Raw genomic sequence first — 72,089 nt, 5'->3', positions numbered from 1 at the left:
TGAAATAATCTAAGTTAAAAAAAAGTGTCCAGTGGCTCTATGTAAATTAACTATGTCATAATGGTAGTTAAGTAATATTTTTTACTGTTCCTTCTCAGCTGTGATAATGGAATTATCATAGCATATTTAGTATATATTTTAGTTATCTTTCTGGTATATGTAAACTGGCTCAGACAGTAAAGAATCTGCCTGCAACGCAGGAGACCCAGGTTTGATCCTTGGGTCGGGAAGATCCCTTGGAGAGGGGAGTGGCAACCCACTGCAGTATTCTTGCCTAGAGAATTCCATGGACAGAGGAGCCTGGCAGGCTACTGTCTGTGGAGTCGCAGAGTTGGACAAGACTGTGCAGCTGCTAACACTGCTAAATTCCTATTAGATTCTGTCCTTGTAAAGTGCAGGGCATGGGTGCTCAGTCATTTCAGTCGTGTCCCATTCTGTGCGACCTGATGTTGTAGCCTGCCAGGCTCCACTGTTCATGGGATTCTCCAGGCAAGAATACTGGCATGGGTTGCAGTTTCCTCCTCCTTTGGATCTTCCCAACCCAGGGATTGAACCTGCATCTTCTGCAGCTCCTGCATTGCAGGAGAATTCTTTACCGCTGAACCATCAAGCAAGTCCCTTATGCTTGCTGTGCGTGTGTGCAAAATTGCTTCAGTCTTGTCCGACTCTTTGCGACCCCATGGACTGTAGCCCACAAGGTTCCTCTGTCCATGGGATTTTCCCGGCAAGAATACTGGAGTCGGTTGCCTTTTCCTTCTGCATGGAATCTCCCCAATGAGATGAGTGTGGAAATGAGGTGCATTTCCACATTTAGGGAAGAACTTGCATCGATTATAGTCTCGCACCATCAATCCCAATTTTTCCTGGGTCAGGAATAGAAGTTCATTTGACAGTGGATCATATTCTACATAGTGACTTAGGTCTACTGCAATGTGACATTGAATTTAAATTCAAGCTCAAGTGTAACAAAGTTAGAATTTGAAATTCAAAAAATCGATAAGATCATCAAATATTAAATCAATATAGAGCTGTTTGAGAAAAAGCCGATTAAACAGTGTTCTGAGGTTTTTCTGAATATCTACATTTCTCCAATTTCCCTCAAAGAAGCAAGTATAACATGGATGTTTCTTTTTGAAATTTTTGATGGTCTTGCAGCATTTCAATATTCATTCAATGTATATCAATATCTATCTGTCTAAAACTTAGTTTCTATTCTCATTAAATTTGTTATCCTGGGGAGGAAATAGACCAAAAAATGTTAACTAGCAAATGACTAAAATAGTAATAAATTGTGCTATGAGGGAAAAAATAAGAGCAAATGTAGAAAGTAGGCAGAAACAACTCTAGAAAGCAAGGCCAAGACGGGTCTAATTGACAAGGTACTGCTTAAGTGGAGTTCTGAACGATAAATGGTAATTCATGCAAAAGTCTGGGAAAAGAGTTCCAAGTTCACTGGATATAAATACAAAGGGACTTATAAAGCCAGTGTACCAATTAAAAGAGAAATACACAGGAATATACAGAAACTGTGAATAAGGCATTTCACAGTCTGGTACTTAAAAGTACATCTATTTATTAGTGGTAGCTTGAGCCAAAAAGCAAAGGAGAAAAGGAAAGATATAAGCATCTGAATGCAGAGTTCCAGAGAATGGCAAGAAGAGATAAGAAAGCATTCTTCAGCAATCAATGCAAAGAAATAGAGGAAAAGAACAAAATGGAAAAGACTAGAGATCTCTTCAAGAAAATTAGAGATACCAAGGGAACATTTCATGCAAAGATGGGCTCAATAAAGGAGAGAAATGATCTGGACCTAACAGAAGCAGAAGATATTAAGAAGAGGTGGCAAGAATACACGGAAAAACTGTACAAAAAAGATCTTCACGACCCAGATAATCATGATGGTGTGATCACTAATCTAGAGCCAGACATCCTGGAATGTGAAGTCAAGTGGGCCTGGGAAAGCATCACTATGAACAAAGCTAGTGGAGGTGATGGAACTCCAGTTGAGCTGTTTCAAATCCTGAAAGATGATGCTGTGAAAGTGCTGCATTCAATATGCCAGCAAATTTGGAAAACTCAGCAGTGACCACAGGACTGGAAAAGGTCAGTTTTCATTCCAATCCCAAAGAAATGCAATGCCAAAAAATGCTCAAACTACCGCACAGTTTCACTCATCTCACATGCTAGTAAAGTAATGCTCAAAATTCTCCAAGTCAGACTTCAGCAATACGTGAACCGTGAACTCCCTGATGTTCAAGCTGGTTTTGGAAAAGGCAGAGGAACCAGAGATCAAATTGCCAACATCCGCTGGATCATGGAAAAAGCAAGAGAGTTCCAGAAAAACATCTACTTCTGCTTTATTGACTATGCCAAAGCCTTTGACTGTGTGGATCACAATAAACTGTGGAAAATTCTGAAAGAGATGGGAATACCAGACCACCTGACCTGCCTCTTGAGAAATCTGTATGCAGGTCAGGAAGCAACAGTTAGAACTGGACATGGAACAACATACTGGTTCCAAATAGGAAAAGGAGTGCGTCAAGGTTGTATATTGTCACCCTGCTTATTTAACTTATATGCAGAGTACATCATGAGAAACGCAGGACTGGAAGAAACACAAGCTGGAATCAAGACTGCCGGGAGAAATATCAATCACCTCAGACATGCAGATGACACCACCCTTATCACAGAAAGTGAAGAGGAGCTAAAAAGCCTCTTGATGAAAGTGAAAGAGGAGAGTGAAAAAGTTGGCCTAAACCTCAACATTCAGAAAATGAAGATCATGGCATCTGGTCCCATCACTTCATGGGAAATAGATGGGGAAACAGTGGAAACAGTGTCAGACTCTATTATTTTGGGCTCCAAAATCACTGCAGATGGTGATTGCAGCCATGAAATTAAAAGATGCTTACTCCTTGGAAGAAAAGTTATGACCAACCTAGATAGCATATTCAAAAGCAGAGACATTTTGCTGACTAAGGTCTGTCTAGTCAAGGCTATGGTTTTTCCTGCGGTCATGTATGGATGTGAAAGTTGGACTGTGAAGAAGGCTGAGTGCCAAAGAATTGATGCTTTTGAACTGTGGTGTTGGAGAAGACTCCTGAGAGTCCCTTGGACTGCAAGGAGATCCAACCAGTCTATTCTGAAGGAGATCAACCCTGGGATTTCTTTGGAAGGAATGATGCTAAAGCTGAAACTCCAGTACTTTGGCCACCTCATGTGGAGAGTTGACTCACTGGAAAAGACTCCGATGCTGGGAGGGATTGGGGGCAGGAGGAAAAGGGGACAACAGAGGATGGGATGGCTGGATGGCATCACTGACTTGATGGACATGAGTCTAAGTGGACTCTGGGAGTTGGTGATGGACAGGGAGGCCTGGTGTGCTGCAATTCACGGGGTTGCAAAGAGTCGGACACGACTGAGCGACTGAACTGAACTGAACTGAGCCAAAAAGGGTACAGAATCAATATGAGAGTTCAATTTTGATTCTATGTATATGGTTTCACATATTTTTTTCCAATTGATGATAGCTATAGTCATAAGATGGCTAGAGTTCAGAGATGGCATGTTTTTCAGAGGGAGAATTAGAAGAACCCAGTCAAAGGGGACCTAAGAACAAAGGGACAACCCATGAGAAAAGATGAGCTCAGATACTAGAGAACTGGAATACCAAGGTCCTAGACTAATCAGTAGTATTATGGAAGTTAACCTATTACAGGCATAAGTTTCTTTATTGTCTTCTTGCCTAGGTAGAAGACCTCAGACATTAAGTATTAGTCTGTGTGTTAACTGACCAAATCTGAGAATCATGCAGTTAAAGACTAAAGAGCAGCTAACAGTATAGGGTACCAATGCAGAGGCTAGTCAATGAGTAAACGTTTTTTGAGACCCACCATGTGCCAGGCAATGGATTACTTCCTTTGTGGCCATCTCCTCAGATAAGCCAGTGGAGGGACAAAGGTACCCCTTAGACTCTACTTGACTATTCCTCCCCAAACTGGGCTCTTATAAATGGGAAGATAAGTAGGCACAGAAACTGCTTTACTTGCAAATAAACTACAACAACATTGTACACAACTTGTGCTTTCTGTCAGTTAGATCCTCCTGAATGGCTCTTAGCCAAAATTTTGAGATTATAGAACAGTGAAAGAACCAAGATGCATAAGAGCATTTGATAGTGCCAGAACAAGAGGTCATCACGATGTCTCATAAATCTTTCTCTTAACTCATCTCAACTCATATTCCAGAAATCTCCAGTCTATTCTGCTATCACCTTGGCCTGCTGTAGGGGTTGAATCTATGTGGAAAAAAGGACAATGCATTCAAGAAGACAGCTTTTCCCACTTATAGAGAAAATAAGTGTGGCTGACTCTGGAAACACTGCCCTGATTCTTCTTTATCCACAACATCCAAAGAGGCTATGTTTTGTGCTGTTATAAGCTGAAATTGCACAAAGTGCCACAAAGATGTCCCTGAGATAGTTGTATGTGCAAAAAGACAGATGATGAGGACAGGGTATTATTTGTAGTGTGTGGAAAATCTCATGTATTGTACTCCTTAGGAACAATTTGCCAAGACTGACAGTAACACCAAATGAAAAGGGAGACTGGGATAATCAAAACAATACTCCACTCAGGGCCTGAGCTCCACTTCAGCATCACGTTTAAGCTTAGAAACAGAGCAAATTATTTATGCACTGAAACCCATTTCCAATCACTCTTTCAATAAAGTAAATGTCTCCTTAAAGAACATGAAGAGCTCATGAAATTTTAGAGAGTAAATGCTGTCCAGTTTTCCATTCACTGTGATACAGAAAGTGAGGAAAAGGGGGCTAATATATTAAAATCAGGTGAGCCCACAGAATAGTTGCCTTGGGAGGTTGACGGAAAATCCCTTGCTCTTTAGGTTCTCAAATAATTAATGGACTACCAATTTGAATGCAGAGAAGCATTATATGCAGGGCAAGTAAAGTGCAAACTTTTCCCCTCTAAGCTAGAAGCTGGTTTTCTACCTTTTGAAAAATTACCGAGTATGAGCAGGCACTAAGACCTCGGCTCAGGAACCAGCCAAACTGCAGGCCGTGGTTAGTAGAAATGCTTATTTGTTCTGGGAAGCAAAACTAGTGGGAGGAAGAAGGGCAACTTTAAAACAAAATACCAGAAAGAAACAGATCTGAGGAATCTGGTAAAACTGAAATTTTAAGTCCCAAAAAGATAATAATGACTGAATGGAAAATAATCTTCATACTGTCATATTTTAATTTAAAACATTGGAAATTCTTTTATGGTCTAAAATTACTGCCATTGTAGTGTATAATCATGTTCCATAGATAGTTGTTTCTTGGAGTTTTTTCTTCTCTTAACCTCAGGTTAACTGATAGCAGCAGAAGAATTAGTTGAGGGAATTTACTTCAAAGATCATTGTTTCGAATGAGAGGCTGTCAACTCATAATGGTCTCCTTTTGGCTTCCAGTGGCAGAAGATCCTGTTATAAAGTAAGGAAGAAAACTAAGCATAGCATGAAGTGTCAGTTGCTCAGTTTTGTCCGACTCTTTGCAGCCCCATGGACTGTAGCCTGCCAGGCTCCTCTGTCCATGGAATTCTCCAGGCAAGAATATCAGAGTGGGTGTCATTCCCTCTCCAGAGGATCTTCCTGGCCAAGGAATTGAACTCAGGTCTCCCTCATTGCAGACAGATTCTTAACTGTCTCTGCCACCAGAGAAATCCAAGCATAGGCAGGGCTACTTTCTAATATCAGCGGCTGAGCCCTGCCCACGAATGTCTATCTCAGCTACTGATGGAGTCACATTGGCTATGTTTTAGGGGAAATATCAGTGTAAACATGTGTCCACTCATAATCCTTGTCCAAAAGCACCATGTTCTCGTTTTGGAAAACCCAGGTGGGAAAAAGATATATACTATGAATTAAAACTAGAAAGATAGACTTCCTAGCTTGTTGCTCATACCTGATGGTGATTCCTTGGTTGGATGTTTTTAAAACACCATGATGTGGTTATATATGTTAAGCATGAATTTTAATTTTTATCTAAAGCTCTGTCAATCCTCTATAGAAACATTGCAGACTTTTTTTTTTCAAAGTGAAAACCATAATTGAAAGCGTAATTAAAATTATATCCACATTTTAAAGTGAATTAATGTTTTGTAACTTGAAGTAATGGCAATAGGGGCTTCCCTGGTGGCTCAGATGGTAAAGAATCTGCCTGCAATGTAGGAGACCCAGGTTCAATCCAAGGGTCTGGAAGATCCGCTGGAGAAGGGAATGGTTACCTACTCCAGTATTCTTGCTAATAGCAATAAAGGTATCTTGTGTGATTTCCTTTCATTGTTTCATGAACTATTTGCTTTATCAAAGTATTTATTTGAATTATTCATCAATATAAAATGTAGTATCTCTAATGCCTGTGCGCCTGCGTGCCCAGTGTGCCTTACTCTTTGCAATCCTATGGACTGTAGCCTGCGAGGCTCCTCTGTTCATGGGATTTTCCAGGCAAGAATACTGGACAGGGTTGCCATTTCCTTCTCCGTGGATCTTTCCTGCCCAGGGAACGTACCAGAATCTCCTACATCTCCTGATTGGCAGGTGGAGTGTCTCTAAGGCAAGTCTCAAATTCAACTCTTTCTTTAAGTAAGGGTGAGTCTGAGATAACCGGCAGAAAAATTCTATTTCATCATGAAACAACAACAATAAAGTATTCTAGAAAGAATGTTAACCTATTTGGTGGAACGGGAGTAATTATAATAGCTTTTTATTATAAAAATTTTATACTTTATTGTTGTTGTTTGACTTTAATATTCCCCAACTCTGTCTACCCTTTGTGCAACAGCAGACATCCAGTTAGTCTTTTGGAATATCAATATAGCATTTAGCCAAAAAAACCTAAAGCTGCCTAAATTTTATGCTAATGTACTTAAATTACATATTATTTCCATTTCTATGTTCTTATTGAAATCTGGTTAATTTCAGCATTTACAGTTGTAGATTGGGCAACTGCTTCTATTCTTTCAAAATTTTAGAACCAAAAAATATATTCAAAGCAACTGAAACCAAATTTTAGTTATGTGCTAAAGGTTTTTAAACTGACACAAATGCACTTTAATTATCATATTAAAGTATTGTGTATTGGGATTTTTTTCTCTACCATCAGTCCATGAAAGCTCAAATTACTGGACCATAGAGCACTCTTTTAACCAGTGGAGAAAATCTCTCCTTGACAAGACTATTAAAAATTTGATGAGCTCTCTAAAAGGGAAAAGTGAACAGTAAAATTACCTACCAATATTGAAATGGAGAATGTAGGCAAGTTATGGTAATTTCATAAATGTTTTACAAAATTCAAATTGCCAAAATGAAAGATTTACTTTGACTTAGGAGGAGGAAAGTCAAAATGTAAAAGACATTTTATTCTACAAATAATATGAGTATGTAAGAAGTTAAATTATACATAGTGCCTAGTTTCAGGAAGGATCAAAAATATATCAATGCGTAAGTATTTGATGATTTACTGTCAGATGGTGGATCCAAAAGCAAGATCATTTTTCTTGATGCAATTTTGGGTGAACACATGCAAAATCCATCTAAGACATAGTTCCTTGGTTTTCTTCAAGTGCTTTCACATCTATAATCACTCACATGTTTTTACTTATGATAATTATTGCTATTATTTATAACCAGTTATTTGATCTTTATTAGAAATAATGCCATTGTTCCATATTTATCAACTTTCCACTAATTCATTAGTAATCATGTCAAGAAATCTATATACAAAATTGAGTAGTGGTTGAGAACACAATCTGGAGTTAACTTGTCTGGGTTCAAATCCTGGCTTTGCCACTTACTGGCTGAAGATCCCCTTGCTCATGTTGTGTAACTATTGGTTCAAATCCTATTCAGATTATGCAAAGTTAAGACTCTGTTTCTAATAGTGTGGTAAAAGACGTGCTTTGAAAACCCCTCATACTATTAAAATCTTGCATAGAAAATTTATTTGTCTTAATTCGTTACTGAGCTGACACAAAAGGAAAAAATAATATGAGGAATGTTATAATAAAAGAGGAAGCAGTTTGTCTCATAGGGGACTTCGCATAAAGCTGGACCCCATAGGTCGGTGTAAGAGAGAAGTGAGAAATGAAACCACCACACAGAAGGGGACAGCTGAAAACCTTGCCTGACTTGATCTTGGCGCTAGGTGATAAGAAAATAAAATCCTCCTTGAGAATTTGTAACCACAACCTAGCCCTTACAGGACAGATGTTTCTAGTCCAAATCCATTCTGTCTTTGTGGTTTGAAAAATCTGAATCAAGGAACTTCATTTAAAGTAGTTTCAGATTGGTAGTATCCCTGTGGGACTAACTGGAGTAAAGAAACTCATCTTAGTGGGACTGGGCTTCAGCCCAGGCGTCAATAATCTACAGATAACCTTCCTGGTTATGTGAGGTGGGGGGAAGGGAAAGAGAGCTTTGTCAACAAACCAGTGAGAAATTCAGATATTCGAATTAGCAGATATAGAGTCTAAGATAACTATATTTAATTTCTTTAAGAAATAAAAGCCTATAAATAAATAAAGGGAATAAGATGTTATAAACACTGACTAAGCAATTTTGAATAAAAACCAATTACATCTTGAAAAACAAAAATACAAAATATATCATCATTTTTTAGTATTATGTCTGTCTTTTTCTAATTGATTTATTCAATAATTCTGGATATAAAAACTTTCAGAAGTGCATTATAGACTGTTTCTTCCAGTTCATGCTTTGCCTGTTCTTTTTTTTAATAATTGAAGTTGATTTACAGTATTATATTAGTTTCAGGTATAAAACATAGTGTTTCAATATTTTAGATTGCATTCCATTTAAAGTTTTTACAGTATAATAGCTGTATTTCCCTATGTTGTACAATATATCTCCATAGCTTATATATTTGATACCTAGTAGTTTGTACCCCTAATCCCCAGTAGCTATTTTGCCCCTCCCTCATTTCCTGTCTCCACTGGTGATCACTGGTTGTTCTCCATAAGTCTCTTTCTGTTTTGTTATGTATGTGTGTGTGTTAGTCACTCAGTCATGTCTGACTCTTTGTGACCCCATGGACTGTAGCCCACCGGGCTCCACTGTCCATGGAATTCGCCAGGCAAGAATACCAGAGTGGGTTGCCATTTCCTTCTCCAGGGGATCTTTCCAATCCAGGGATTGAAGCCCTGTCTCCTGCATTGCAGACAGATTCTTTACCATCTGAGCCATCTTGTTGTGTGTGTGTATATATATATATACATATATATATATATATATATATGTTTGTTTTATTTTTTAGTTCCCACATATAAATGATAACATACTCTATTTGTCTTCCTTTGTCTGACATTTCACTAAGCATAGTACCTTCCAGGTCCTTCTGTGCTGTTTGTTGCAAGTGGGAAAATTTCATTCTCTTTTATGGCTGAGTGTTATTCCATATTAAATACATATATATTGAATAATAATATATAATAATTGAATAATAACTGAATAATATGTTATATATATATTATATTTAATTCTTTATTCATTCATTTATTGATGGACCCTTGGCTTGTTTCCATATCTTGGCTATTATAAGTAATGCTGCTATGAATATTAAGGTGCATGTATCTTTTCAAATTAGTGTTTTTGCTTTTTTCAGATGTATACCCAGGGGTGGAATTGTTGGATCATACAGTAGTTCTATTTTTAGCTTTTTGAGGAACTTCCATAGTGGATTCACCAATTTGTTGTACAGTCCCATAAATAGTGTTCAGAGGTTCCCATTCTCTACATCCTTCTCAATATTTGTCATTTGTAGGCTTTTTGCTGATAGCCATCCTGACAGTTCTGAAGTGGTATCTCGTGGCTTTGATTTTCAGACCTCTAATCATTAGTCATATTAAGCATCTTTTCATGTGCTTTTTAGCCATCTGTATGTCTTCCTTGTAAAATATGTCTATCCAAGTCTTTTGTCCATTTTTCAGTTGGATTGCTCGTGTGTTTTTTTTTATATTGAGTTGTATGAGCTATTTATATATTTTGGGTTTTAAGCTTTTGATATCATTTGTAAATATTTTCTCCCATTTCATAGGTTAACTTTTCATCTTGTCAGTGATTCCATTGCGATGCAAAATATTTTAAGTTTAATTATGTCCCACATGTTTATTTTAACTTTTATTTCTTTTGCTTTACAAGACAGATCCATAAAAAAACCTGACTGTGGTTTATGTCAGAGTGTTCTGCATATGTTCTCTTCTAGGAGCTTAATAGTTTCAGTCCTTACATTTAGGTCTTTAATCCATTTGGGGTTTATTTTCTATGTGGTGTGAGGAAATGTTCTAATGCCATTCTTTCATGTGTAGCTGTCCACCTTTTCCAGCACAATTTATTGAAAAGACTGTCTTTGTCCTTTGCCTTTTCATTCTCTTGATGCCATCTTTTGATAAGAAAGTCTTACTTTTAATGAAATTCAATTTATTAATCTATCGTTTTAGGTTTAACATTTATTGTGCCATGTTTAAGAAATGTTGGTCTACCCCAAAGTCATGAAGATACTGTAATAGATTTTCTTCTAGAAAGTTTATTGTTATGCTTTCCGCTTATGTATCTATGAATCTATCTCAAATTAATTTTTGTGTATTGTGTAAGGTAGGGTTTAGTATGTTTTCAAATGGATTTCAGTTTGACAAGGAGCCACTTATAGAAAATATCAACCTTTCCCTAGTGAACTGCAGTGGTGCCTATGTCATACATCAGGAACCATACAAGTTCCTGGATACTCCATTCATTTTGATTTGTGTATCCTTATGCCAGAATCACTCTGACTTTAGAATAGTTGTAAAATTAGTCCTGAGATTTGGCAATGTATTTCCTCCATGTCATTGCTTCTGCATGCATTCAAGAGTTTCTTGAGTATTCCAGATTTTTTGCTTTTTCATATAAATTTTCAATTCAGCTGATAGACTTTCACAGAAAAACACACTGGAACTTTAATAGGGATTGCATTGAATTTCTAGATCAATTTGGAGGGTATCGGCATCTTTAAAACATTAAGTTTTTCAATACATGAAAAAGACATTTACCTTTCAATCAATGATTGAATCAAACTTTGTTCAGCATTTGTTTTATGTATTTTTTTTTACACTAAAGGTCTTACACATGTTTCATTAAATTTATAGCTACCTAGTATTTTGGTACAATTATAAGTAACTTTTAAAATTTCATTTAGTTTTTGTTGCTAATAAGAAATTCTCACTGTCATTAATATATTATATATTATAATATGTTACATTATAATAAAATGGTATTTAATGGTATGTTGTTGTTGTTGCCCTCAATGGTATTTAAATACTACAGTTGAATAAGATATAATTATTTATATTATGAAGTTATATTTTGCCAAAAATCATTAAATTTACTTAAGGGGACCAACTCTTACATTACAATCAGTTTCTAAATTTTTACTAAATAAAAATTACCTATATCTGATTCAGCTTTAAAAATACTTCTTAGTAAACAGAAAGTATAACAGGGGTTACATATGGTTGTAGGAGCTGAACCTTAAGAAGGCAGAACGCCAGGGAATTGATGCCTTTGAACTGTGATGCTGGAGAATACTCCTGAGAGCCCCTTGGATGGCAAGGAGATCAAACCAGTCAATCCTAAGGGAAATCAACCCTGAGTACTTGATGGAAGGACTGATGCTGTAGCTGAAGCTCCATTCAGTATTTTGATCATCTGATGTAAATAGATGGCTCATTAGAAAAGTTCCTGATGCTGGGGAAGATTGAGGGCAGAAGGAGAAGAGGGCGTCAGAGGATGAGATGGCTGGATGGCATCACCGATGCAATGGACATGACCTTGGGCAAACTTCGGGAGATGGTGAGGCACAAGAAGGCCTGGTGTGCTGCAGTCCATGGGGTTGCAAAGAGTTGGACATGACTGGGTGACTGAACAACAACAATGTAGCATTGAGCCATTTTTAATATTCAGAATTCTATGTCAATATTCAAAGTCTTAATTAGTCAGTGTTTCTCTTCAACTTTATTCTGAAATATCTTTCAGAAAATTGCCACCCACTTGCCAGTACACCTGAAGAATGAATTGCATTACTTTCTCAAAGGTTGGGAAACCTAAAATCATTCACAGAGTTTCTGTAACACGCCCTGACTGTCACTTCTGTATTTAATACAAGTAATGCAAGAGAAATACTAGTTGTTCCTATGATATAAGCCTTCTAAGTTCCTGTAAGTTTTCTACAGAAGTGTGCTGCTACAGATAGTTACAAGAGTGGCCTCTGTTGGTCACTCATGTACCTGCGGATCTGTGACTACAGCAGAAATACTGTGGCAATTGACTTGACCACAGCCTTGCTTAAAAGCATTGACTACTTCATGAGTGAATACAAAGGTGACCCTAGCATGGACCTAGGAGTAAAATGAAAAGGTTTTTAGAAGGTTTATAAATATACAGCAAGGGAGGGTAGGAGGTTAAGTGCAACAATAGAAATACAGATCAAGTGCTGCTGCTGCTGCTAAGTCGCTTCAGTCGTGTCCGACTCTGTGTGACCCCAGAGACGGCAGCCCACCAGGCTCCCCCGTCCCTGGGATTCTCCAGGCAAGAACACTGGAGTGGGTTGCCATTTCCTTCTCCAATGCAGAAAGTGAGAAGTGAAAGTGAAATCACTCAGTCGTGTCCGACTCCTAGCGACCCCATGGACTGCAGCCTACCAGGCTCTTCCGTCCATGGGATTTGCCAGGCAAGAGTACTGGAGTGGGGTGCCATTCAAGTGCTATTGGTGCTCAAAAGAGACAGTACAAGGTTTCAACTGTGGGAAACCAAAGATCTCCAAACGAGGTAACATTAAAGCCATTTGAGAAGAGTTTGTGTTACGAAGGACACACATATAACACACATACATACGCATCCAGACAATGTAAACCGCCTAAAACCAGAAAGCAATGTTGGCAAGTGTAGGTTAGGGTATGAGTGATGTCCCTTAGAAAAGGTGTGTAAAACATAGCAGGAAAAAACTGTAAATATAAACCTTCTCCTCTGCATAAGAGAAGTTAAATGAAGGAAATGTTGTTTGCATTTATTCGATAATGGGTAAGATGCAAAGGAAAGTATTCTAACAGGGGAGTTACATGTCAAGACTGGCCTCAGAAAGACTCAGAATTGAAAGAGACACATGTACCCCAATGTTCATCGCAGCACTGTTTATAATAGCCAGGACATGGAAACAACCTAGATGTCCATCAGCAGATGAATGGATAAGAAAGCTGTGGTACATATACACAATGGAGTATTACTCAGCCGTTAAAAAGAATTCATTTGAATCAGTTCTGATGAGATGGATGAAACTGGAGCCGATTATACAGAGTGAAGTAAGCCAGAAAGAAAAACACCAATACAGTATACTAACACATATATATGGAATTTAGGAAGATGGCAATGACGACCCTGTATGCAAGACAGGGAAAGAGACACAGATGTGTATAACGGACTTTTGGACTCAGAGGGAGAGGGAGAGGGTGGGATGATTTGGGAGAATGGCATTCTAACATGTATACTATCATGTGAATTGAATCGCCAGTCTATGTCTGACGCAGGATGCAGCATGCTTGGGGCTGGTGCATGGGGATGACCCAGAAAGATGTTATGGGGAGGGAGGTGGGAGGGGGGTTCATGTTTGGGAATGCATGTAAGAATTAAAGATTTTAAAATTAAAAAAAAAAAAAAAGAAAGACTCATTTAGTAATAAATTTTATTTTATAAACTCAGTTTAGAACTTCATTATTTCTCAACTGAACCACTGAACATCCCATTCTGTACTCTCCTTGGCCATTCTGTACTTCTCGTCTGGCCTCAGAACCCGAAGAGAAGAGATTTAAAAAATGGAATGAATTACTGTTTTGGATGCAGCAGAAACGTTGTAGAAAATAAGTGCTAGCTATTTTTCAATAACTGTATCACAGAAATCTTCCCCAGGCAGTTTCATCTGATGAAGAACAGACATCATTATTGTACTTCCTCACATTTCACCTCCTCAGTGAGGTCTTTCCTGACCATCATTATCTAAAAACATCTCCATCCTCTCCCTCCTTCCCCTGTTTATTTTTCTTCACAATAATTATCTCCACTGGGATTTTAATTGTGTATTTATTGGTTTGTTTCTTTTTCCCCTTGTCACTGCAATGTAAGCTTCTGGTGTGCGGAACTTAGTCTGACATTTACCTTTAATAGTATCTGACATGTAAAATGTGCCTGATAAATATTTGTGAAATAAATGAATTAAAAGACCTCAAGCATTAAGTCTAGGCTTTCCTGGTGACTCAGATGGTAAAAGAATCTGCCTGCAATGCAGGAGACTTGGGTTTGATCCCTGGATTGGGAAGATCCCATGGAGAAGGGAATGACTACCCACTCCAGTATTCTTGCCTGAAGAATTCCATGGACAGAGGAGCCTAGTGGGCTACAGTCCATGGGGTTGCAAAGAGTTGGACACGATTGCCTGACTAACACTTTTCTTTCGAGGATTAAGTGGATAACCAGAATCTGAAGTCAGTGAATATAAATGGCATATTTATGATTCTGAGTAATGAGGGTCTAAAAAGTGATAAGACAGTGACTGTTGTGTTATCCTGGGCTTGGAACAAGAACGAAAATACAAGAGAAAGAAAGGATGAATGTTCTCTCTGTCTCTCTGACTCTATATGGCTTATTCAAACATAGTAGCCAGAGAGGTCCTTCTGAATGTGTCAGATTATGACACTGTCAATGACTTTCCATTTCATTCAGAATAAAAACTAAAGCCCTTGCAGTGATCTGGCCCACTGAACCAGGGATTCCATGACCTCTTTGCCCTCCTTCCAATACGGCTTTCTTTCTTTACTCCATTGAGTCTGTAGACCAAGCAGGCCTCAGGGCTCCCTTCTTTCCCTGCCTGGAAACTTTTCCCACAGAGGTCCACATAGTATGTGCCCAGGAATAGATTCCACATGGCTATCTCCCTCAAATCTTTTACATTTTTGCTTAAATGTTACCATAGTTGGGCCTTTCCAGACCCCATATGTGAAACTGAGTCCCCTCTCTTCCCACATTTTCCATGCCTCACCCTGCCTGCTCTTTTCTCCAAAGCATTTATTGACCTCTGATAACATTCCATGTCTTATGTATTTGCTCATTATTGATCCTCCTCTCCAGAATGTAAACTGCATAAGGCATGGATTTTTATCTCTTTTGTTCAGTGCATAGCTCCCAAAGAGTATGACGCATAGTTGAAAAGAAAATATACCATGAAGAAAATGCGTGACTGTGCATAATTACAACATACAGGAATGAGCAGCCTATATAGGAGTTTGATGCATCAGTAAGACTTGCTTGGTTTTGATTTTTCACTCATGAATGTCTCTATCAATGATTCTTACTTAGGGGTATTACTCCACCCTTACACCTCCAGGAAGGCGCTTAAGAATGTATACAGGTAATTTGGTTGTCACATTTTGTGAAAACTGGAGAAGATTCTAAAAGGCATTTTGTATTTTGAGGATTCAGGCATGGTAAATGCCTATTGGGAATGGGAGTCCCTCAGGACAAAATATTTTCCCACCCAAATGTCAACATCATTTCTATTGAGAAGCACTACAGAAAAATCATGTTTCCTTATCCATAAAGATAACAGAAGTCTACCTGTTACTATTATGAGGCTGCTTTTTAATAACTAGGAAAAATATTAAAATACATAGACATTATATTTATGAATTATTTATAATTTACCTGAAAGCATTAATATAAATATTATTTATATCATAATTATACTATGTAATAGTATGTCATTTTGTTTTCTATCTCCAAAAAGGCATCTCATGTTCTTAGATTTTTCTTTTCTATATGCCTGTTTAAATTGGTTTAATGTCTTAAGTTCATGAATCCAGTTGAAATAGAATTCTTACTTCCTCTGTGTTATGTGCTCAGCACCTCTCTAAAGCTACAGGGAAAAGACCCAGATTTCAAACACAGAAATCAGTTCTATTATTTCCTGATTTGATGCAAATGGAGTCACTGAGCAAATGCAGCCCTTCACATACTTCTCACTTGTTCTTTTCTTTTTTTCCTCTCTGGCCTACCCTCATTCTTCAGCACAAATGATGGGGGAAAGGCTGAAGAACTCCTTGCTCTTTTCTCAAAACCTGCATAATTTGCCTCATTCCTCTTCAAATAAAAACGAAGCCTTATCTATTTCTGCAATGTAGAAGTTGCCACATTCATTTGACACAGGAGGGTGAAATCAGGGGCCAACATAAAGATGTCTCTTCAAGCAATCCATACCTTAAGTTAACCATTTAGACTGCATGGACCTAATCTTCAAAAGACATTAATTCTGATTTTAGCTTCAGACTTTTAAAAAAATCATTTAAAGGATAAAAAATACTGCTTTTCTGAGAAAATAGGGTTGTTTAATTGTTTTTGTGGTAAACTAATTGTGTTAGCACATACTCTCTAGGGATAGAGAGCCCATGGATCCCTTGTCATATTTAAGAACACCATGAAAAAATTATAGTGTTGGTAAAAATAATGATTTTTTTTGTTTATTCCTGATCAAGCAGAGTGTGCCTGCAGTGCTTTACATAATTACTTCATTTAACCTTTACAACTGCGTTCATTCATTGGTCTGCCTAACAAATATTTACTGGGCCCTTACCTACTCATTGGAAAAGACTCTGATGCTGGGAGGGATTGGGGGCAGGAGGAGAAGGGGACGACAGAGGATGAGATGGCTGGATGGCATCACCAACTTGATGGACGTGAGTCTGAGTGAACTCCGGGAGTTGGTGATGGACAGGGAGGCCTGGCCTGCTGTGATTCATGGGGTCGCAAAGAGTCAGACACGACTGAGCGACTGAACTGAACTGAACTGAACCTAGGGTCTGGACATGCATCAGTAAATACAGCAATAAGGAAGCAAGTTTCCTTCCTTCAAGAGGCTTTCATTCTAGTGGGAGAGATATGGAGGGCAGAAAAGTGTCAGTTGGAAGGGGGCCCATGTTGAAGTGAGAGAGAAAGAAATCCTTGTGTCTGTCTGGCAGAATAATGTCCCAGTCTGTTTGTAGAACAAGAGAAAAGTCTGAGGTGGGGATGAACTTGGCAAAAGGGAAGAAGGGAGGTCGGTGCAGAGTGAGCTGCAGGGAGAATAGGAAAGAAGGATGTTGGAGAAAGAGGTAGAAGCCAGCCACACCATAAGTGGTGATAAAGCAATGTGTTTTATTAAATGCTTGGGGATGTCTTTGGAAGGTGTTGTGTAGGAAAGTCATTAGATGTGCTTTATTTTCAAAAAGAGCAATGCAGATGCCATATTGTGGTGGGCTTATCAGAGAGAAAGGTGGAAGCAGAGAAACATGCTGGGAGGCTGCCAGCCTTTAGACCTGTTTCCTCCAAACTGTTTGGTTGTGCACCCTTATTTGTAGAAAGTTCTGGATCTTGCACTCCCACTATATACAATATAAACATACCACATGCTAATAGACACTAGACAGTTGTCTATGCACTAGTATGTGTGCACTATGAAACAGAGATAAGTAAAATATTTAAACAAATGCAGGAACTGGAATCAAATTGCCAACATTCGCTGTACCATGGAGAAAGCAAAGGAATTCCAGAAAAACTCTACTTCTGCTTTATTGACTACACTGAAGCCTTTGATTGTGTGGATCACAACAAATTGTGGAAAATTCTTAAAGAGATGGGAATGCCCGATCACTTTACCTGTCTCCTGAGAAATCTATATGTGGATCAAGAAGCAACAGTTAGAACTGAACATGGAACAACTGGTTCAAAATTGGGAAAGAGTACAACAAGATTGTGTACTGTCGCCCTGTTTATTAAGAACTTATATGCAAAGTACATCATGTGAAATGCTGGGCTGGATTAATCATGAATCACAAGCTGCAATTAAGATTGCTGGGAGAGATAACCACCTCAGATATGCAGATGATACTATTCTAATGGCAGAAAGTGAAGAGGACCTAAAGAGCCTCTTCATGAGGGTGAAAGAGGGAAGTGGAAAACCTAGCTTAAAATTCATCATTCAAAAAACTAAGATCATAGCATCCGGTCCTACCACTTCAAGGCAAATAGAAGGGGAAAAAGTGGAAGCAGTGACAGATTTTATTGTCTTAGACTCTGAAATCTCTGTGGATGTTGACTGTGACCATAAAATTAACACACTTGCTCCTTGGAAGGAAAGCGAGGACAAACCTAGACAGCATATTAAGAAGCAGAGACATCACTTTGCTGACAGAGGTCCAAATAGTCTAAGCTATGGTTTTCCCAGTATCATGTATGGATGTGAGTGTTGGACCATAAAGAAGGTTGAGCTCTGAAAATTTGATGCCTTCAAACTGTGGTGCTGGAGAAAACTCCTGAGAGTCCCTTGGACTGCAAGGAGATCAAACCAGTCAATCCTAAAGGAAATCAACCCGAATAATCATTGAAAGGACTGATGCTGAAGCCTAAGCTCAAATACTTTGACCACCTGATGAGAAGTGCCAACTCATTGGAAAAGACTCTGATGCTGGGAAAGATTGAGGGCAAGAGGAGAAGGGGGCGGCAGAGGATGAGATGAGTAGATAGCTTCACTGACTTGATGAACCTGAGTTAGAGCAAACTCCGGGAGATAGTGAAGGGCAGGGAAGCCTGTCATGCTACAGTTCAGGTTGCAGACTTAGCAACTGAACATCAACGGTGAACTGGCCTGGGAGCTCTCCCGTCTCACAAGAGGGAAAATTTGCCTGCTGCAAGGCAGAACCATCTGTAAAACAGCAGCCTTCTTGGTCCAACTAGTGACCAGACATGGTGCATCCCCCACAGGAATGCCTATGGTTTCTCTTCTTGCCCTCAGTATGAAACATGGAAACATTTATGTTTAACTACTGCAGTTTTTCTCAGCCAGAACTTCTTAACATAGTGTTCTGCTCCTCTTTCTCCATGGAAATGTCTTTTGCATTGGGGTCTCAAAATATTTTGTGGAATTAAATAAAAAAAGAAAGGAAGAAGGAAGGAAGGAGGCAGGGAAGGCAAGAAAGTTTTACTATTGTAAAACTATCGAAAATCAGGAAATAATTAAATTCATCATTATGAATTAAAATCTTAAACACAAAACAATTCATTATAATATTTTATTGAAGGAAAAATAATATAGTGGGGCTCAAAAAGCTACACTTGTTATGCTTTATAAAGTCAGAGGTTTACACAGGTTTAATGTATGTACACATTCATGACATTATATCACAACATCAAAGGCACCTTTTACTGCCACAGTATTAGGTAACGAATAAAAAATATCAAATTAATCTTTTAAAAAATCTAAAATGATACAATCAATTTTAGGATTATGTACATATTTGAAACATTCAGATATTTTTAAACATGTTCTATGTGCATCACAATTATCTCTAATTCTCAAAATATTATGGTACCAAAATTCTGTTTGTCAAATAACAAAGCACAAGATACTGTAATCTATAACCAAGCACCAGTTAAAATCAGTGTTAAATGCTCCATCTATTAGTTTGACTTCTAACACATGCAAAGTGAAGTGGGTATTTAAGAATTTAAGATAACCATTGCAAAACTTTTAGGGTCTCCATTTTTTTTGTCTTTAATTAGTTGATTTCTTTGAGAAAATGGGGACAACTGGATGACTTTGATCAATGTCTTCCTAGTGGTTTTATGGAATCCTAGGCCTCTTAGAAGAAACTTCCAAGGCACTGGAGAAGGTTTTGTCCACGTTATGCATATTATATATTGGAGCTTTGTATAGGGTTGAGATCATACAAAGGGTTTATTGCTTTAAAATAAATTTGAAAATACTAACATGGGAAACTGCTTTAAAATATATTTCATTCGGTTATGCTAACACAGTTTAAGAAATATCTTTGTTGAAACAGATTATCACACTTAGTCAACTGTACAACTCAAGTGAGAGGTTATCTAAAAATGTTGATTTCATTAGTTATAGGGGATATAATCCTAAATTTTATGTATATTTTTAAGTCCAGAAGGAATTTGAATAGAACAATAAAATGTCATCATTAGCTCAATAGTATGACCAAAGAGCATTATCAAATTATAGATCAACAAGTAAAAATGGAGACAGAATCTTTTGATATATGAAATTGTTTCAATATATAAAAATAAATGATCACTTCTGAAAGTGAAACACAGAGTTCTGTTCACTAGTTTTACCTCTTACCGTATTTATGATGTAAAAAAATTAAAAATATATTTTATTAATACCTAGTTCAAAAAAAGAACACTGTTAATAAGCACCTCAGGACTAGAATGCCATAAAAAATTATTATTATTTAGGAAAATGGATGTCAAGATATATGTATTACCCTCCTAAAAATTATGTAAATAGAATCAAGCATATTTAATTGCATCAGAGTTACAGAGTATCCAAGAATTTAATATTATGCAACTTAGTTTTTTATTGAACTGAAGAAGTGGTTTTATTGGCAGGCCAAGTTGCCATCGAGAATTTGTTCTTACAACCACCAGAGGGCGCCAGTGCCTGAAGCACGGTTGGTGTAGATGTACTCTAGTTGATAACTTGAATTTTACATTCCAAGTTTAAAAATGCTTTTTAAAAAGATAGATGACTTCTAAGAAATATATTTACATTCTGTAACACCCAAATAATGTTGGATTATTATATAAAAATAGAGCGCACTGGCTTATTTTGATTAAGATTCATTTAACAGGGCGTTATTAATATTTCTAAATCAGGAATTGAAAGGACATCATTTGTAACTATGAATAAAAAGAGACTTCTTAACCTGCTAACACTAACAATTCATTTAGCACCACATATATAGCACCAGACTAGATACTGATAGTTCACACTTATTAAAAACCTTAATTGCAAAGAAACTTCAAAATTAAAGCAAGTATATGGTGGTTGTAATGAATTTTCAGCACCATTAATGAGTGAACTGTGTAACTTTCTAAGTTGTTGACTGGCCTCTTATAAGTCAAAGTTAGAAGATGACAGAATTTTAAAAAATCATTTTGCATGTGTTTAAATGTCTTCCCTCACACATATAACAATACAAAAAAATGCAAATATAAAACAAAGATAATATTAGACATTGATAGAAATCTATTTTAGTCTCCCTAAACACTTCCATAGGAAACGGCTTCCTTCTATCCAAGATTGGTGTCCTATGCTACTGCAGAACATTGGGAATGTTGTTATACAAGGGGGAGAAAACAGACCCCAGTTTAAGCATGACTTTTCCTTCCTGAACACATTCAAATGATCTGTTTAACTTATGTATTCACTTAATAAGCAGGATATGAACACAGAACACTTGAACTGGCCTAAAGCGATTTATGGGGTCACAAAGAGTCGGACACAACTGAGCGACTGAACTGAAATATGTTTTTGATTGCTTATGTAGATGTTATAAATTGATCTAACATAAGCATATACTAATGAGAAAAATATATATTGCTTCAATTCAAATATTCTGAGTAAATTATACTGATTGAATTTTCCCTACTGTTTGATCAGCTCTGTGCTAAAACTTCATGGAACTTTCAAATGAGTATCTCCACAAAAGTTTCAAATGAACTGCCAAGTGAACTTGGTAGGGAAGTCCTAACAGACCACGGAAGTGATGCTGCTTAGACTACTGGACAGGGAAAAACAAAACATGATAACAATGAAAATTGTTTCTGCCACATTTTAAAAGCAAACTTACCTACCATAGCCAGGAACATTAAGAGTGTGCCTACACAACTCAAATACAATTCTGAAAAGGAATCCATCAGTTTAATAGATCAACTTGTAATTTTTCCAGTCTTTTGATAACATGGAAGCCAAAAGAATTGATGTTATGACAGAATTTTTAAAAAATTTTTCTACTGAATAAAGGATGTAATGAAAAATCCATACCAAAGATAAAATTCAATGCTGTAGAATATGTATGCCAATCACCATTTCGAATGAAACCTATTGAAATGAAAACCTCAATACTACTTAAAGCTGCTCTCATGAAATAGCTTATGCCCAGACCCTTTTTCCCTCTGGGAGTTACAGTGAGAAATAGCTATCCTAGCACCATTGTTGCATGCTGTGAAAAGTATGACACTCTGGGTTGATTTCAAGCAAATGTTCATTTGGTTTAGCCTAGAAAATAAAACATTTCACATGGCCACTTTATATTACTAACTTTAAGAAACACAGATAGAATAACAAATATACCCGTTACATTTTCAGCTCAGTTGTTAAGTTATAAATAAACTTATATTTGGAAAGGACTGTTGTGTACAAGTTTATGAGTACGTTGTTCCTAGTCTTAATCTGATATATTTGGTGCTTTATCTGGATTGTTGATGCACTCAAAGCTTTGTATTTAAGACATTTTTGTCTTAATGAAACATGGAAAGGTGAGGTTCCTCTAATTCTTGCAATACTAGACTGTTGAATTAATTCTAAAAACCCATTCATATAAAAACTTATTATACTATAGCCATTATATAAGAAGCTGGTATAAACACACAAAGATAAGACAGAATTTCTGCCAAAGAGGAGCTCATGAAAGACTTAATTTTATCTCAAATAAAAGCTTCACAACATTAATGATACCTTTAATATTCATGATTTTCTATTAATATGGTAATTTACCTTCAAATGAACTTCTGTGAATCACATGGCAAATATCATTATTCTTTTTGAGACCTGAGAAATCAAGCCACACGAGTAAACCAGCAATAGGATGGAACTGATTATAGCCTTTTTTTGGTTTAATAGTTATTTTACTACTTCTGTAGAACTAGTTTAGGAAACTGAAGAAAGACTATCTAGATAAAGCAAACAAACATCCCACTAATGAGCTTTCTCTCCAATTGCCTGTGTTTATTAGCTAAAAGTTGATTTGAGACCTGACTCTTCCTGTTATTTCTGTTCTTCATATTAGTCTCCAAAAATATTTATTTTTAATAAAGATTATATATGTTCCCACAAAAGCAAAGTCGTTTGATAGGAAAACATTTGGTCAGATCCAGTATGTGAAAGAAATCTGGCCAATTATTTGTCATCATGAAAACCTGAACTTCAGATGCTGGATAATCCCCCATTGGATTTAATTAACTGTCATCTTTCAATGAATCTACGCTAAAAAAACTGCAAATGTGTAGGGAATTTTAAACAAGTAGCTTCCTTCTGTTATTTGTACTCTGGAACTGTGTTTACTGATTCTGTAATTCTACTGCAGCATTATATAATTTGAACCACACACACATACACACACACACATGCATGCACATGTAAAATGTAATGTGTTGTCTTGATCCATGTGTTGAATTTCTCCTCTCTGAAAGTGATTTGGGAATAAAGATTTCCAAAATCACATGAGGGAAATTTTCACAGTGATTTGCTTTCCACCATGCTTCACTTTTGGGGCTTCCCAGTTTGTTCAGTGGTAAAGAATCCACCTGCCAATGCAGGAGACACAGGAGATGCAAGTTCAACCCCTAATTCAGGAAGATCCCCTGGAGAAGGAAATGGCAACTCACTCCAGTATTCTTGCCTGGAGAATCCTATGGACAAAGGAGGCTGGTGGGCTACAGTCCACAGGGTTGCAAAGAGTCAGACAGTACTGAAGCGACTGCGCATGCGCACACTCAAACTTAATGGAGAACTGAAAGATATTCTTCTACTTAGATATGGTAATAGAATTTGGTAATTAGTGCTTAGAAAATCATCTGAAGAGGCCCCTTTCACAAAACCATCGCTGTCTGTGTGTGTACATGAGATTTTCCACATGATGCTCAAGGACCATCATGCTGAATAGACTGGAGAGCAGATAATACACTTAGCACCTGCGTGTTTCTTTCTGGTATCTTTCACCTCCTGCTCACAGGCTTCAAGGTATATTAAACCTTCAGGCTGTGCCTTTCTGAGGCTCTCCGTGTGTATGTGTGTGTGTGTGCGCGCGTGCACAGTAACCCTATTTCCGTGGGTTTGCATGCCTGTCTCCTGATTCTTACTTTTCTTGGACCTCGTCAGTTCACTTAGGTCTTGCTTTCCACCTTCCGAATCAACTATTTACACTCACAGTTATTCATTCTTCCCTGCCTCATTTAGTTCCAAGTACTATAGCTACATTTTCATGCTAACCAGGAGACTTCTATTACACGGTGTGGCCTATCACCTATTCCACCTACATGTGAACATCGTTGGGTTCACTTCCTCAAATTTACATGAAAAATCAATTTGTTAACAAATAACATTTTTACAGCAAGATATTGAGTTAGCCAAAAAGTTCGTTTCCCCGTAACATCACAGAAAAATCCGAACAAACTTTTTGGACAACCCATAATTATGCTGCATTATTTCCTGAATATTTTTGTGAGCTTCCTGAAGACAGGAATTATGTCTTATTATCCTTGCATGATCAGAACATAACTAGCAGAGTGCCTTGCCCATCATAACCACTCCACACATGATTACTGGTACAGTAAAAGAGGTTAAGCAAAATAAATGTGTTCAACCTTACATAAATTGAGAATATCTTTTGGTGGACCCAAATAAAATACTTCCATAATGAAATCTGTGGTTCTTAATTATTATATCTAGATATCATGGAGTTCTATTAGTAGTTTGCAAATGATCAGTTTTGGGATATTAAAGAAATGGGTGCAGGAGATGTCCTATCACCTAACATATTGTTTCGAATAGGATTTTTTAAAAATTCCTCCAAGTTAACTACAAAATCAAATTATCTATGTATTACATCGTCTATGTATGTGTATTTATAGGCCAAATATATGTTCTATTTGTTAGGAATGTGACATAATTTCTTTGGAAAACAAGCTTTGGAACTGGATGCATCAACTATGTCAATACTACATACACAGTATTTTAGTTTAGACTTAGAGGTCAGAAAATAGAAATGGATGTTTGATTACCTCTAAGGATTAAACAAACATACAAGATAAACACTAATCTTTACAATGAATAATAAAAGGAAAACAAGATTATGATAAAATATGTATAATATGTGCAAAACTCAATATATATATATGCCTATGATTCCCAGAAACCATTATATTTCCTGGAGGAAAAGATAAACTTATTTAAACCAATACAGGTAGTTTGACGTTACACCTGGAAAGCAGAGATTGTCAGTACAAGACCCTCCATAACTTGGAGGGCAAGCTGAACATGGTACCCCTACTTTATATGGTGCTTCTCCGATCCAGTTGCCCCTAGGAAAAAAAAAAGAAGAGAGCATAAGTGTTACTTGCTCATTTTAAAAAATCTGATTGTCCTTAAGCACATAATCACACATTGACGTGTGATGACATTTTCAGAAGTGTGTCATTTTTAGAAAAGCGCTGAAAGTTACATCCATTTCTTATTTCTGTAGCAATCTATTCTATATATCTTACTTTAAAAATGCTTTCTGAGTAAGTTAATATCATGTTAATTTACAATAATTTACAATGCACGGTGACATTATTAGTCAACCCACATCTGACTTGATGCTTTGTCTATCACCACAGCTGCCTCCTTCCTACTGCAGCTTTCCAGAACACATACGCTGTGTCCTCCTAAATGTATTTTTTAAAAACTCATGCTAATGCTATTATAAAGATAGTAAAATATATACAAATACATACATATGTATATATATACACACATATATAAGGGTGTATGTGCTCAGTCGCTCAGTTGTGTTCAGTTCTTTAGGACCCCATGGACTGTAGCCCACTAGGCTCCTCAGTCCATGAGATTTTCCAGGCAAGAAAACTGGAATAGGTTGTCATTTCCTTCTCCAGGGGATCTTCCCGATCCAGGGATTAAACCCTCCTCTCATGTTTCTTGCATTGGCAGGTGGGTTTTTTACCACTAGGGCCACCTGGGAAGCCCATATACAGTATATATACAATTTGGGGAGGCTTAGAAATGGTGACATGAGCAAGAAGTTGTCATAAGCACAAAAAATAGATTTTAAGAGTTCAAAGGATTTCTTTCTAAAGTTGAATAGTTTAGATTGTCAGTATTCATAAAATGAGACACGGAAAACTCAGTAAGAGAATAATGGTTTACTGTGAAGAAGGCTGAGCACCGAAGAATTGATGCTTTTGAACTGTGGTGTTGGAGAAGACTCTTGAGAGTCCCTTGGACTGCAAGGAGATCCAACCAGTCCATTCTGAAGGAGATCAGCCCTGGGATTTCTTTGGAAGGAATGATGCTAAAGCTGAAACTCCAGTACTTTGGCCACCTCATGCGAAGAGTTGACTCACTGGAAAAGACTCTGATGCTGGGAGGGATTGGGGGCAGGAGGAGAAGGGGACGACAGAGGATGAGATGGCTGGATGGCATCACTGACTGGATGGACGCGAGTCTGAGTGAACTCCGGGAGATGGTGATGGACAGGAAGGCCTGGCGTGCTGCAATTCATAGGGTCGCAAAGAGTCGGACATGACTGAGCGACTGAACTGAACTGAAGCAGCCACTAAAGATGATTCCAAAACATTTTCCCATATGTAAACTCACAGTTATAATTTTTAGCAATACTGTTAATTTTTTGAAATAATGCTGAACACATTTAACTGAATGTTGTCAATATTTTCCTTCATCTTGATGGCCATAATGATACACCAAATTCAGCATTTAGGATAAAGACAGTCACAACGTCTTACTGTTACTAAGCTCTTTTAGCTATGACGGAGGAAGCAATGAATTTATTTACAGTAGCATGGTGATTATAACTACAGTACTAACATAACCACAGAGCCAGAAGTGTGAAGGAAACTGAATGGTCAGGAGAAAATGTGGTGTGTTGAAGTCAGGGTTGAAGGAACGCATGTACGTGTGTGGTGGATTCATGTCAATGTAAGGCAAAACCAATACAGTATTGTAAAGTAAAATAAAGTAAAAACACAAACAAAAAAAAACAAACAAAAAAAACAGCGGAAAAGCTAAAATATTGAGCCATTGGGGAAGCCCCATATTCAATAGTAAATCAGTCAATGGAAAAACATAATTTACTTTTTATCCTTTCAGGCTAATTCATTTTCATTCTCTCATTTCTCTCTCTTTCTCTTCAACCCCCCCACCGCCCCCCCGCCCCCACCACCCAACCCTGTGTTTCATTTTTCCCTGAAAAACAAGTAGGCTTGAGATAACTCCATGCTGGTATTCAACTATCAGTCAGAATTTTTAAACTTTCTTCACTGCCTGTTTAAAAAAATGCTTCTCTGTCACAGCAAATATACCATACTAACACAATATCTTAATCTCTTAGACATAAAACAATCAGACATCTCATCAATAATATTGCAAAAATCCCATCATTGGCCAAAAACAGAATAGCCAAATGAATGTAATAAAAGCCTCTTTCACTAGAGAACTGCCTGGCCTATTTATGTCAGAAAGAAGAGTTAGAGTCTTAATAGGGAAATATAAGGTGCATAACTGAAAATATCAAACAAATGCACAGTTTTAATGCTTTTCATGATGCAGTCACATTTTACTTTCCAAATCTTACTATTCTAATAACTGTGGAGAGGGGACCATTGGGAAAATCGCTATTTTTCTAACTTTGCAAAAACACTGCCCCTGGCATAAGACCATATAAATGAGTAATGCAGTTATTTGTGAAACGTTTTCTCATTCCCTCCCCATACTGGCAAAGCTGGAGAAAAATCTTTGTTTGGGACTTACTTTGGAAGACACCAGGCGTGTCATAAATCCTTTGCACATTTTAGTATTTACTCCAAAAGGGAAAAGACTCATGTATAAATACTGGAACACTTTATCCAAAGAGTCATTGTTATCAAAAAGGCATTTTATCAAATGTTAACAAATGTTTATTTATCCTCATAATACAAAAGAATGCTCATAAATATAAAATACAACTATATTTTACAATATTTGATCAATTTTCACAATATGAAATATACAATTTTATGTGTGCCATAGGATGAAATTACTGAATTTTTTATACTGAAGTTTAAATAATGGCACAGCTTTCATTAAAAAGATGTCATAGCATTTAAATTTTCCCTTCTGATTCTGAATGTCTCCTTAACCACCTATGGAAAAAATAAACTGTGATTTTTAATTCTACCCTTAAAAGAAAGAAGAAGGGCTTGTTTTCTTTTCCTAGTGAAAAAGTTAAGCCAACATTATAGGAATGATTGATGAGAATACTGTGGTGTTGATAAATTCCCTAGAAGATCCTTGTCTGAGACTTTTATATAAGCTATCAAAAGCCTGGAAGCATATGTTTATTTTATAATTACCAGGTCTAAAGAAAGATGAGGAGGAGAATTTAGTGAATCTCCAAATCACAAATTGTCTTGCCCAAAATTTTAATCTAGAATCCTCGTGAAATCTTTCAGCTTTTAACTTTTCTAATATATGAGAAGACGGAAGATTTGAGGATCTGAGCTTGTTAGTTAAGTCTTACTCATATTATTTACCTGTTAAAAATATCTATCAGACTGAAGATATTTAACATCATTAAGGATTTCAGGAAGTAGAAGCCAACCAGATACTTACTTTGGGGCATAGTTGCATACCAAATAAACTGCACGGCGCCATAGAGCTCCCCAAACATTCATGTTTTGACAAGTATGAATTGCACATCCTATTCGATTGGAGGTGGCCCAAACCATCTGAGAAAATAAACCGATATATCATTATTAGAATCAGGAGTTAAGAAAATGCAGGTTCACCAAAATAGAAAGAGCATTTTTTTAAAAAAAGAATGAATCAGAGCTGAACAAGACAAAATAACCTGTGTATAATGTGTGCACATGGGGCCGAAACATCTCATAGGACATCGGGGATTGCAATCCTGGGGATATGGAAAGGCATAGTCTTTCACTTCATCATACCACGGCTTGACCAACTGGAGAATAGAGCGGTATCTAAACATCAAGAAACACAATGAGAACTCACAGTACAGTGGTGGCAATATATAGTGGGCTCACATTAAATTACAAGTTAATTGTTCTTTTGCAGGCTATTAGTGGCAAATCAAGAGCATATCCACCCCTTCACAATAACCATCACCACCCAGCAGAATCCTCTATTCCTCCCAGTAGAGCCAAATAGGATAATGTTCAGGCCTGGAGCAAGTGATCCTGTATTTGTTTAAGTATGAGTCTGGTTGTTTCAAAAAGAGAAATGCAAATCTTTCAGGAATTATCATCTTTACCTTGTTTTTACCAATGTCAGAAATGTCTTCCACTGGAATCTTATACATAATTAAAAAATAGATTAAAAAAAAAAACTGTGATACTAGACTCAGAGTGTTTTTTCCCCTTAAAGTTGTATCATTTTAATTTAATGAGAATATACCCAGTTTTTCTCCCCTGTATGGAAGGAAGGGAATGAATCTTTGAATGCTGGATGATGACCTCTCACAGTGTAGAAAAATTATCCTGTTGCTGGAAGCAGCTTTATTCACAGTTGCACATACTTGCATATACATATATGTGCATATGTATATATGCATATATCTGTAAACACATTGAATTTGTATAACACATACATAGGAATATGCAAACATGGGAAAGCTGCATACACAATAATGGCTTCTGCCACTATCAAGGGATTTTTCTGAGCTAGAAGAGAGAGGATAAGGATACAACGTGATTCTTTCCAAGATTCTGTGAGATTAGTGTAGAATTCACTTTTCACTTTCATGCATTGGAGAAGGAAATGGCAACCCACTCCAGTGCTCTTGCCTAGAGAATCCCAGGGACAGGGGAGGCTGGTGGGCTGCCATCTATGGGGTCACACAGAGTTGGACATGACTGAAGCAACTTAGCAGCAGCAGCAGCAGCAGTGTAGCATAGATTAAGGGATGGTGTTCCAAGGGTGAATGCTGCTGTTTTTTTTTAGAAAAAAATTTTAATTTTTTAAAATTTAAAAATTTTCTTTTAAAAATTTAAATAATTTTTGAAGACATCTAAAACAGTCATAGGCCAAGCATCAGTGACTGACATATAGTGAGTTCTCAATAAATACTTGTAGATATTACTTGAAATTGGTGCTACTAACACTTGGAGTCCATAGGCAATAAAATTATCAATAAGGTTATCTGGATAAACAGTATCAGTGAAACTATTTCTTACCTTCCAGTTCGTACAGATAGATTTTGACCTAAAAATCTCAATAAGTAAGAAGGTCCGTGGTCCCAAATGCAGGTAGCTGCCCAAGCCTCTGCAGACTTTGCAAGATTTTCATCCCAAACCTGTGTAAGGGAAAAAACCCCTTCAGCTTACTGGGTTTGCTAGTAACAAACAAAAAGAGGCAAGAAAGGATGCTGCCATTTCCTAAAGTTCTTTCTCTTCTACTTCCTGACTAAAAGAAAGCAAGATTAGACCATTGTTATTTAAAGTTCTACAATACAGTATGGTTATTCCTCACAAATCTTTATTGTTTTAACAGTGTCATCTAGACCCAAAGTCCAGACAAAATATCGTGTCTAGATATAACTTGGAGACAACTACTGACCACTAAAGTTTGAGTCTACCACAGTCAAATGATTTCCCTGGAGTTTATTCAGAGCTATTAATATATCTCAAAAATTAATATGATCAAATTTATTCAAATAATGAACCAAAACTGACAATGTATAATATTATAACTTTTATTGAGATAGAATTGATATGTAACAATATATGTTTCAAATGTACAACTTAATGATTTTTATATATGTATATATTGTGAAATTATCATCACAAGAAGTCTAATTAACATTCATCCCAACAAATTTCTTTTCTTGTGAAGAGAACTTTTAAATTCTATTTTTTAGCAACATTCAAATATATAATACAGTACTATAAATATAGTCACTACACTGTATATTACATCCCCAGGAATTATTTTATAACTGAAAGTTTGTACCTTTCACCCACCCCAAGCTCATCTCTGGCAACCACCAATCTGTTCTCTAGATCTATGAATTCAGTGTTGTTTTTGTTGTCGCTGTTTTTAGATTTCACATTTATGTGACATCATATGTTGTCTTTTTCTGATTTATTTCACTTAGCATAATGCCTTTAAGTTCCATTGATGCTGTCACAATGGCAAGATTTCCTTGTTTCTTATAGCTGAATAATATTCCATTTATCCCCTTATCTGTTGATGATAATTTAGGCTGCTTCCATGTCTTGGCTATTGTAAACAGTGCCACTGTGAACACTGGGGTGAATGTATCCTTTTGACTTAGTATTTTAGTTTCCTTCAGATGAATACCTAGAGGTAGAATTGCTATATCATATAGTAGTTCTATTTTTATTTGGGGGGAGTCATTCTATATTGTTTTCCACAGTGTTGGCACCAATTTCCATTTCCATCTACAGTGCTCAAGACTCCCTTTCTCCATATCCTCTCCAACATTTTTTATGTCTTGAGTCTTTGACAATAGCCATCCTAACAGGTATGAGATGATGTCTCATTGTAGGTTGGATTTGCACTTATGCCAACTTTTAAAGGTCAAACTACATTGTGTCATTTGAATATTTTATAGTAATGATAATATTAGAATTGTCATGAACTGGAAACACAGATGTATTTAATATAGCAATGAATTTAACTGAAAGGAAATTAATTTAGTGACTTTGAAATAAAATAGGAAAAACAATAACTGATGAACCCTTCAAGAGACACCTTCATCCTAGGAAACCATGGCACCCACCCTCAAAAAAGATTTGTGAGTTCAAAAATTGTCTTAAATTAGAAAAATGAAGTTATGTTACATAAATCTATCTAGAATTATACTAAAATATATTCACTCACAAAGTTACGCAAATCAGAACTGTCGAGAGAGGATCTGGAGCAATTCTAGGGTGACAGTGGCCACATCTCCACTGTCTATGTAGAAAGAAAGATCATTCAGAGAGAATTTTCTTTTAATTATCTAGAATATAATCTTCCCATTTAAGGATTAAGTTAAATATGGCAAGATAACACATAATACCCTTTTAATACTTTGGCTACCTGATGGGAAGAGCCAACTCATTCAAAAAGATGCTGATGCTGGGAAAGATTGAGGGCAGGAGGAGAAGGGGGCAACAAAAGATGACATGATTGGATGGCATCACTGACTCAATGGACATGAGTTAGCAAACTCTGAGAGAGAGTGAAGGACAGGGAATCTTGGTGTGCTGCTATTCATTGGGTGGCAAAGAGTCAGACATGATTTAGTGACTGAAAAACAACCTTTTAATAGATGAATAATCAATGTTACAGACTACCTGATGAACTATGGACGGAGGCTCGTGACATTGTACTAGAGGCTCGTGACATTGTACTGGAAGCAGTGATCAAGACCATCCCCAAGAAAAAGAAACGCAAAAAGGCAAAATGGCTGCCTGAGGAGGCCTTACAAATAGGTGTGAAAAGAAGAGAAGTGAAAAACACAGGAGAAAAGGAAAGATATACCTATTTGAATGCAGAGTTCCAACAAGTAGCAAGGAGAGATAAGAAAGCCTTCCTCAGTAATCAGTGCAAAGAAATAAAAGAAAACAATAGAATGGGAAAGACTAGAGATCTCTTCAAGAAAATTAAGAGATACCAAGGGAACATTTTATGCAAAGATGGGCTCAATAAAGGACAGAAATGGTATGGACCTAACAGAAGCAAAAGATACTAAGAAGAGGTGGCAAGAATACATGGAAGAACTATACAAAAAAAGATCTTCATGACCCAGATAATCACGATGGTGTGATCACTCACCTAGAGTCACATATCCTGGAATGTGAAGTCAAGTGGGCCTTAGGAAGCATCACTATGAACAAACTTATTGGAGGTGATGGAATTCCAGTTGAGCTGTTTCAAATCCTGAAAGATGATGCTGTGAAAGTGCTGCACTCAATATGCCAGCAAGTTTGGAAAACTCAGCAGTGGTCACAGGACTGGAAAAGGTCAGTTTTCATTCCAATCCCAAAGAAAGGCAATGCCAAAGAATGCTCAAGCTACTGCACAATTGCACTCATCTCACATGCTAGTAAATAATGCTCAAAATTGCTGAAGCCAGGCTTCAACAATACGTGAACCGTGAACTTCCTGATGTTCAAGTGGGATTTAGAAAAGGCAGAGAAGCCAAAGATCAAATTGCCAACATCCGCTGGATCATGGAAAAAGCAAGAGAGTTCCAGAAAAACATCTATTTCTGCTTTATTGACTATGCCAAAGCCTTTGACTGCGTGGATCACAGCAAACTGTGGAAAATGCTCAAAGAGATGGGAATACCAGACCACCTGACCTGCTTCTTGAGAAATCTGTATGCAGGTCAGGAAGCAACAGTTAGAACTGTTAGAACATGGAACAACAGACTGGTTCCAAAATGGGAAAGGGGTACATCACCCTGCTTATTTAACTTATATGCAGAGTACATCAGGAGAAATGCTGGGCCGGAGGAAGCACAAGCTGGAATCAAGATTGCCAGTAGAAATATCAGTAACCTCAGATATGCAGATGATACCACCCTTATGGCAGAAAGCGAAGAAGAACTAAAGAGCTTCTTGATGAAAGTGAAAGAGGAGAGTGAAAAAGTTGGCTTAAAACTCAACATTCAGAAAACTAAGATCATGGCATCCAGTCCCATCACTTCATGGGAAATAGATGGGGAAAAAGTGGAAACCGAGGCAGACTTTATTTTGGGGGGCTCCAAAATCACTGCAGAATGGTGACTGCAGCTTTGAAATTAAAAGATGTGTACCCCTTGGAAGGAAAGTTATGACCCACCTAGATAGCATATTAAAAAGCAGAGAGATTACTTTGCCAACAAAGGTCTGTCTAGTCAAGGCTATGGTTTTTCCAGTAGTCTATGGATGTGAGAGTTGGACTGTAAAGAAAGCTAAGTGCTGAAGAATTGATGCTTTTGAACTGTGGTGTTGGAGAAGACTCTTGAGAGTCCCTTGGACTACAAGGAGATCCAACCAGTCCATCCTAAAGGAGATCAGTCTTGACTGTTCATTGGAAGGACCAATGTTGAAGCTGAAACTCCAGTACTTCGGCCACCTGATGCAAAGAACTGACTCATTTGAAAAGACCCTGATGCTGGGAAAGATTGAAGGTGGGAGGAGAAGGGGACAACAGAGGATGAGATGGTTGGATGACATCACTGACTCAATGGACATGAGTTTCAGTAGACTCCAGGAGTTGGTGATGAATAGGGATCCCTGGCGTGCTAGAGTCCATAAGGTCACAAAGAGCTGGACGTGACTAAACTGAACTGAATCTATGTTAAGGCTCCCTAGGCGGCTTGGTGCTAAAGAATATGTCTGCCAATGCAGGAGATGCAGGTTCAATCCCTGAGTCAGGAAGATCCCCTGCAAAAGTAAATGTCAACCCAATCCCGCATTCTTGCCTGGGAAATCCTAAGGACAGAGGAGCCTGACAGGCTACAGTCCATGGGGTTGGAAAAGAATTGGAGACAACTTAGTGACTAAACACATACATACAATCAATGTTAAATATGGTATATTAAATGGAACACACTCATTCTATAATATTTTAATAAAAAGTTAGTGTCTGTTTTTTTATATAGTTGGTTTTTCAATGAATTGATATAACATTCTTTCACAATTATGAAAAATATTTTGTATTATGTTTTTCACAGTTATTTAGCTCTGTAAATTATTATAAAGACCCTGATGCTGGGAAAGATTGAAGGCAGGAGAAGGGGATGACAGAGGATGAGATGGTTGGATGGCATCACCGAAGCAATGGACATGAGTTTGAGTAGGCTCCAGGAGTTGGTGATGAACAGGGAAGCCTGGTGTGCTGCAGTCCATGAGGTTGAAAAGAGTTGGACATGATTGAGCAACTGAACTGAACTGAACTGATAAATTATTACTTCAAACTTCTTTGTTTTATCTGCAAAAATCTGCATAAAAATATCAATAATACAAAGTAAATTTATATTGAAAATCATAGTATTCTAGGACTGAAATTAACTTTTAAAAGTATTTTGTTTCTCTAATAAAGGATTCAAGTATTTATTCTTCTGATATTTTTAATGAAATATGAATTTATAAAATTTGGATTATAGTTCATCAAAATGCAAAATAGCACAATTACCTCACAAATGAATTATAAATGGAATAGCATCAACAAATCATGTCCCATGAACTAATTATAATGAGTTTTGGGGAAAAAAACACATGTAAGTATTATTTACACATTGAAGTATAGTGTATTCAGGATAATAACTGCCAAAAACACAGTTTTTCTGTGTTTTTATACAGTCATTTGAGAAATAATCTTTCTTACAGTCTTTCTTTTTAAGGATTTTTTTTCATGTGGACAGTTTTTTTTTTTAGTCTTTATTTAATTTGTTGTAATATTGTTTCTGTTTTATGTTAGGATTTTTTTGGCCTTGAGTCATGTGGAAGCTTAACTCCCTGAGAGAGATTGAGCCCATGTTCCCTATAGTGTGGAAGGTGGAGTCTTAACCACTGGACTGCCAGGAAAGTCCCTTTCTTATAGTCTTGTCTAAAATATCAGAACTACATAGCACAAATAATACTGAAAAAGAAAATATTCTGCATTCTAATTTTAAGTCTACTGTTAAGACTATCTGCAACTGAGGACATATCAGTTATTCTGTCTCCCAGTTAGTTATAGACATATAACTGTCTCCCAGTTAACTCATCTATAAATAAGGAGATTAGATGAAGCCATCTCTACAGTCTCTTTCCTCTTCAGCATCTTATGATTTAATATACCTGAGTAGCCCCAGCATCAGGACCAGGAAGATCTATTATATTGGCCTATGAATTATTCAGTTCTAGCCTTTTCCACATCACAGAGAGAATAAAGCTAGATTCTTCACAAAATAATTCAAAATATTTAAGGTAGTGAACAAATTTAATTTAGCATATAATAATTCTATGTGCTTACTTCACATACTTAAAATGTACATATCAGAGATAAACAAAAGAGTTAACTATAAAGAGTTAATTATAAAGGATTTTAATAGGAAGACCATGTATTTGGCATTAGTGATGCCTACATTTTTATATGTTTCTATGTACAGATGTCATAATTAAAGTTTTGAGATGATAGTTGTGAGGGAAGAGGGATAACCATGTTTTTTCATGTTTGCTTTTAGGGATGGGAAGGATTTCTGTCTGCCCCTAAAGGAAGATGCTGGAGAGCCTGGCAGACTGGCCAGGTCCCACACAGAAAATGGGGTCACTTTGCCTTTCCATGGGAGATTAATCATCTATCTGAGGCCCGCTGCAGAGATGCCCACCTCTCACATTCATTCTGAGAGAAATGAAGATCCATGTCTTCAACTTAAGAACTACTTATCTACTGTATTTTGCTGTCTCTTTGTCCATTGGTTACAACTCCCAGGAGAATATGGGTAAGCGATGTATCCCTTCAATCTACATTGGCAGTTAAATTTATTAATATAATGAGAGGTCTTTGAGTTTGGAAGACAGCAAATCAAGATAGCCTCTTTCCTATCCAGAGGCTCTAAACTGTGATTAATGTTGTCGGTTTAATCATATGAAAGAATTCTAACAACTTATGTAAGTTTCAGGAATGAAGTTGTAATCATCTAAGCATTTGAGTAATATGTACATTTCTGGATGCTAAATGGGTAATCAATCTGCTGAATTTCATTAAGCATCTGTGATATTTATTTGAAATAATTTTAGTATCATACCCTACAAATGTTGCAAAAGAAAAAAAAATGTCACAAGTGCGCACTTTTTTAACATTCTATGAAATAACTAGCAAATATGCAATATGTGATTATCAGGTGTTAAACTAAACGCCTGCTATTTATTTAGCTTTTATGGAGCCAGCCTCAATTTCTGTATTTCTAGGTCTTGTCCCTCTGAAAGTGAATGTATCAGTCTCTTGGCATTATCTGACTCTTTGTGACCCATGGACTGTAGACCACCAGGCTCCTCTGTCCATGGAATTCTCCAGGCAAGAATACTGAAGTGGGTTGCCATGCCCTCTTCCGGGGGATCTTCCTGACCCAGGGATTAAACTTGGGTCTCCCGCATTGCAGGCATTTTCTTTACCATCTGTGCCACCAGGAGAAACCTTTGTCCCTCTAAATGGATAAAATAATGTCATAAATAACTGAGTTGCCAACACTTAAACTGTTATCTTGCCTTCTAAAAATGAGGCAAAAATTAAGAAAATTATGCATGGAGACACAAAAACATTTACAGGAGCTAGTAGAAGTTAGATATTATGATTAAATAATTCACAAAGTAAAGATGGCTTGAAACAGTGTCAGAGCATGCACAAGCGTCTATATACAGGCACTACTGCCCTGCATGGCTTTCTTCCATTCTTTGTGTTACAAGCTATTTAGTTGGTCAGCTTGTAAATTGATTGATATAGCTTTGAACTAAAATGTTTACCATAAGCTACTGTGCTTATAAATAAATTTAGCACCTTGTCTGTGGAAACCACATAGTCTGATTAAGCCATGAGAGACATCCAGATTTCAAATTGATGTTATTTAATTGCTAGGAGAGTGTGGCTCTAAGAGATAGGAGAGACATGAAAAGAATGCAGATCCTCATCAGTCCAGGGGTCTTCAGAGCTTGGGTCAAAGAAATACAAAATTGAGTCAAAGAATATCTCAGCATGAGACACTGACTTTCATACACACGAGAATTAGAGAATGATATGATCCAGCCCAAAGATGGGGTTGTTTTATAAGCCATTATCTTAAGTTTTGGTACTCATGACACAGCGGCCACCAGGACATCCAAAGCTCCCTCCTTAAACCCCAGTCATTATTGCTATACATTAAGAAACGTAGACCAACTGAAAGACAACCCTAAAAATTACTTCAGAATGTATACCCAACATTGTTTGAGATACTATTTTTTTTCAAGTAGGTAATATATTTTAATTCCAAGCATAAGAACTGAATGTAGAAGCATTTGAAAGAGTTAAATATAAGTTGCTAAAAAGAATAACTATTTCTGGGTAAGGAATCTATACATATTTGATATTATTTATAGTGGTTAAAAGAATGTGGCAACAGGTTATTAAAGCAACTAGTTAGCCTTTGTACTCGTGAATAATTATTTATATTTGTGGTTTTAAGTTAAAAATTGTAAGACTATCTTGATATAATTTTTAAACAGTATTGCAAAATTTAGAACTTAAAAGTCATTGAATGTTCTAGCCTCTTAAGACTTTTAAATATATGGAAATTATTTTCAATAAACCAAGTGAAATACTAAAGGTCAAATATGTTAAATCTATAAATGTAGCTTAACATTTAAATTAATTAGATTTGTAAATAGTAACGAACGTTAAACAAGTGTTATTGCCAAAACTTGCTAGATTTATGCATAGAACAAAAATATGTATAAGTGAAGCTAAAATAGAAAACCATAAATATTAAATTTGAAAATGACCTCTTTAAAAATCTGTTCTGCACATGGAAACCATCTTCAAAGACATAAAATACTAAAAATAAAAATATCACACTGAATTTTTGAAGACATATTTCTAAATCAGTTATTGTCAAGGATACTATGATAGCAACAACACTGGAAACAGTATGGCATGTCCTACAGATACTTGTTTTCTTGGACTTTTAAGCGGTTATTTCTCATTTATTTAGATAAAACATAAAGGCAGTTTAGATAGAGAAGCTTTTGGTGTTTAAAAATAATTCAGCTGGGTTTCTTTGTTCTTTTCCTGGGTTAGATTGGGAAAGGAGAAGTGACTTACAGAAGTGAGGAAGAGCCATTGGAAAGATATTAAGTGATGAAAAAATTATTTTCCCTGAGGGCGGCCAAAAGCTTTTAAAAAACACTTCATGGGCATGGTTGCGGTTCTGTTTTAAGTTGATGGGTTTATTCCCCTTAGGTGGAAATGCTTGTGAGGCGGCCAATAAAGGAAACTGTGACCCAGTGTTAAGAATGAGCCTTGGTAAACCTGGAGGGGGTGGAGTGGGCAGAGGAAGAGAAAAGGCTTTCACGTGGGGAATTTTTGGCACTAGTTAAATTAATTAAATGCTATTAAACTGATTGAACTTTAAAAGAGAAGTAGTTAAAGGAACTTGATTAAAAAAAAATTCCCTCAAGCCTCAAAAATGAACACAGATATGGGATGGCATTATAACATAAAATATCAAAGTGGGGTCCTGAGTGTTTTTTAAGTGTTTAAACAAGGATAATAAGGAGTTTCCTCAGGTATGATGAGTGCTACCTTTCACATAGGTTGGGAAGGTAAATTTCTATGAAGAGATGATGTAAAAGTATACTTTTTTAGAAGAACTCTGAGGCGATCATTGGCAGCAGCATAAATTTCTTAAAAACTAACAAAAAAGGCCTTTTCTTGACTCCTCTTCATCTTCAGATTCCAATGTATCATTCCTCTTCTTCCTCTCACAATGAAATTTCTTGAGTGTTGTCTTAACAGAATTCTCGATTTTTGCTCTTCCACACTCAAGCCCACACCCAAAGGCAGGTTTCCCTTTGTGTCCACTCTACTCAAACTGATCTCATCAACATCATCAATGTCGTTTCCCAGTCACCATCTTATATGGTTAATCAGCAGCTTTTTAGACTATCTAGCCACTGCTCCGTCTGGACTCACTTCCATTCCTTGGTTTCATGACCCCACACTTGCCTTGTTCTCTGACTGCTGTGTCTCCGTATCTTTGCTGCTGCTTCCTCATCTCCCTGACCTCTACATGCTGAAGGATTCCCAGGGTTCAAGCCATGTCCCTCTCTGTCTCGCTCTCTGTCTCTCTCCACCTCTCTTCCCTGTTTCATCTACATGCACTGCTTAGCTAATCACATCCAGTCTCATGCATTGAAATACTATTTATAAGCTAGTGGTATTATCCCAAATTATATCTTTATCCTTCTCCACTGAATTCCAAACTAATCTATCCATCTACCCACTTTAAATCTTTACTTAACAAGCCCAAAACTGAGTTCCAATATTTTCAGTCCTACCACTACTCCCTACTCCCTAACCAACCCAGGCAGTCTTCCTCCCATCAGTGAATGGCATAACCCTATTTCTTTCAGTTCAGGGATCACCAAATCTGAACCATTGTTTGCTTATATATTATCTATGCTGTTTCTGTGTTATAGTGGCAGCATAGACCACAAGGGCTACAAAGTTAAACATATTTATTTTCCAGTCCTTTACAGAAAAAGTTTACCAACTGCTGTTATAGTTGCTCAGGCCGAAAAATCCATAGCTGTCTTTACTCTTTGTTTGCTTAATAATCTTTATATGCTCTGTCAGCAAATCTTGTTGATCTTACCATCAAGATCCTGTCTATCCAGATTATACCCACTGATTATTACCATTATTGGCACCACCTTGAGTGAAGCCACCATCATTTTGTTATCTGAATTATTGAAAAAGACTCCTAGCTCAGAGAATGTTTCATATACATAAAACCTTAATATATAAATTAATGAAGGCATGGATAAAATAAAAATATTCAGAATTTGAGGTAAGACTACTTAAACAGGATTGGTGATTAGGAAATAAAGGAAGAAATTTTTCAGTGCTTTAATTTATGCATGGCTCATTCTATACTTCAGTCAAGTGCTTTGAAAATGCCAAAGTGCTGTTTAAATGTAATCAACCTCAGTGATTGGTTTCAGGGTTGTTCTAGTAATGAAAATGAGTAAAGAAATGTTGGGTATAAGATGAAAAAGTACAACTGTTGCCTGACATCTGGATGATTATTTGAAAAAGAAAGAGACTTGGAAATGAGTGAATTTTCCTATACCCAAAGATGCTATTCTTTTTAACCGGATGCTGACACGTAGAGAGAGGGCATAATGGCTATAAATGTTGCAGCTTTCCAGGATAATGTAGAAATCCTGATGTGTATATGAAATGTACCCACCTCTGTGCTGCACTTAGTCACTAAGTTGTGTTCAACTCTGGGATCCCATGGACTGTTGCCCGACAGGCTCCTCTGTCCGTGGGGATTTTCCAGGCAAGAATAATGGAATGGGTTGCCATGCCCTCCTTCAGGTGATCTTCCCAACCCAGGGATTAAACCCAGGCCTTCCACATTGCAGGTGGATTCTTGTTCCCAAATAGCTTTTTTAAATGTAAAATTCTCTACAGTTCAACAGTTGCAGAGCAAGTTAAACATGACTACTAATTGGAATGGTTGATGGGCCTATAGTTTGTGAACTCCAATGGGAATTATCATTGTCACCAACACACTTCTGTAGATAAGTGATCTTAGTACACATGAATGGTGGCAAGAAACAGTCACCTTGGAGATACCTTGGCCCCAAACCTCCTTATACCAAACTTCCCAGATGGGGATGCTGTTTTTTTATCAACAGTGGAAAATGTAAGAAATGCAAATTTCCAGATCAACCAATAGTATTAGTTGCTCAATCATGTCCAACTCTTTGCAACTTCATGGACTGTAGCCCACAAGGCTCCTCTGTCCATGGGATTTCCCAGGCAAGAATACTGGAGTGGGTTGCCATTTCCTTCTCCAGGGAATCTTCCCAACCCAGGGAATGAAACCAGATCTCCCACATTGCAGGCAGACACTGTACTGTCTGAGCCAAGATTCATTAATCTAGGCAGCTAGTAACTGAGTATTTATTGGGAGGCACTGGGTATTGTGAATTCAACAGTCAGCAAGACTGATATGGACTCTGCCTTATAGTTTAGGGAAGAGATAGACAAGTTAAAGAATTACTTGTTGTTTAGTTTCTAAGTTGTGTCCAACTCTTTTTAACCCCATGGACTGTAGCCTGCCAGGCTCCTCTGTCCATGGAATTCTCCAGGCAAGAATACTAGAGTGGGTTGCCATTTCCTATTACAGGGGATCTTCCCGATCCAGAGATTAAATCTACATCTCCTGTGTCTCCTGTATTGACAGACAGATTCTTTACCACTAAGCCACCTGGGAAGCCCTACCAAACAAATAAGTGAAAAATCATAAATTACAATACATTATATAAATTAATTAGTATGTAATATAATACATTACCCATTATCCATATACAATGTATGTTATAAAGCCACTTCCAAAAAATGTGCTACTTAAAAGTCTGCTTCTTTAGAAGCATCCTTAGTCAATCATGTATATTCCCAAATAAGTGTCATTCCACACTGCAGACATCTGTAGCTCACCCACAGTGATCACAGGATGTCTTATGAAAATGAGTGCTGAGTGAGTATTCAAGTGAAATTTTGTGATAATATAGAAATTATCACTGGAATAATTCTTTTGGTTTAGCATATTCATTCTTCTAGTCTCTTGATAAATAAATGGATATTTGAACCACAAAATATTTTTCTCAGCTCAGTTTTATGTCCTAAATCATGATCTCGGATATTTTCTCTCACCTGGGAAATCACTCCAGGGTCTCCAATGGAAACTTTTTGAAAAAGCAGATCCCCAGCCCAATCCTGGACTCAATGAATCAACATTTCCGAGTTGGAGACCTTGAATGTGTGCTTACAAAGTTGTTCTGTGTTCTTCCGGTTAGAAATGATAGTTTAAAGCTTATCCAGTGGAGTGTCATTCTGATTGCCGAGGACTTTGGGCCTCCCCTTTTCTATCCCACTCCTACTCACCGCACCCTGCTCCTGCACCCCCATACATACACCACAGAAGAGGTTTGGGAAAAGGGGGACATTTCTAGAAGTTAGTTTTCATTTAAAAGGACTTAGAACAGTGTCCTTCCTCTCTTTGCAACTCCATGAACTATACAGTCCATGGAATTCTCCAGGCCAGAATACTAAAGTGGATAGCCTTTCCCTTCTCTGGGGTTCTTCCCAACCCCAGGATCGAACCCAGGTCTCCCACATTGCAGGTGGACTCTTTACCAACTGAACCACAAGGGAAGCCCAAGAATACTGGAGTGAGTATCCTATCCCTTCTCCAGCAGATCTTCCTCACCCAGGAATCGAACTGGGGTCTCTCGCACTGCAGGTGGATTCTTTACCAACTGAGCTATGAGGGAAGCCCTCCTTCCACTCAGCTCTTGGATGTTATTAATCCAAGATTTGATAAAAAAAAAATAAACATAGCCTTTCATCAGGAAAATGACTGGTTGTCACTGATACTGACTGCTAAGCTCTGTGAGGCGGTTTGCTCTGTACCTTCATGAAAGACAGAATTACGAATAAGAGAGGTAATGAAACCATCCCGTTTGCTGCTATGCAAATAAGACAACATCATTTATTCTGAGCATGACAGTTCCAGGAGGAGGGAACATAGTCCGTGGTGACAAGGATATGAACAGAGAGAACAGATGAGGCTCATGTGGCTTATTCGGAATCAAAGGGAACTCTAAATGCCTTTATTAAATGATATATCAGATGTGACACACACATAACATTCTGAGAGCCCCAAATCTTAGAGAAAGAACAGATAAAACATTTTAAAGGTAAGGCGATCCTTTTCCATGATAATAATGTTGACTCTGTATTTAAAAGACACATTTAATCTATAAGCAGTTTAGTTCGTGAGAATATGAGATGACTCAGCAGGAGCATGTTCTACCTCATCTGCCAGCCTAATGTGAAAGGATGCAGCCACAGAAGTAGAATGAATGGAGACTAACTTGTCATCACTACTCTATGCCGGTCAGGCCATGTCATTTCTATGCACCTCACTGCCAGAAGAGCACACAACATTGTAAAGCAACTATGCTCCAATAAAAACTAATTTAAAAATAAGTAAACCAAAAGAAAGTCAACCGTCATGAAAAAGGCCAACTATTTATTCAGACATGTTTATTATGCAAATAGATACATCTCTTACAGAAAAAATAGAGAACACACATGTTGGAACCCAACCAAGGACAACAGCCTAGTAAAAGGCATTCCTTGCTCAGAGCCAAGCTGCTTGCAGACCCCAAGATGATCTAACTGGCAGCATTCCTGTGTGTATGTGTAATGTAAGGGGTGGAGGGGAGCGGGGGAGACTTGATTTTCCATTTCCTTAATGGCACAACTTTTTACCTTTTCCAGGATTTTCAAAAGGCAAATATCTTTATGCCACCTTCCCTATGCTGGCCATACTCGGGGTGAAAGAGATAGTGTGTATAGGTATTTAGCACAAAAAGCCTGGAGGGTTAGAAAGAGCTAGGTGATTGGGGGTCAAGGTCTAATGCATGGATGCTCATAACCTTCAAAGACTTGAAAGACTATCATAATACAGTTTTCCTATGTGGCTGCCAAGGTTAGAAAGAGTACAGGAAGCAAGATTTGATTCCACATGAAGAAATACTTTCTAATATTCAGTGATGTCCTCAGATAAAATGCATGTGGAGACATTCCCAAGCCAGTGGGCTCAAGAGCAGGAGATGAACACATGGAGGGGAGTGTGTACTGTATAGTCTCTTAAAGCATGGGCTTTGCTGTCAGACAGAACTGCGCTCTCATCATTTTGGTTTACTTGCTCTGTGACCTTGGGGAAGCTACTTACGCTGCCCAAACTTCAAATTTCCTGTCTCTAAATGAAGAAAATTGTTCCCATTTCACAAGACTGCTCTGAAGGTTAGGCGAGATAGTGACTAAAAAGAATTTAGCACAGTTTTAGCAGGGCAGGTTGTACAGAATGGTAAATATTATTATCGGAAGACCAGACACTGGAAGAGTTGTGGTCTGTGAGCTAGAAAGCTGCCTAAAATGGGAGACAAGGTGAGGTGCATTTTCAATCACGATATCTGGCAGCCTGAAGTTTAAGAGACATCAAACTTTAAATTTAGCAAGCAATCAGATAAGGTGAAAACAGATAAACCCTGAAGCAACTAACTAATCAGAAACAGAACTGTATATAGATAATAAGGACCTTGCTTCCAGGAAAATAACATCAAACAGTGGAAGATAAAAATTAGAGAACATTTCAGAGTTTTAAAATGTAATAACTCCCTTCCTTAAATCCCTCTTTAACATATGATTTATCTTTAAATTTTAAGACCACTTATTGATGGATTCTAGCAATAGTCCTCCTTTTGCAGGAAGTTACTACCTACCAGCTATCATTTAATACTATACTTATATGCCAGGAAGACATTTTCATGTGTGGTTAATTTTTTTTTCCAACTCAGTGTTACAGTCATCTAAAACCTGACTTCTTCATTGTTAAACTGTCTTATGATACTCACGTAAACCCTGTATCTTGCTATTGCCCACTTAGTTAGAATTCAAATGCCTTTCCGCCTACCTACTGCTTGCTGAAAACATGCTCTCCCTGGAATGCAGAGGCAGATTGGGTAGAACACTCATATTTAATGAAATTATGAAATGTGAATTTGATGCACTTTGTAGGATAAAAAAAAAGATTGTGCCCTTAAGCAACATTTCTGGACTGTTTCAGTTGGGAGTATGTGATGTGAAATTTTAAGAGTCATGAAAAGTCTAGTCTAAACACACAACTTCGGGGGCATTCTTCCATATTTGTGTCAAAAAATATGCTTTTGGATGCTAAAATCTATCTGATTTTAGACACTATGGGTAACATGGACTGGAAACATTCAAATCATATCCCTCCAAACCTCAGTCCATGATGTATTTTATGCCAGACATTTCTCTTGACCACTTTAAACTGTTAGTCTTTATCTTCCCTGACTTCCTCCCACACCATTCTTTAGATATTCTCATAGACAATTAAACACCTCAAGTCCATAACTATTTAATGGTCATTGACTGACTATTAAATCATTTTCAGATACATTAAATTCAGTACACCAGACTAGCCAGACTAGTCAACTTCTATTTTTCTGAAGTCCTTTGATTAATTTCCCCCCAAAACCTTATGCTGAGTAAGTCAGAAAGACTAGATGGACCTGGCGCTATCCAGCCCTCCGAAATAGATTTGGATTCATGTTGATGTAAGGCTCAGCACTGATTCTAAAAAACAAACAAATAAATAAATAAAGATACATGAAACTTTCTTGCAAAAATTCTTGAGTAGATTCCCAGACATAAAATCATCCATCCATGCTGCCTCCATGACACTACCCCATTATGTAAAGTGGTCCATTCTGATTACCAAAGCATAACTCCCATCCCAAATTCTTTGTTTTGAAAGAATGTTCCCTCCCACACACTAGCTACTATTTTCAGCCTCCCTAGATGTGCATCCTGGATGATAAAACTTCAGCTACCTAATGACTACCAGAAACCTGCACTTTATTTTGTTTTCTCCAACTCAGGGAAACTTAATTATCTTAGTCAAAAACAGAGGTATCCTCCATGGCTGCCCCCCAATATAAACCCTCATGCCACTTCTTCATATAAATCCCTCACCCCTACTGATTCAAGGCCCAAATTCATTTTGTCCCTATGACCTTAAGCATCACTAAGGCCAATTCTTCCCCCCCCCCGCCCCCAGGCGATTATAATGGTCTCTTGAGTATGCTGTTACTTCTGCCTCTCTCCAATCCCTCTTTCAACCTAAAGCCAGAATGACCCTTCTGAAAGGCAAATTAATTCCATAACTTAAAACCCTCAACCACTTGCCTTGATCTTTGAATAAAATTCAAATTTCTGCTTACCTTCCCAGCCCCATCAAATATCACTTTTTCTTTTATCCTCTACATCCAAGCCACACTGAATTTTATCCTTCAAAGTATGTTCACCTTCTCAGAACACCCTTCCTCACCTACCACCCATTGCCTTTTTCCAACTCCTGCCTGCACAACTTTTATTTATTTTCATATTTAATACTTGAAATCATTTCCTCTTGGAAGTCTTCCCTGCCTCTCTAGCCCAGTCCAAGTTTGGGCTAGGTATGTGCCTTGTGATCCCAAAGTACCCTTTATTTATTCTACTTTAGCACTCAGCTCGCTGCTTTGCCCACTTGCTTGTCTGTTTTCACAGTACTTCCTATAAAAAAGTATCTTTTTGCTCCCCATTGAATCCCTCAGCCTGTCAGGCACATAAAAACATATTGTGGATGAGGGACTGAATACTGAGTGACTCCTGCCCAGTAGAGTGGAGCGCCATACTTACATGCTCTTTACATGGAATGCCCAGCAAAAGTTAGAAGATGTCATTCAGTTGTTCCACAGGTTTTGACTGAGTGTTCTCTGTGGGACAGAAATGATTCTAGGTTCTACAAATAGTCAAAAGGCAAAAGGAGAAGGGAGCAGCAGAGGATGAAGTGTTTAGATAGAATCACCGACTCAATGGACATGAACCTGAGCAAACCTCAGGAGGTAGTGAAGGGCAGAGGAGGGTGGCATGCTATAGTCCATGGGGTCGCAAAGAGTCAGACACAACTTAGCGACTGAACAACACCAATGAATAGCAGAAATATAATAAAATCATTTCCTATACCGTGGCATGTGGTCAAATATTATTTGCCACCAGAAAAAGCAATGTTGAGTACTAGGAAATATGGTCCACACATATGTAGCCTATATGTGATTCTAAGCTCTTCTACCAAGCATGATGAGGCTCTGAATCACATCATGATAACGTTTTCACATTTGCACTTCTTGGAGCCTGTATTTAAAACAATCACAAACAAAAATGTCCTTGCCTTCAGCTGGCTACACAAGTGCAGAGCTGAACATTCATATATAAGCAATATTAACTTAGAAACGCTACACAACGTGTACCTGGGGAGAAAATTCCTGTAAAATGTGCCTGGTCTCCATTTGAAGCCAAGACACTTAAAAGGTTCTACATGTAGGAGAACAGGAATGTGGAGTTTCAAATGTGCTGGAGAAATGCCTTCCTGTCAGCAGTCTTTCTCACTTCCCTGTTGGCTGGCAACATTCTCAGGAGGCTTTCTAGTGGTCAGAAAAGCATTCATTGAAAAAAAAAATTGGTTAGACACATCAAGTTACTCATGTTTATAAAGGGGAAATTGAGTTATCCTTCCCAAATGGGAGAAAATGTGCCATCTAGTACAGTATATGATTTCATTAAAAAAGAAAAAAAAAGATAAGGATAGACATCACAGATGTTTAGTCAACTATTGAATAAAGGGAAAAAAGTCATTTATATTATCTACATTTTCTTCCACATGAAGCCCAAATAAACAAAACTTGAGTTTTTCCTTATTCTCAAGACATAAATTACTGTAGGCCAATACTTTATTGTGCTGTTTCTGAGGACAGATTAATCTCTTCTCCATTCACTCATTTGAGTCATGCTTTCTGTAACTTTACCACCTGCTGTGACTTGGAAACTAGTATTTTTCTCTTCTCCAGAAAAATATAGGAAGACTTATTCCCTTAGCTCTGCAAGTAATATTTGCAGGCGCCAAACAAACAAAATTGGCCGTATTATCAATTTAGCAACTTTGGCTTCTTGAAATTACATTATGCTTTTTTTAGTTTTAAGGTTTTAGCTTATATCCATCATTATCTTCATGCTGTCCCCTACCTGTCTTTCCACCATTCTCTACCATCTATGAAGACTGCTCTCTGGTGGCTCAGTGGTAAAGAATTCACCTGCTAAGGCAGGATACACAGGTTCGATCCCTGGGTCAGGAAAATCCCCTGGAGAAGGAGATTGTAGCCCACTCCAGTATTATTCTTGCTTGGGAAATCCCATGGACAGAAGAGCCTGGCAGATTACAGACCATGGGGTTGCAAAAGAATCCTGCACCACTTAGTGACTAAAACAACAGCAAAGGAGAAGCCAGACACCTACATCTACACACTTTGACAGGTATGAACAGCTAATGGAAGTAGTTCATAGGCACAGCTCCTCCTTACTAAAAGAATGGCCCCACTGATTCAATGGTTGCTAATTATTGGCTAATCTTCACAGCCAATATAAACTCTCTCAATTGCCAGGTGCCACGTTTCTCTGCACCTTTGACCCAGATATAAGGCCTCCATGGCCTCCCTAATTGCTCTTGTATTAAGTGATCCCCAATCTGTTTTCAAAATCCTTGACAACATGGATAATGTGCTATGCTTTATCTCTCCTGGTGATTTTGTTCATGTATTGATTTACTTACTGTAACAATCAATCCTGCCCCTTCCTGAGCATCTATTTCAAATACCCTTCCTCCAAAGAGCCTTTCATGATTTTGCAACTATAGATTACCTCTTCTTTCTGTGACTTCTCCATGGTATTTTGGTATTTGTCTGTACTGTTTTATTACATCAATCTTACACAGCAGTGTCTTACACTGATGGCTCAGAGGTTAAAGCGTCTGCCTGGAATGTGGGAGACCCGGGTTCGATCACTGGGTCAGGAAGATCCCCTGGAGAAGGAAATGGCAACCCACTCCAGTACTCTTGCCTGGAGAATCCCATGGAGGGAGGAGCCTGGTAGGCTACAGTCCACGGGGTCGCAAAGAGTCAGACATGACTGAGCGACTTCACTTCACTTCACTTAGTATTGCGTCTTACAGTGTGCTTAGGGTTTTCTTTTTTTTTTTTCCTCCCTGCTTGTTTTTCCTGTTTTGTTTATACTTTAAATACAAAGATTTCTGTTATCTTTGGCTCTTATCCTCTCACAAAAGGACTTCACATTTTAAAAAATTCATTCAATTGACTTAAATTCAAGAAATATCCTACAAATTTTACTCCACTATTTTCCTGACCCAGGGATCGAACCTGTGTATCCTGCCTTAGCAGGTGAATTCTTTACCACTGAGCCACCAGGGAGCAGTCTTCATAGATGGTAGAGAATGGTGGAAAGACAGGTAGGGGACAGCATGAAGATAATGATGGATATAAGCTAAAACCTTAAAACTAAAAAAAGCATAATGTAATTTCAAGAAGCCAAAGTTGCTAAATTGATAATACGGCCAATTTTGTTTGTTTGGCGCCTGCAAATATTACTTGCAGAGCTAAGTGAGTCTTGTAATCTTATTCTTTTAAGGATGATTCGTATTCTGAGAAACTAGTGTGGTTTGTGGTTTAGAGTCATAGTTTAAGTTGCCCTTAGGAAGAATGAGAAACAGCTGGTGTCCAAGAAGCTCTGGAAATTTGTCAAGAAACTAATTGTAGAGTAGAAGCCAAGAGTTTGACTTGCATATCTTAAACTCTATCTATTATTTTTTGACAGGATACAGTGTTTGGAAAATTAAATATTTCTGAGTATGTGCTTTTCACTAAAATCATGGCCAATATACCCAAAGAAAATATTATACACTATAATATGAATGTCACCAATCTCATGTTCAAATTGTGTCCACTTAATTGACTCAAGTATATATGAACATAATCAACTACTTGAAGAAGATAAAATCAGTTAATTTAAGGGGATTTCTTTTTTCAAATTTTGAAAAACTTTTGTATTTTAGATGCACAAGATAAAATATTATTATAAATGATGAGTGAACTTTAATTATAAATAATAATATCAAAATTGATCCAAGTTATAAGCATATAACAATTCATAGCAATTTCAAATAAATTCACCAAATAATGCTTGATTACTGTTTGTACACAAGAAATGTACCAAGAAAATAAAAGCTTAAAATTAGGAAGTTTGCAGGAAATACACAAATAACTATAAATTGGACCTGATTTTGATGACAGCAGTATGATAGACATAATAGGTTACAGTGACTCAAAGGAGAGATCAAATATGGCTGTGAATATAGGAAGTGTCAATAAAGAACAAATCATTCTTAAAGAACACAGGAGATTTGGGTTTGATTCCTGGGTCAGTAAGATCCCCTGAAGAAGGAAATGGCCACCCACTCCAGTATTCTTACCTGGGAAACCCCATGGACAGAGGAGTCTGGTAAGCTACAGTGTATAGGGTCGCAAAGAGAAGGACACAGCTGAGCACACACAAGTTAAGGAGAAGACAGTAGAAGGTGAGGAAATAGCACGGGAAAGTCTTAGAAAAGTTGTGAATGAAGGTGATTTCAGATCAGGCTGGTGCAATTAGAATGGGACATGAGCTGAAGAACATCCTCTGTGAGGGTCCCACGGTACTATCACCCACCGAGGGGGACAGTTGGAACACAGAGTTTGGAGCAACCGTGAGATAAGTATCCTCAGTTTCTGAGGCCTATATTTGAGGTTAGGAATGGAACGTACTTCCAAATTGTTCACAATCCAAAGCAATGTTAAACAAATTAAAAGTAGCCTTGTTCAACTGAGATTTGTATTTTTCACCTGACCTGGGGGTTAAAGTCGATTACATTCCTGCTCTGACCTCAAAGTTTTACTTCCCACAAAGTTTCTCTGAGTCTGCATGAGGGATCCAGTGAATTATTTCAGCTGGTCCATTTATTCATAGAGACTTTTGTTGTTATTTATTTGCTAAGTCATGTCTGATTGTTTTGCAACTCCATGGACTGTAGCCCACCAGGCTCCTCTGCTTATGGGATTTTCCAGGCAAGAGTACTGGAGTGGGTTGCCATTTCCTTCTCCAGGGGATCTTCTGACCCAAGGATCAAGCCCATATCTCCTGTGTTGGCAGTGGATTCTTTAACACTGAGCCCCCTGGGTAGCCCCACAGAGACAGAAATTCACTAAACTGACCATGTTTTTCTAACTGAACTAATCTGCTCCCCTCCCCCCAACCTTGGAGGCTTTACCCATGCTCTTCCTTCTGTCTGGAAGAGTCTTCCCTCATCTATCCTTGTGGCTCCCTCCCTCCCCTTACTCTAGGACATTCTAAGGGAGCCCTTCATGATCACACTATGAAATATCCAAACCTCAACCTGCTTTATTTTTCTTCATAAACTTATCACTTTCTGACATACTATGTAATTTGTTGATCTTGTTTATTGTCTGAATCCTCACCCAGGAGCCAAGGAGTATCTATTTTATTCACAAATTTATCCTGGGTGTTTAGAATAGTGTCTCACATATAGTAAATGCTCAATAAACAAGTAAGTGAATAAATATATGTGTGATGAACTATATGGAGTATTTACATGACAACTTGAGACAATGTTACTTTACTTTATGGTATAGTACTATACTACTGTTTTTCATTCTTTACTAAGTGAAGAGGAAGTGGAAGTGGAAGTGTTAGTCTCTCAGTTGTGTCTGATTCTTTGTAGCCCTTTGGTAGACTATAGCCCACCAGGCTCCTCTGTCCATGGAATTCTTCAGGCAAGAATACTGGAGTGGGTTGCCATTCCCTCTCCAGAGGCTCTTCCAAGTCCAGGGATCGAACATGGGTCTCCTGCATTGCAGGCAGATTCTTTACCATCTGAGGCACCAGGGGCACCCTTACTAAGTGGAGGAAGATTTACAAAGCATTTACTATACAACTAGCATTGTATCTGGTTCTTTAAATCATATATAGTGGCTCCCCTAGTTCAAAAGCAAATAATAATAAAGGAATGTCAAACCAAGTACGAAAACTATATGATTTCAGCTGGCACCATAAAGGAGGAAACAGATATCCTAGCACCTCCAGCAGTTCCCCCAATGTAGTATTTGCTCAATCTAACAAATGGAAAGATGCCCCCCAGTACAAGCATAGGCTTTGAAACTGCACAGACCTAAATTATAATTCTGGTGATACTATTCATTTTCCAAACCACCTTTGCCTAGTCATTAACTTTTCTGGGCCTAAATGATCTCATTTGTAAAATGAGGATCATAATCTTACCCTCATAGGGAGACTGTGAGCTATCAAATGAGATCATCTATGGAAACAATTAACCAAATCTTCGGCTTATAGAAGCAATTTAATAATTGCATGTGGAATCAATTTGTGATCAGCGGGGGAAAACATAACTGGAAAAATATGGCTTTTTAAATGCATTTCCACTGTGTTGTACCTTACATATTATTCATGATCATCCCTCTTGAAATAATAAATGACACTACATATTGATTGGCTATTGTATAAATTGTTGTTCCCGTTTTACAGAGAAGGAACTTCAGTCTTATGTATATTAAGCAACTTGCACAAGGCCACAAATCAAGCAGCACAGTTAGGATTTCAACCAAAATGAGTTTCTCTCCGAAGCCAGTTCATTTGTCTTGATCCTCGCCTTAGTCTGCATAGTGACGTGATCGCCGTCAAGTAGTACTCCCTAAACCTGCAGTCTGGAGAGCACACCTTTCTGAGCTTGCACAGAATCTTATGCATCGTAAAATGTGTGATGCTTGAAAACACGTTTATTCCTCTCCTTCCTGTATCTGGACATCACTTCTAGAAACACCTGTTCAATGTGAGTAACTGCTCCTATTTTTAGATCTTGAACAGGTTTTCACTGGGCACGTTTCTCAGTAAGTTTGCAGGCACCCATAAAAACTAATGTTTCTTGAACATTATTTTTCTGTAGGATCTAGTCTAATTGTTCTACCCCTCAGCTCATACATTCCCCATAATAATCCCTTGTGGCAGATAATACTTTTATCTTCACATTAGAGATGATGAAAATAAACCAGAATTAGGTAATGAACTCATTCAACTTATAATTCCAGGACTGAGGTTCGAACCCAAGCATTTAGATTTCGGGCTCCACAGTCTTAATTATGAGACTACATTGCCCCTCACATACAAGGAATGATATCTTCTTTTCCACTTTCATTAAGAAATCCTAGAAAAATGCCTTTGAGTAAAGTCTGAATCGTATTTCTATGAACCATGACTCTCTTACATTTGGCAAGTCTTTATTTTTCTTGTGACAATGATATCTACAATTAAAAAGCTTAATTAAATACAAGAAAGAAATTTAAAAACTGACAGAAATCCCTAAATTTAGGTCAGCACTTATGAAAAGTTGTTAGTGATACCACCTCCCCCACCCCAGCTTAGAAATACCATATTGGTGGTCTTCATTGCCTTAAACAGGATCCAAGCTCTGTTCTTGGGAGGTGCTGGAAGTTTAACCATAACCTTGTATAAATTCAAAACCAAATATTAAGAAACTTTAAAAAGACATCTACTCTTTTAATATCAACTTAAAAAAAAAACTTTCTAAGTAAAACAATTTAAACACAGAGAACCTATTTTTTGTTTTGTGTTTTGTTTTGTTTTTAAGAGAGAGCAAAGAATGTGTTCAAGGCAAGTTGGAACAGTGCACAAATGTGCTGGCTTCGCCGTTATCTGAACGACAAAGCATTAAATCACAGGGAGGAAAAAGTCAGCATGTTCTCTGAGAATACAAATAGATTAGTGTCAGAAGCAGCTTTGTCCAAGAAAGGGAAGAGACACCTACCCAGAGAATAAATCATGCACACAAAACCTATAATTTAAAAAAATTATTTTCAAGAAATATTTTAGTTGATAAATATGACTATTAGACCAACAAAGCACAGAAAAAGTTCCCTGTGGCTTTTTTTTTTTTTTAAGGAGGACCTTCCAAATGTGATCAGTCATCATACCCCACGCTATCTCTTCCTCATATAAGACCTGTTTCATCAAGGTTTATGGAACTCACACAAAAATATTAGATACTTTTCCTCCCTTTTAATTCTGTGATAGAACAGTCTTCAATTTACCAGGCACTTCAGAACCTCCCCTAAGATAAAAGGTACAAAAAGCCCCATATCCTTTAACACACAAACTCTAAATCCTCTCAACATACACCTTAAACAAGGCGTCCTCCCTCAGAATTCAAAGAAAACACATTTCTCTTACCATATATTCCATGTTTGCTGCCGGTGGGAACACTTTGCCCCGAACTTGGTTATGATAATCAAGAATGGCGATCATGTCATTCTGCGAAATGTAGCGCTTCCGCCTGGTTTTGGGGATATCCGCAGAGTCTAGTTGTGCTTCCAGGGCTGCTTCAATATCAGTGAAATTATTGGTTGGCGGGGATGAGTCAGTGGAATTGAGTAAGACGACTGCACTGGCTTCACAGAGAAGGGAGAACAGGAGTGCACTGCTGACGGCAGAGATTGCTATCATTTTGAGAGGTGGAGAGGAAGAGGCCACCAGTTTACTCTGCCTTAAAGCAGAAAAGTAGAGTTAGGCTCTATAAAAGGAGAAAACAGAACAAAACAACAATAGGGCCAGAGGGTATGAATTTACAAAATCAGTGCTTGATTTGACTGTCTTCAAAAAATCCAAACAAATGTTGAAGCCAAGCCTAGGAGACAACCTATAGTGGTCTCTATACATTTTACTTGGTGTTATGAGGCAACCCCCTAAGAGGAACTTCCTATAGCTAGAGAAGAATTAACAGCATGGCTACTCACCCTAAACTGAATGTGAGCCATTTACCCCAAATGCCTGAGTCACAGAATGCATTACTGCATATTTATTTTCAGAGGGAAAACTTAAGGAATTGAAACTCATCTTGAGAGTGAAAGGAAAACTGCATCACAGGTAATAACAGAGAATGTGCTGATAATGTCCCCCAAACATATATGGACACCAAGTAATAGAATAGATACAAAAAGTTATAATAACCCAATCTCACTTCTAAAAAAGTAAAAATGTGAGCTACTTTAAAAGCAATGCATGCAAAATAAACTTGTTGAGCTAAATAGCTTACCTCTGCACAAAGCCAAAATGAATATAGTATTCTTCCAAAAATGTAAAGTTCTTTGCTAGGTTGTAGCATGAACTCTTGTGAGAGGAGTGTGTCTTATTACAAATCTCAGAGAGCAAAACTCTACAAGGTTTGAGTGCTGCTGGCTACAGGAGCAGCTAACAGCTTTTATATGTCACAGTCTGCAGCAGTCCAGAAAGGGCAGTCTTTCTTAGGGTCTCTCCTAGCCAAAATCAAAGGGGAGGGGTTTTGGATAGAAAAAACAGTGATTGGGTGGCAACCTTTTTATGTGGGTGGTGAGGAAATTGAGTCACACCCACAGCTTACCAAGTACAAACCATAAAAGACAAGCCTTTTTTTCTCTGGGCTTCCACCTTTTCTGAGTGGTTAATTTTCCTCATTTAATGCTTTCTAGTTCCTGGTTCCCATACAAAAAGGAGGAAAAAAAAAAGGGACTGTGAGTTCTTGAAAACACAGAAGGTTGAGTAACAAGCAGTACATTTCTTTTAAAAACAGTAAATGACATGGGAGCTGAAAAGAGCAAGCTGATATTAAATCAAAAGAACAGCTCACAGAGTTAATCTGGGTGGCCACAAATATGATTCAAAAGAGATGCCAGGCAAGTCGGTAGTAGCCAGACTATAGCATATGATATTAGGATAATAGATGCTCAAGTGGTTGTACTTTTCTGTCTCCATGTGGCTTTATTCCTCTAATTTATATATTTAGTCTCTCTCTATCTCTTTCTCTTGTTTCACTCTCTCTCCCTTTTTTCCTTCCTCTATAGAGTGAGGCAACAAATTACCTGCCTTTTATCTATCTTGTATATAATACAAAGAGAGACGCTCATGACAAATGACAGCAGCCAAGATAACATCTGTTTCAGGTTTAGAAGCATATAGTTGAAATTTTAAGCTAAGAGTAGCTTAGCTTCTCAGGAAACATATTGGAGGGCACAGCTTAGAGGCCATGAAGAATTGAAATGCAGCAGTAGCTGCTGCCAACAGTCAGTAGTGCCTTCTTAGAAAGATGCCATTGGAGCAAAATCTATGTCTGGCGAGACAAGAGCCAAGAATGTGACTGTTAAGGCAATTTGTTTTAAAAAGACCCTCACAAATACCCTGTGTCATGATAACATTAACAAAATGTGGGCCATTCAGTCCATGGCAACAGGAATCTTGTAAACCGCACTTTGTTCAGTTAAGAAATCTGCTTAACATACACTGACTAGTCTACTTTGCCAACGTGTGTTATCTCCTGCATGTTTCAGCAGGAGGAGTACGATGTGAACTTATATTTGTCAGAAATGATGGTCATGTGATAAGAAGCACACCAAGACTGTGAGCCAGTTTTCCTGGGCTATACTCCCAGTTGGGTCTGTAATAGTATGTGTGGCCTGATGCACATAGTTTAACTCTTCATGGGTGCATCTAAAAATGGGAGAGCAAAGGTGTGCATCCAATGGTGAGATGAACTTCATCACATTCCTTACGAGAGCAGTACAGTGTTAGAAACTGGAAGTGCTTCTGAAGTTCAAAATTCAGTGGTGAGATATAGTCTTTGACGTTGATAGCATGAGTCAAAGTTCAGGTTTTGCTCTATGTTGGTATTAAGTTCCTAATTAAATTTGAGTAATTTGAGAAGACTTTAAGGTGCAATACTAAAAGCAGTAAATAGGAATTAACACGCAAAATTGAAAAGACGAGGACATCTGAAACGAGCACAAAAGGTGAGAGCAGGAATAGTATGAAACATCAGAGCAGCTTCAGGAAATGCTCATGACTGCTCCCAGCTGCAGAAGTTTAACAACTGGAGCTGTCCAGCTAGGATCTCACCCCTACAGAAAGTACTCGTGGCACCTTGACTGAATCTCAAAGATGCTGTGTTAAGGATTCCTAAATCAAATAGGAGGTTAAGCAACATATTTTCTGTGGGCCATCCAACTCAAAGATTCCCAAGACCTTTTCAGAAATTAGTACCACCAATGATTAGTCTATCCTTTTCAACATATCTCTTATAGCTATCTGGCAAAGAGGAAGATAAAGGACTTTCAATGCCTAAGTCCCTCGATGGCTCATTAATAACCAATCAACCTGCAATGCAGGAGATATAGGAGTCATGGGTTCAATTCCTTGGTGGGGAAGACCCCTGGAGGAGGAAACGGCAGCCCACTCCAGTATTCTTGCCTGGAAAATCTTACGGACAGAGGAGCCTTGTGGGCTACAGACCATAGAGTGACAAAGAGTCAGACATGACTGAGCATGCATGTACCCACACAATGCCTAAGTAGCAGACAGGAGATTTTCTTTCTCCAGGGTGACTGAGTTCTTGCTTAGAATCTCATAAAAATCAATCATTGCTTTCAAGGTTACTTCTTTGTCATGTATACAAAGAGCTATTGTTCATCCATTGAAGTTTGACTTGAGGTACTTCCACAGAGATAAAAATGTGTCCTTTGAAAAACTTGTCTGAACCATAAATGGATTTCCTATAAGAGAAAGCAGAAGGAGAAAGAGAAAGAAGGAATTTCTGAGATGGACCTAAGCATGCCCAATTACATGAGGACAGAGCTGATAGTTGCTTAATTCTGAGACCCTGAGGCATGTCAATGATTTCAGATGTCTTTCAACACACATGAATTATATTGTGGAATTCAGACTATTAAGAGAACCCACAAGGCTATGGAATCATAAAAGAAGAGACCTGTGGGAAGAGAGTTAGAATTCTGCTTCCAAGCAGATGTTATTGCCAGAAGTATTTGAAATGCTTTGGAAGTAATTTTAATTTTAAAATACTTGCAAAATTAAGAGGCATATGTCCAAGTTGTCAGTAAAAGAACTACTAATGAACAACTAACAATGAGGTGGTTCTTTATGGAGCTCTTCTTGAAAAAAGATCATTGATGTGTTTAGAAATCTTTAGGGGAATGCTTGCCAACACAGACAGAAATGGAATGCACTTATATTACTGAGAATAAACACATATACAATTGGCAGCAACTATTGTCTACCTTGAAACCTGTGCAAAAATGGTTGCTGTTTTAAAATTGAAATCAGATATATTATGTGTCCCCAAATGGCACAACTGCTTAAGCACTTTGAGTAAGTGTGTGGGGGTACAGATACACATATGGCTTTAGTATAAAACATTTCTAATTAAAATGTATTCCATGGACTAGTAGCATTGACATCACAGGGAGCTTGTTAGAAATGCAGGATTTGGGGCTCAATCCAAGACCTGTTGAGTTAGAATCTGTACTTTATCAGGATCCTCAGGTGACTCATACACTCAAAGTCTCAGAAGTACTATCTAAATTACTTTTTCCAGACACACAGAGGCTCAACCCACTATACACATACCCACTGAATAAACTGTTTTAAAAATCCATTTATGCCCACTGAATAAACTTTTTTAAAAATCCATCTGTGTATAATAGTAACATGGGGAGAATCAAAGATAGATATAGACAAGTATGTTTAAAAAGGCAAACACAAATCAACTTCTACTTTATCAGGAGAAAAAGTTGACTAGGAAAAACTAAATAAAGTGTCTTCACAAAGAAATGATTTAGTAGTGGTTAGGATCTTTTTAACATTGCTATACTAACCCTACTTGCTATTTAATACATATTAATTTATCACAAGGTATTTGAAATAACTGACTGCACTATACACGAGTTTTGTAAATTATGACATGCCATATAAATAGAAATTATAGCTTTATTCTATCATCCCCAGGACAGAACCCCAAATCACCCTTTCCTTATTCATTCTCACCTTGCATTGCACATCCACTAGCTTTACAAAACGTGGATTTTTTATCCCTGAAAGGTCTTGCCAATATATTCCCCTTTTATCATTATTATGTCTGCTTGAAGTTAATTCCACAGTCTTTCCCTAGTATTACTCTAGTGTCACTCCTATTGTTCATTATCCACTTTGCCTTCTTAAAAATTGAACTGAATCATTTCATCCATTTGCGTGCAACTGTCTCTTTGTTCTCATTGCCCACAGAATCAAGTTTTAAGTGACTAGATCTGCCTCACCAGGGTCTTGAGAATATAAATCAGTTTACCTTTTTAGCTTTATTTTCTTCAATCAATGGTTTCTATTTCTGTACCCTGACCACACTTTATGTCCCAACTACACTCAACCACTGTTGTTGTTGTTGTTGTTTTTTCCTGTTGGCTTCAGTAAGTTAATGCTGTGTGACTCTGCCATGAATAATTATATATACATAATATGGACAATGAATAGTGTTATAAAAAGGAAGAAAGAAGTGTGAATTTGTATGTTTATAGGGAAGGAGGTTGGGGCTTGAAGGAGAGCTAAGCATTCACTTTGTATTACAGTAAATATGTAACATCAACTACTGCAAAACAAGTTATTCCAAAGCTTAGATATTAAAACAACAGTAAATATTTATGGTCTCATACAGTTTCCGTGGGTCAGGAATTTGAGAATAGCTTAGTTATTGTTCTAGCTCAGGGTTTCTCATAAAGTTTTAGTCAAAATATTGGGACTAAATGTAGTCAAATGTGGCTGGAAGATTTAAATGGGGCTGGAGGATTAACATCCAAAGGGGCTCATTCACTTGGCTGGCAGGTTGGTGCTATTGGCAGGAGGCCAGCATGTATGGACCTCACCACATGGACCACTGCACAGAGCTGCCTGAATGTCCTCACAGCACTGAAGCTGGTTTCCTCATAGTGAGTGATCCCTGAGTGAGCAAGGTAGAAGATCCAGTGTGTTTTACAACCTATCTATGGCACTCCCACACCAACATTTCCACGATGCCCTGCTGGTTACATGAGCTACTCAGACCTCTTCAAGGATGAAGGAGACTATACAAGACCCTGACCCAGTAGATGAGAATTATTGAGGGTTGTCTTGAAGGCTAGCTACCACAGGAAAATTTTGGAAAATATCTATTTATTTTAATCAAGGAGTATGTATATTAATTGAAAATATGGAGTAAACTATTAAGAAGAAACTATTAAAAGTGGTGAATGTGGGAAGCAACCTAAATGTCCATCAACAGATGAATGGAAAAATAAGTGGTTCATATATACAATAGAATATTGCTTGGCCATAAAAAAAATGAAATAGTGCCATTTGCAGCAGCATAAACATGGAGATCATCATACTAAGTGAAGCAAGTCAGAGAGAGAAAGACAAATATTACATTTTATCACTTATATGTGGAATCTAAAAAAATGGTACAGATGAATTTATTTAAAAAACAGAAGCAGACCCACAGACATAGAAAACTTACAGTTTTCAAACTTATGGTTACTAAAGGTGAAACGTAGAGGGGCGGGGAGGGATAAATTAGGAGTTTGAGATTAACATATGAAAAGTGAGAGTGTTAGTCTCTCAGTCATGTCCAACTCTGTGAGATCCCATGGACAATAGCCCACTGGGCTCCTCTGTCAATGGAATTCACCTGGCAAGAATACTGGAGTGGGTAACCGTTCCCTTCTCCAGGGCATCTTCCCAAACCAGAGACTGAACCCAGGTCTCTTTCTTTGCAGGCAGATTCTTTACTGTCTAAGCCACTAGGGAAGTTCACTATATATTAAATAGGTCATCAACAAGGACCTACCATACGGCAGAGGGAACTCCACTCAATATGCTATAGTAATGGATATGGGAAAAGAATATAAAAAGGATTGGATGTATGTGTAAGAGAACTACTTTGCTATATGCTTGGAACTAACATGACATTATAAATCAACTATGCCTCAATATAAAAGAAAAATTAAATTAAAAAATAATAAGAGAGGTGAAAGTGGTTGCTTCTGGGGAGCAGAAATATACCAGAAGTGAGGTACTGAGACTAATGCATTTTTATTTTAATTTTATAGAACTATTAGACTTTTTTAAAGTATATACATTTATAACCTAAAGTAAACATTAATTGATTAATACAAATTAATTTGGTAAAGAGTGCAGATTAAAGTATACCTACTGAGCAAATAAACAGATGACAAAAGTGAAGATGGAGGTCAAAGTGAAACCACATTTGAGTTTGCTGGGCTCTCTCTCTGGATTTGGTTATGTTACAGGAGCTTCTAACTTACTGAACCCCTTTATCTTGATAACTTAGTAGTGCCACTCCTCAAATACCTCGCCTGTAGGTCCTTGTCTACCTTCTTGTCTGAGTTTGAGGCCGTGTTTTTGTCTTTCTTTGTTTTAATGCAGAAAATGAGGCCCTGAAAAAACATATATGTAGTAGTTGCTTCTGTGCATGTTTCATGGCCCTGGATAAAGAGGAGGCAACAGTAACTCTCATCTCAGGGACTGTGGTGTCATTTTAAAACAAAGTGTGTGAACACTAGTCCTTGGTTTCTCTAGTTAGTGAGTTAGTTCAGTCACTCAGTCGTGTCCCATGAATCACAGCATGCCAGGCCTCCCTGTCCATCACCATCTCCCGGAGTTCACTCAAACTCACGTCCATCGAGTCAGTAATGCTATCCAGCCATCTCATCCTCTGTCATCCCCTTCTCCTCCTGCCCCCAATCCCTCCCATCATCAGTCTTTTCCAATGAGTCAACTCTTCACCATGAGGTGGCCAAAGTACTGGAGTTTCAGCTTCAGCATCATTCCTTCCAAAGAAATCCCAGGGCTGATCTCCTTCAGAATGGACTGGTTGGATCTCCTTGCAGTCCAAGGGACTCTCAAGAGTCTTCTCCAACACCACAGTTCAAAAGCATCAATTCTTCGGCGCTCAGCCTTCTTCACAGTCCAACTCTCGCATCCATACATGACCACAGGAAAAACCATAGTCTTGACTAGACGGACCTTTGTTGGCAAAGTAATGTCTCTGCTTTTGAATATGCTATCTAGGTTGGTCATAACTTTTCTTCCAAGGAGTAAGCGTCTTTTAATTTCATGGCTGCAGTCACCATCTGCAGTGATTTTGGAGCCCCCCAAAATTAAAGTGTGACACTGTTTCCGCTGTTTCCCCATCTCTTTGCCGTGAAGTTTCTCTAGGGTCAGTACAAAAGGAAGGCACCCCTTCATTTTCTAATCAGTCCTTGAAATTGGTGCATATTTTTCTCTACCTCCTCTAGATATCCTTCAGAAATCTTGAGTAATAATCTCAAGATTCTTAAGCCCAAAGTGTCCGGTGAATCAAGAAGAATATCATAGCTTAGCTATACTACATCAATTTAGAGACTTGGAAAGCCACATGGGAAGCCCTAGGGTATGAGCACTGGTTATTTAATGAAAGAAAAAAATGACTTGAATATTTGGATCATCCAGAAATTGTGTGCTTATCATATAGAGATGAAAAACTCCTAAACTTCTATTCTATTCTCTCTCTCTCTATATATATATATATATATACACATACATACATACATATATATGCACACACATATATATATATATATATATATTTCTCCCTAATGTTTAAGATAAAGTTGATTCTAGAAAAAAAAGAACAGCACAGTGACTCAATGGCAGGCCATTTATTTCCATGTGCCAAGAATATATCAAAATAAAGGCCAGAAGGTCTGTCTGTGCTGTGGGTCAAGTACACTGAGAGATTTTAATGTACTTATTCATGCCATAATTTCAGACTTTGCCTATAGTTGGCATTCGAAAGATGTTTGTTAAATTTGATAAACAAATGCTATATCAGCATGGTCTTTTCCTAATCCAGGACCTCAGCACACAGCCAGAAAAAACTTGCACTCTCCAAAAGCCATCTGCACTCTGGCCAGAGTCATCAATTCTGTTTGGTCCTTTCACTGTGAAGAAGGTCTGGATAAACTTTGTGGGAAAGTCTCATTAGTTGCCCAGTAAAAATTTAGAAATGAGCATATGAGATGGTGGTATTAGGATGCCTTGAGTCATTAGGCAGATTATATATCACAAAGCCCATCATTTGTCATTCACAATGACCATGATTAGAGGTGTACATGATTAGAGGCCCTTGTGAAGGGCAATGGTAAGAGCATTTAAATTATGTCTTGAGCATGTGCCATTCCAGACATTTGATAGTAACCTTCTCAGACTATCCGGTAATCAACAGTCATGAAAAATTCTGTTGAGTAAAATTATGCATAATGGGTTAATATTCTGAAAATAATAAACTGAAATCATTATTATGCTTCCCATAAATCATGTTCTCACAAGAAAAACAAATATTGTATATTAACAGATATATGTGGAATCTAGAAAAATGGTACAGATGAACCTATTTCCAGGGCAGAAATACAGATGCAGACATAGAGAACAGGTATGTGGACACAGCAGTGAAGGGATGGGGGGGGGGTGAATTGGGGGATTGGCATTGACATAAAGACATTGCCATGTGTTAAACAGAGAGCGAGTGGGAACCTGCTGTGTAACACAGGGAGCTCAGCTCATTCCTCTGTGATTACCTAGAGGGGTGGGATAAGGGAGTGGAGGAAGGGGCAAGAGGGAGGGGATCTATGTATACATGTAGCTGATTCACTCTGTTGTACAGCAGAAACTAACGCAACATTGTAAAGCAATTACATTCCAATAAAAATAAATAAATCATATCTTCACAAAGTCCGATTGCCACAATGGCCCCAAGGAAAGGAATGGGTTAATGATACCTCAGGGATGAAGATCTTATCACATAGCACAAGTCCCTTCTTGACAGAAGAGGAAGAAAAAGAAAGGATTCCTTGTTCGAGAGAATATAATAAGAGAAACAGGAAGATGGATACAATAGCAGTAACTCATCTTTCCAGGTGACAGTCTTAGAAAATGAAGCATGAGTGGCAAAGGCTGGATAGTTCATGTATACCAAGCAGAGAGAATCAAAGATGCTCAACATCACTCATTATTAGAGAAATGCAAATCAAAACCACAATGAGGTACCACTTCACACCAGTCAGAATGGCTGCGATCCAAAAATCTGCAAGCAATAAATGCTGGAGAGGGTGTGGAGAAAAGGGAACCCTCCTACACTGTTGGTGGGAATGCAAACTAGTACAGCCACTATGGAGAACAGTGTGGAGATTCCTTAAAAAATTGCAAATAGAACTACCTTATGACCCAGCAATCCCACTTCTGGGCATACACACCGAGGAAACCAGAATTGAAAGAGACACATGTACCCCAATGTTCATCGCAGCACTGTTTATAATAGCCAGGACATGGAAACAACCTAGATGTCCATCAGCAGATGAATGGATAAGAAAGCTGTGGTACATATACACAATGGAGTATTACTCAGCCGTTAAAAAGAATTCATTTGAATCAGTTCTGATGAGATGGATGAAACTGGAGCCGATTATACAGAGTGAAGTAAGCCAGAAAGAAAAACACCAATACAGTATACTAACACATATATATGGAATTTAGGAAGATGGCAATGACGACCCTGTATGCAAGACAGGGAAAGAGACACAGATGTGTATAACGGACTTTTGGACTCAGAGGGAGAGGGAGAGGGTGGGATGATTTGGGAGAATGACATTCTAACATGTATACTATCATGTGAATTGAATCGCCAGTCTATGTCTGACGCAGGATGCAGCATGCTTGGGGCTGGTGCATGGGGATGACCCAGAAAGATGTGATGGGGAGGGAGGTGGGAGGGGGGTTCATGTTTGGGAATGCATGTAAGAATTAAAGATTTTAAAATGTAAAAAATAAAAAACTAAAAATAAAAAAAAAAAAAAGTAGAAGGTCTTTAACTTACTTCTAAACAAGGTTTCTAGGAGGAGAACCACTGCAGGGTACTCCATACCATTATGCCACTCCTACAGCTGAATGGAGCAGTGGCATTGGCAACATGGCATATTTGAGCAGAGAAAAGAGCAGATACAGTATAGCCGGATCTCTCCCTGATCACAGGTATCTCAGAAAGCAATCTTCAGCATGCGTCAGTGGAGAAGATTGGGGACAGAAAGGCAATAACAAAGAGTGAGGTAACCTTTGTAGTAGAGGCTGCAGATGGAGGGCGGGCCCAAAGAAAGATTGGGGAAGAACACCCTGATTGAAAGTCAGAAGCCCTGGAGTGCCGGTGAGAGCGGAGCCAGGGCATGCCAGCAAGGGAGGGCCACTGGATTCTCACTATCCTAAGTGAGAGACTCTGAGTTTCAGCACTGCAATTTCAAGGGCAGATGTTAACATAGTGCCTACCTACAGGACACTACAGAGAGTATTGACACTCGAGCAAATTAACATCCAGGGGTGATAGGCACAATTAAAAAGCTCTATCCTCATGAAACTAGCCAAGATTTTCTCCACCCTCTAGTGTCATCTTGAGAAGGAGGGTGAAGGCGAAATCTGAACTACTGGATATTTGCCGTAGACAGATTGAGTTGAGATTCCCTCTTTTGGAATTTCTTTTGTTCTTGGAATATTTTGTTCCTTTATTAATTAAAAAAAAATTGAACTAAGTTCATTTACTATATTGTGTTAGTTTCAGTGTACAACAGTGACTCAGATAAGAATATGTTCACCTCCAAATCCCAGCTTCCCAGGTGGCGCTAGTTTCCTGCTAGAAACTGCCTGCAGGAGACACAAGAGATCCGGGTTTGATCCCTGGGTTGGCAAGAGGCCCTGGAGGAGGAAATGGCAGCCCACTCCAGTGTTCCAGAAAATTCCATGGACAGAGGAGCCTAGCAGGCTATAGTCCCTTTTGGGGTCACAAAGAGTCAGTTATTACTTACAGCCAGAGCTTACATGTACATCAAAGTCCAACTAGCTGTGTGTGGGCTCCTGAATTGTGATGTATCAACTTTCTGATACACTATAGATGTTTACATAGGGTTGTTTGGAGGACCTATCTAGATTGCTTAGGTGTTATCTCTGCTGCTGCTGCTGCTAAGTCACTTCAGTCATGTCCGACTCTGTGAAACCCCATAGATGGCAGCCCACCAGGCTCCCCCGTCCCTGGGATTCTCCAGGCAAGAACACTGGAGGGTTGCCATTTCCTTCTCCAATGCATGAAAGTGAAAAGGGAAAGTGAAGTCGCTCAGTCGTGCCTGACCCTTAGTGACCTCATGGACTGCAGCCCACCAGGCTCCTCTGTCCGTGGGATTTTCCAGGCAAGAGTACTGGAGTGGGGTGCCATTGCCTTCTCTGGGTGTTATCTCTGCTTTAAGCCAAATGGAAACAGAAAGCCACACTTTCGGACAACATTTCTTTTAGTGCTACAAGAATGCTTTCACTGTCTTGTGCATTGATACTGTGCCTCACATGTGGAGTGGTGCTGGTTCAGTAATTCCAGGGATATTGTTAAAGGTTTTCCACATCACTTAGTGTTTCCACTTAGAAGTCTGAGTATGAAAAATTTATTTCCTACAGGTAATAGGAAAAGCTTCATTTCTCTACCAGAATTTGTATCTTCTTCCTTTATGGCCATTTCCAACCTTATAACTGATTGTGTTTTCTTTTTAGCTGTGGTTAACAGAACCCAGATAGTCAATCTCAGTGTCCATTGTTGACTGCAGGTTTGCATAACTACAAATTCATCTGATTTTATGTTCCTTACCTATTTGTGTTTTTGGTGGCCATGATTTTAAGTTAATATTTTTCCTTTAATATTGTTCTGTTTCTTTTTTTTTTTACTTCTTGTTTTATATTGGAATATAGTTGACTAACTAACAATGTTGTGATAATTTCAGTTGGACAGCAATTATACATATACATGTATCTATTCTTTTTCAAATTCTTTTCCCATTAGGGTTGTTACATAATATTGGGCAGAGTTTCCTTTGTTATACAGCAGGTTCTTGTTGGTTATCCATTTGAAATATAGCAGTGTGTATATGTCAATCTGTGTATATGTCAATCCTATTTTAAAATGTCACTGAATATTTTTTAATGACAACAAATGATAAAAATAATAGTTGTCATGATATATTGAGACTTTCTATGATAAGAACTTTTCTAAGATAAAATTTAATTAGGTAACTTAATTATGATTTCTCAGTTAGAATGGAAGGATGGATCCACACTCAAAGCTAGATCTTCTGGTATCTATGGATGTATGTTTTTTTCTAGTAGTATACTCCATATTGTGTGCTCCTTGAAAAGCACTAAAAGTAAATGAATAAATAAGTGACTGGGTGAATAAATGAACAAATGGATAAAACTAAAGATGCAAACAGCTTTGGAAACATTAAAAGATAGTTCTGCAAGTTGTAAACTATATCTTGAAAGAAAAATAAGATGCAAATCTTAATTTCTACATAAAAATAAGGTACTTGTCAACTCAAAAAAATTGTCACAGCAAATGATAACCTTTGAGAAAGTTTCCACACATCTCTATTTTACTGTAAAGAAAATAGGCTTATTCGATTAGGCAATTTACTTAAGTCATAAGCTAGAAAAGCTTGAGATACAAACCTATATTTTTCTGAAGACAAAGCATGATTTCTTAGTTGCTGTAGTACACAATCATTTTGGAGTAAAGTGAGATTTATATAAATATATATCATTTATGAAAAAATTATTATAAATTTACTCAATTTTCTATCCTCTGTTGGGGCACTAAAGATAACAATGGAAATATTAATAAAAGCTCAATGACCCTGTGATCTTAACTGTCTTAAATGTCAGTGGCAGAAATAAGACATATGTACTGAATTGTTTAAAATTATAGAAAAACATATCTGGAAAATTTTAAAGAGAAATCTGCAAATGTTAACTGTGGATTTCTTATCAAAAGATGAAAATTAGGCTGAGTATTAAGGATGACTAAGAATACATTGATGTCGGTGAAAACAGAGACTTCCACATTAAAAGAATATAAATTAGACACAGAGATAAAAATAAATATAGCACTCTTATAGGACAGAGCAATTATATACAGTCAAGGAATAGGGTTTAACAAGTAGATCAGTAATAAAACTTAAATGTCCCAAAAGTTCTAATCCTAGAAGCTTGGGAAAAAAAAAAAAAAACTCTGCCCAAGAATTTGTTAAGAAAATCCCATCTGGGGAGTAAAATGAAAAGCTTAATTTGCATGTGTTGAGTTTGAAATGCTATTCGGAAATATCATGCTGTGGAGTTGGAGACATAGTACTGGGAATTTGGTAATGGTCAGGATTTATGGCACTGGGACAAATGGGAGTAGGATTTAGAATATATTGCGGGTCAGGTTCTGTCCAGAAACCAATCAACACTAGAGAATTAGTTAATATGTGATTAAGTACTCTAGTGTAACTTCTTATTTCAGGCAAGGAAGGAGGAATAAAGTTTAATAAGTCAATATAAATGAGAGGAAAAAGTCAAAATAAATCTAGGGGGGAAAATGCAAAATCAGAATATACAAGCTCTGGTGTGAGGTCCCATTATATGTTGCTAGCTATAGATGGATGGTTAAATAACAGTGTGTTCATTTGGAACTAAATGAAGACTGAGTCCCATGAGACTTAGTAGGCTATCATTATATTAAAAAAAAAAGTATTACTAACCTTCAAAAATATTCTTAGGAGACTAGAAATAAATACAATCTTCAAAATCTAGATGTGAGTGAAATACGTGAAAATATACTAGCTCTTTAAGGTAGTGATGGTAAAGGGAAAAAAATATACAGTTCAGAAAATAGTCCTTGGAAAATGACAGGTGTTAGGAAGTAAAAGGGGGAAAGTCAAAGAGTAGAGATGAGGAATGGTTAAGACAACAGGAAGAAGGAACTATCCTGGGATGCTTTTAACTCTGGTTATACACATTATGTTTCACCCTAAATTATCTGCATTTAAAGATTACATGAACATGAGTAAGTATAAGCTATAATATTGCTGTTGTTTAGTCACCAGGTTATGTCCAACTCTTTGCAACCCCATGGATGGTAGCCCACCAGGCTCCTCTGTCCATGGGATTCTCCAGGCAAGAATACTGGAGTGAGTTGCCATTTCCTTCTCCAGGAGATCTTCCCAACCCAGGGATCAAATCTGCATTTCCTGCATTAGCAGGTGGATTATTTACTGCTGAGTCACTGCTGCTGCTGCTGCTGCTGCTGCTAAGTTGCTTCAGTTGTGTCTGACTCTGCGTCCCCATAGACGGCAGCCCACCAAGCTCCCCTGTCCCTGGGATTCTCCAGGCAAGAACACTGGAGTGGGTTGCCATTTCCTTCTCCAATGCATGAAAGTGAAAAGTGAAAGTGAAGTCGCTCAGTCATGTCTGACTCTTTGAGACCCCCTGGACTGCAGCCTACCAGTCTCCTCCATCCATGGGATTTTCCAGGCAAGAGTACAGGAGTGGGTTGCCATTGCCTTCTCCGTCAGTAAGTCTTGTGAAGTCGCTCAGTTGTGTCCAACTCTTTGCGACCCATGGACTCTAGCCCACCAAGCTCCTCCGTCCATGGGATTCTCCAGGCAAGAAAGAATACTGGAGTGGGTTGCCATTTCCTTCTCCAGGGGATCTTCCCGACCCAGGGATCGAACCCAGGTCTCCCACATTGCAGGCAGACGCTTTAACCTCTGCACCACCAGGGAAGCCTTTAAATACAAGAATCCAAGTACTAACATCAAAGATTTTAAGGGAGGAAAGGAAGCCAGGTTGAAAGAAGTAGGGGGAGGAGGTGGAAGAGGTGGGGTGAAAGGGGTGGCCTTACAGATGTCTCCTGCCACCTACAGATACCCAGGCGTTATGGGACTTTTCCCTGGGCCTCCAAAGAAGGGAGGACTGAAACTCGGCCCTACCAGAAATCAGACCAGACCAGAACCAGAATTCGAGTTCTCTGCCAAAAGGAGGTGATCAGTCTCCAATCCTCAGCTCAGGCTGAGGGCCCTTCGACCAGATTCCTGCGTCCAGGACTGAGGGACTAGAAAAACAGGGAAGGATAGGAAGGGTAAAGGAGAGGAAAGAGAGAGGGAAGGGGAGAGAGGTCAATAAAGTCTCTTGTTACTTACCGGTCGGGGCACTCTGGCCAGTTGTCCACGTCAGGAGGAGACCAGGGACAAAAGGGTCCCAGTTGCGGCTGCTGGGTCTGGTCCATTGGCAGGCAAGCTGACCCCTAAGTCTTAGTGGTGTTTTATTAAGTTCAGTTTAGTTCAGTCGCCTAGTCATGTCTGACTCTTTGCAACCCCATGGACTGCAGCACACCAGGCCTCCCTGTCCATCACGCTGTCCATATGCAATCTAATGCAATAGAAAATAAAGGCCTTGACTAATCTGAAGATATCACTGGGTAGGGCTAGATTTCTATGAACATATAGAGACTGATTATAGTACATTTTGAAGAAATTTTAAGGCTTTGCTTATCACTTAATTTCCCCACTCTCTACTTCAGGGTAACCTCTTGGCTATTCTGATAATACCCAAACTAAGGTTGCTAACAAACTAGGTAACAAATGTGAGGCAAATGTCTCCATAGGCCCTGGTAACATGCCTTTATGATACCTAAAAACAACATTTAACCTTCTTTCCCAATCAGCACACTCATACAGTAGGCTGATTTTGCTAGATAATCCTTGAGAGATGTAGATTTTCTGCCACAAGGACCTCTCAACTCTCACTGCATCCTACCCCTGGCATGTAATTTGCATATTCCTAATTTTCTCAGAACGGAGGCTCTCAAACTTCAGCAATATTATTATAGAATCACCCAGAAGGCAGGTTAAACCACAGAATATTGGGACAGAGTTTCTTAGGACAACTGGAATAGGCTCAAAAATTCGCTTTTTTAATATATTCTCAAGTCATAGTGATTCTGCCTTTCGGGGGAACCACTGACTTAGAAGATTGTAGGCATTTGTATAATTAGAGTTGCTAGTTAATTTCATGTTGAGCTTTCTCACAGGGTAATGAGGTAAGGGGAGGACTGTCTCTGGTTCATCTCTGCACTCCCACTGGGCTGGCATCCTACCCAGTACAATAACAAACATGGACTGAATGGACCAATTCAGCCTCTCTATTCATAAATTTTGATTACTCCATCTTAGACACTCATGATATGGATGCTCAAATACACGCTTAACTACCTCACTTAAGGTTTTCCTAATGCCTATATAACTAGACCATTGTTTACCAGAATTTTATAAACATTCTTATTTATTATTATTATTAATTTCACAAATATTCCTATCTTATTATTCACCTATTTACAATTACAAAAGCCCTTTATCCTAGGAATATAAATCTGTCTTTCTCCTTTGTACTATCTATTCCTATTCACCATTAGCATTTTGTTAGTGAAGCCAGTTGCTTCCTTATGAAATGATGCTGTGTTTATTGCAGATTTGCTCAGAATTTGTCCCCAGTGGCATAAACTCACTCCCTCGTTACCTCTAAAGATCCTGTCTATAGGCTTTCTAGAGTACTTCAACAAATTGTCTCAGATCCTTCCAGAGACAAGATAAAGAAGTACAAGCTAACATTTACCTCACCTATAACTGATTCCATTTTTATTCTGTATTAGATCATCTCTTTCATTATTCCTTCTGTGTCTAACATACATGAGTCTTCTAACTACCACACGATCATAAATTCCTTATGGGCAAGGACTTATCATCTGTAGCCCCAGAATACCTAGAAAAATAATTTGTACTTAACCAATTTTTTTGGCTGCTGAGTTATTTGGACATGTGAAAGTCAAGGAGCTTACTCAGTGCCTCCATGGTAAAGAATCCGCCTGCAATGTAGGAGACACAGTTTCCATCCCTGGGTTGGGAAGATCCCCTGGAGGAGGGCATGGCAGCCCACTCCAGTATTCTTGCCTGGAGAATCCCAT

The 72,089-nt window shown here is 38.0% G+C and overlaps 1 protein-coding gene across 1 annotated transcript; it reads right to left on the bottom strand.

Annotated features, from left to right (window-relative positions):
* Window positions 1–24,431: 24,431 nt before the first annotated feature.
* PI15 (peptidase inhibitor 15) lies at window positions 24,432–55,615 on the bottom strand. Its single transcript, XM_069601042.1, has 6 exons — window positions 55,416–55,615; window positions 54,554–54,866; window positions 30,184–30,302; window positions 28,839–28,971; window positions 28,601–28,716; window positions 24,432–25,296 (listed from the first exon to the last, which is right to left on the bottom strand). Exons 2-6 carry the CDS (start codon window positions 54,824–54,826, stop codon window positions 25,161–25,163), a joined length of 777 nt encoding a protein of 258 aa, XP_069457143.1. The 5' UTR covers window positions 54,827–54,866; window positions 55,416–55,615; the 3' UTR covers window positions 24,432–25,160.
* Window positions 55,616–72,089: the final 16,474 nt, after the last annotated feature.

The sequence above is a fragment of the Ovis canadensis genome, chromosome 9, assembly GCF_042477335.2.
Source record: "Ovis canadensis isolate MfBH-ARS-UI-01 breed Bighorn chromosome 9, ARS-UI_OviCan_v2, whole genome shotgun sequence".
In the NCBI taxonomy this organism is placed as follows: Eukaryota; Metazoa; Chordata; class Mammalia; order Artiodactyla; family Bovidae; genus Ovis; species Ovis canadensis.
This window is presented reverse-complemented; position numbering and strand designations above follow the sequence as displayed.

What these genes read in the sequence shown, in the direction of transcription:
- PI15 (XM_069601042.1), bottom strand. Translation starts at nt 54,826, where the DNA reads ATGATAGCAATCTCTGCCGTCAGCAGTGCACTCCTGTTCTCCCTTCTC. An exon ending in CTATCTGTACGAACTGGAAG is followed by an intron (nt 28,972 to 30,183) that starts GTAAGAAATAGT and finishes CTTGATGTTTAG; the next exon opens with ATACCGCTCTATTCTCCAGT. An exon ending in GTATGCAACTATGCCCCAAA is followed by an intron (nt 25,297 to 28,600) that starts GTAAGTATCTGG and finishes TTTTTTTCCTAG; the next exon opens with GGGCAACTGGATCGGAGAAG.